Source organism: Acomys russatus, chromosome 22, assembly GCF_903995435.1.
Source record: "Acomys russatus chromosome 22, mAcoRus1.1, whole genome shotgun sequence".
NCBI lineage: Eukaryota > Metazoa > Chordata > Mammalia > Rodentia > Muridae > Acomys > Acomys russatus.
Window position 1 is genome coordinate 40,836,548 of NC_067158.1, and position 72,089 is coordinate 40,908,636.

General features: G+C 36.9%; 1 non-coding gene across 1 annotated transcript; it reads right to left on the bottom strand.

The window, feature by feature from the left end:
• Positions 1–32,525: 32,525 nt before the first annotated feature.
• Positions 32,526–32,632, bottom strand: LOC127206060 (U6 spliceosomal RNA). The gene has a single exon (XR_007832748.1). It is a non-coding gene; the product is annotated as a U6 spliceosomal RNA (small nuclear RNA).
• Positions 32,633–72,089: the final 39,457 nt, after the last annotated feature.

A 72,089-nucleotide genomic window follows, 5' to 3' on the forward strand; every position in this document is an offset into this window, starting at 1 on the left:
TTCTCGGCCATTTGATATTCCTCTGTTGAAAATTCTCTGTTAAGTTCCAAGCCCCAAACTTTGGTGCCCCTTTTCTGACCATGTCCCCCAGATGGGGAGACCTGGTGGCACTCAGAGGAAGGATAGCTAGTTACCAAGAAGAGACTTGATATTCTGAGAGCATATATAGGGGGAGGAGGTCTTCCTCGGTCACAGAAATAAGGGAGGGCAGAAGGGGAGAAATGGGAGGGAGGGAAGAATGGGAGGAAACAGGGGAAGGGCTAACAATCGAGATGTAATATGAATAAATTAATAATAAAAATAAATAAATAAATAAATAAATAAATAAATAAATAAATAAATAAAATGCTCATTAGGATTGTGGGCATTGAGAACCATTAGCCATATATATATATATATATATATATGCAGATATTCTCATCAGGATAATTTATTCTGGCACCATTGAGATGGAGGAGTATAAGCATATAATACATGACTTTATTTCCCAAACCCAGTAGAGAAACAACAAAAACAGCACATTAAATTGCCTCAAAAGCTCTATCCATAAAATCATGGCCACTTTTGCTATTCATAAACTTGACTCAGATTTAGTAACTGAATTCACGTGCCCTCTTCCCATGATGAGACAGTGTTACTTGATGAACTTGACTTCCTTACCGATGAAGGTTGTAAAAGTTTGAGTCTCCTCTCCGACAGTTCCATTGGATATGGATATGAAATGAGGATTGTTTTCTTCAGTCTGCCAGTAGCAGAGGTGTTTTTCTGTTTTCTTTGTTTGTTTGATTTTTGGTCTACCTCTAGAATCAGCTTACAATAACCAAGATCAGTACAGAAGACATGGAGGAAAACAGGGCTACAAAGAGGGAGTGCCTGTACCAGTAAACATGGTTCTGCATTTACTTTCAGTTTGAGTAGCATGGCAAAGTTCTGCCACAAACACTTCCACTGTTTCAGTATCCTAATTTCATTTCTATTGCTATCATAAAATACTCTGACTAAAAAAATTAACTTATGGAAAAATGACATTTTAATTAAAAATTTCAGGCTATAGTCAATGAGAGCAGGGAAGTCACTGAACTCAAGACAGCTGGTGACATCAGTTCTGTAGTTTACAGTAGAGAGATATGAATACATACACACTTACTCAGCTCACTTTCCACACTTACATAGTCCAGGACCAAACCCCAGAGAATGTTGCTGCACACAGTGGGCAAGTATTTCTACCTGAATTGAATCCATCAGGACAAACATGTCTACAGGGCAACCTCGTCTAAAAAAAACTTCCTTGAGGAACTCTTTCCATGTGATTCTAAACTGAATGAAGCTGTCAATTACAACTATCACATTGGGTTATATCATCAACATTGGTGACAACATCTATTCCTGTTTTGGTGATTAACCACAATTTAGCTTCAACCACAGTCATATTGCCTTCAGACTGTGTCCCTAGGTTTTCACTCTCTGGTCGACTTGGATTTATTTAGTTCATTTGCTACAAGTACTTTTACAAATAATTACCCACAATCTGGGACATTTGCTAGGAAACTTTCAAGGAAAAAACATCTTATATGGTCTCACCCATCTTTAATCTAGGTATTAGGTGAGTTTTGTCTGTCAGTGGTTTGTGTTTGCTTGCTTTTTTGTGTGCACACACATGTACTTATGCAGATATAAGCCATAAGTAGAATAATTCATCAGTTATTTTCCATCATACTCTTTGAGACAAGGTCTGTAAATCAACCTGGTTGATTTTCCTAGGACTGTTGGCTAGTGAGCTCTACCGTTCTGTCTGTCTCTACACCCCACCCTATGCTGGAATTACAGGTGCACAATGCAACATCCAGCCTTTAGGCTTTTACATACGTGCTGTATACATTGTAGGTCCCTGTGCTTGTGGATCAAGCACTTGATCAATTGACCCAAATCCTCAGCCTCGCCAGTGTTAATATAGAAAATATTTTATTTCTTTGTGTTTGTTTGACATTCTTTGATGAGGTACCTCTATCAGCACTCTAAAATCAATATGGCAAGTGGGAGCCCTAATATTAGTTAATGTTTCATCTACAACTTTTTATAGGACTTCATCTAATGGGAAACTTTGGAAAGCTAAAATTTACATATACTGACTGTGTATATTTTATGCCCCCCACAAACAAACAAACAAATATAAAAACTCAACCAAACAACAACAAAACTCCCAGAGACACTTGCTGTTATTTGTTACGTGTATAGATGGTACAGAATCAAACTGCCTCACTGCAAATACTGCTCACGTATTGTCACCCTTCCTTACCAAGCTCTGCTGTGATGATCCCTTATATCCTGAACCAAGCAGCCAGATTATAATGATATGCCTGTTTTCTGCCAAAGTTGGTCAATAAATTTTCTCCTTTCACTCTCAGCACAAGTCTATGCCTTTGCAACCATGATCTGAAAATGAATAGCCACTTGTGCCAAATTCTTTCCATTCATAGACAGGTTGTAAAATAAAGCTCATTTGAGACTAACTACTGCCTTTTCTGGGAGTCACCGCAAGAGCAGATAAGGCATATTCTAGAAAATTCTACAGGCTTTTAATCTACTGACAAATACCCACTCCTTGTCTATTGTGGCCAGCTGTAGTTCTAAGGGCTGAGTAATTAGCAGTAAGCAAAAGAGACAAAAGTCTTTTTGAAGAATAGAAACTCCAAGGAAGTAGTTACAGCATGCTTTAGAAAATGCCAAGTGCCCTGAAGAAGCAACACAGGAGGGAGGGGATGAGAGGAGGAAAGAAGCAGGATTCCAGGGGTAGGGTAGGGCTGAGGAGCTCTGGATAAAGGGGACTAGTGCTCAGCGGTGAAGTCAAAGTGGGTCTTACTGAAATGAAAATTGACTCAAGGAAAACATGATAGGCAAACAGACTTCTGTGTAGAAACCTTCTGTTTGCCTATCATGAATAGATCAGTGCCAGGCACAGAATAGCACAGGGACAATTTGATGACCAGACTGAGATGTGAGCATTATCTGATGAGTCTGGGTCCTCATTCTCAGACTGGCAGGAAGATTCCATCTCTGATCCATGTTTAGCCTGCAACTCAGGAGACAAATGAAGGAAGACCTAAACCCAACAGCCAAATCCTTTTTAGCTGTAAACAGAGCACTGGATGGTTCAATGGTTCTGAAATATTGCAGCTGATCTGGTCTCCCCGAGGAACAATCAGCAAGCTCACATCTTGCTTTGCATGACTGAAGGAATTCACCAGAGGAATCTCTCCCAGACAAAGAGTGGATCTGGTCCAAAGGAAAATTCCATTTTAAAACTTGAAAAGCAGAAATTGTTGGCATAAATAAGCTTCCCCACTTCACAAAGTATCGTGTTTAAGACTCAGTTGAATGCCCTATTAAATCAATCCGGTATATAACTCATTGTGTCTTGCCCATTGGCCCATTGTAGTACTTGAGTCATAATACATGCATGAGATTTGCTTTGTACATACCGTTGTTAAAAATGTTGAAGCAGCCTGTTCTCTTATCCTAGTCACTTTGCTTCTGAGTACCGGGGCGTGGGCGGGGGGGGGGGGTGGGGGGAGGGCAGTGGACTTTACAAAACCTCATTTCATTTAAGTCATCAGAATGTTTTTACTTTCCTATACAATGTCCTCTGAAGATGTTCTACTTGCCTTAAATTGTGGTATTTAAAATTGAATGAGTATACTATGTGTGTTCTCAGTAGTACAGAGCAGAGAACATTGCCATCTCATTTATTTGAGATATATTTTTATTAATACATCTTAAAATCACACTAGCTCTTCTGGGGACAATTCCATCTCATTATAGGAGCTCATTGAGCCAATTGCCAGCTAAAACAATTGTTATTTTCACCTGGGCTCTGCTCAGCCAAATTTCCCCCATGCTCTACTTTTGCTCTTGTTTATTGGGGAGCTTCAGTAGTCACTGCACATATTTTCCTATTAAAATTTGCCTTAAAGATTTAATACAATGCTTTAGACTGTCAAAAATACTTTCTATTGTGCGTCCAGCACCAAATGTATTTCCCACCCCTCAGTTTCATGTCACCATCATATTATATAAGGCTGCCTTTGTTACTGTTATACAAAGTGGTGAATTTAGACTTTGTAAAAACAGAAAGTTTTTGGAAGTAAACTGCTGCACAGTACCTTAAACTTTAAATTGCACAGTTGTTTAGTTTATTTTACATTTATTATTATATTTATACTTATCCATCATGAAGTTGTTTGATGAGCTAAGTGAGTCAATTATTGTTAAACACAATGTCCAAAGCACAGGTTGGGTGACAACTAAAATCAGACCAATCTAATCATATAATTTAAATATTTTGTCTTCTTGCACACTATTGAGGGTGTTATGACTGAAACAGTAGTCACAACAGTTTGCTTGATTTTTTTAAACTTTATTATCCTTATAATCTCAAGATAGCTGTTTGTGAAATGAATCAGATATTTGTAAGAATGGTAGTAGAAACCTTTGTATTTAAACCAAAAGAGTATATGTTTTAAACAGCCATTGCTATTCAATGGTTATTTGTTGAGAATCATCTCTATGATCAGCAGTATTTGAAGTTCTTGGAATAAAGTCAGGTACAGGAACAAAGACACTCAGTGGCTGTTGGAGCCTATGTTTTAATTAAGTGAGACAAACTATAATCCCATGCACTGATAGATATGTGTACTGATTTACATATGAACAGGCATAGTTCAAAATGCTTTACTTATGCCTGTGTATCTGTATATGTTTGTTAAGATCAAAACAGTATTAGTAAAGCTGAATACGGCTAAGAAAATACAGATCGGACTCCTTTGCCTCTTTTGTGCATGGCCACTACTTGCAGATACCTCTAGCTGCTAAGTGGTGATCGGATCAGATTTCTGGAACCTATGCTTTTGCTCTTGAGAACAATTCTATACCATCTTTTCTCCATGTTATACCAGTTTTCACTTGTGTTTTTAGCCAGTAACTTCCAGCCAGTGCTTCCTCCTCTTCAAAGGAGGTAGACCACATTCCCTGGCTTCACCCCTAATTATTTAAAGATCTACTATTATCAATTTTCCTATATATGGCTTGCATTCTCTTTTCTCCCTCCCTCTTATGGTTTTCAGATATGAGGCTAAAACCCAGGGCCTCATGCTGTCTATTCTGTCATTTTTCTCTATATGTTGTAATCTACTTCCTTGCAATTTATATTCTTCAAATAGAATTTTCTCTTTTTGGTTACTGTTAAATATCCATAATATAGAACTACACCTAGCAATAATAGTCAGGCCATAAGTATTTGCATAGAATTTAGAAGATAAAATTTGGACCATTAGCCTAGCATTAGCTAGGTCAGGGTTCTACCTCTAAGCTACAATCTCATATTTTACATATTTTTATTGGAATGATTTTTCCAATTAATCCTCCTGTTTTATAAGTTTCCCAAATGCTCACTACCCCATTTCTTTGCTCTCCTTTGAAATAATATTCTTTAAAATGTTTTCTGCAGTCATGATCTTTTCTTCCTCCTCCTCTTCCTCCTCCTCCTCCTCCTCCTCCTCCTCCTCCTTCTTCGTCTTCTGCTGCTTCTGCTTCTTCCTCCTTTGTGGCAGGGTTTCTCTGTGAAGCTGTGGCTGTCCTGGACTCACTCTTTTTCATGTTGTGCATTATATGAATGCATAGCAGTTTATTTTCCAAATTTACCATGGATAGAGATTTGATATGATTTTACAGTTTGTTTATATTATATGATGTCATTATGGGAATTTTCCCTCTATCTCCTGATTTTTAATCTAAATGCACTTCAATGTGATTTAATTAGAAGTGAAACTACTTAGCCACAGACTCTCATATATTCACTTTTAACAAGGCTACATTTTTTTCAAAGGGTGTCAATGTACTATCTCACAGTGAGTATGCCAAAGTCCTAAGACATATTTACTACTTTAGTCTGTAATTTTTGTTGATCACATAGTGCTCCAGTGCAGTGGTAAGCTATGTGTTTTAAATTTACATTCTCTTTTTTAAATTTTTTAATTTTAATTTTATTAATTTATTCAGATTACAACTCAATTGGTATCCCATCACTTGTATCATTCCTCTCTCCCTCCCGCTTTCACCCTCTTCCCCTCCCCTAGGTCTATGACCAAGGGGGACCGCCTCTCCCACTATATGGTCATAGGCTATCAAGTCTCATCTTGGTAGCCTGCTTATTCTTTCTTTCAGTGCCACCACGCCTCCCCTCCAAGGGGAGGTGGTCAAATGTGGAGCACCAGAGTTCATGTCAGAGTCAGTCTCCACTCTCCACATAACTGTGGAGAATGTCCTGTCCATTGGGTAGATCAGAGTAGGGGTTCGATGTTTACTATTGTATTGTCCTTGGTTAGTGCAATAGTTTGAGCAGAACCCTCTGGGTCCCAATCCACCCATCATGATGTTCTTCCTGTAGAATTTATATTTTCTTAACTTTTAATAATGTTGAACCGATGCTTTTTAATATGACCATGAGCTACTTTGAGAACCCTTTTGGAAAAGTATCTGTTCATGTCTTTCGTTGGTCTTTATTTGACAATTTCCATTTCTTATGGGTTTGTAGAAATTCTCTGTATTCTACATATTAGTTTATTATAAGATATATGTGAGGGAATTAGCATTAATAGCTTAATTTCTGAATTATTGCAAAGAATAAAATTAAGTAGAATTTACAAGGATTTCCTTTGTATTTAGAACTTTCATACTTTATAAAAGTCTCCTAATCCAATGTTATAAAATCATACTTCAATATTATTTTTTGAAAATTTTTATTATTTTGTATTTTGGCCTATATTCTATCAAAAAAGCCATTTTATTCTGTTTTATTCCCACCTTCTAATAAAATTATTTTCTCTCAGTGACACACCTGGCTTACTTCCTCCCTTGATATAGGTCTCTGTTTCATGTTGTCTTTCACTGGGACTCTCCTGGCTACCTTAATGAACACTGCCACTTCTACCTACTAAGTAGGAACTACTGCAGTCCATAGAACTTCATCCCAAAATAGCAATCCATGCAGTTTAGTGTTTAATGTCTATTTCACTATTGAAGGTAAGCACAATGAGATAAGAAATATCTGTCTATTTTATTTAGCTATCAAAGTTCCTAGATGGTTCCTGGGCTGGACTAGGTAATCAATATTTGTTCAGTTTAATGAATGAATAAAATGAGACAGATTCTTTATTCAAGTCAGCACCTACACTTCTTTGTCTAACTATGTGGTTATTGAATTGTCATCCAATGAAAATTTTAATAAAGTGCATTTGACTATCTGTGATATTTTTATTTTCACATATAGAATAATTACAAATGGGGGAGGACATTTAAAGATTCCAAAGCAACTCTTTGCACCACTAGGTTTCTTGCCCTGACAACTCATTGAAAGAATGCCTTTAAAGCATTCATTTTGTGCCAAAAAGTGTGATACAGTCTAGTTGTGTGTGTGTGGTGGGGGGGGCAAGAGTAGAGTAGTCCTTACCTTCAAGGAGCTTGCAGTTTGATAGCAAACCATTTAAAAAATCGTATAATTAAGGCATGCAAATTTAACTCCAGGTGTTAGGATTAAGATAGGGCTCCAACAATGCTGGGCTAATTGCAGAGAAAGCTTAAAGGACAAAAAGGTGCATGGAGCATGGGAGGAGGCACTCAGCCACAACCCCTGGAATTCTCCAAGGGCTTGAGTTAGTGTCTGAGTCAGCCCATTAGCTAAGGGCTTAAATAAATCCCAGGAGGATAGATTGCACAGGATTTGAAGGGCTTTTGAGTAAACCTTCTTAGAAGGACCTGTGTGTGAAGTCAGGGATGTAGTTTGAGTCTCTGTTCACATAATTGCTATTTTGGTGTTGTTGTTAAGTTGGTTAAGCATATATTGAGTTCCTGCTCTGTATTAGGCTCTGTTTCACTTCATTTACATAAATTTCTGACTGTGTCTTCATCCTTTACAACAATATGGCCAATTTTACTATTTTCCTGTTTATGTGAAGGGACCAAGATTCAGAGATGTTAAAATGTTTGCATGAAGTAAGAAAACATTTAAGTGATAGAGATGGGCTATGAAACCCAGCAGTCTGTTATGAGATCACAATTTTGACCTCTTATTATTGCATTCATTTAAATGACTAACTCACTTATTTATAAACCAGCTAGTGGTTAAGTGCCATCTACGTTTATAGTATTGTATTAAGATCTGAGATATTGAGTTAATTAAACATATCTTTATTCAGACTATTGCCCAAAAGTGATTGCCCAAATGCAAATGGGTTATACCAGACCTGAACTATGCAAAGGAAACATTATTCTAAGCATCAAATAATGAGAGTATTTGAAAGAATTATTGCAAAAGACATAGACTTCTGCAACCAGGAGTTCATAATAATTTGTATTATTAAATAAGTGTCCTATGACTAAATAATCATTCTAAAGATATTTCTTCGTTGTAATTTATCATTTCTTGTAAATTTTTTTTTAGATTTTCATCTTTCCATTTTTCTCTAAGAAGTGTGAAATATTTATTTGTAAGGTAAGAGCCTAAACAGTTCCCCATTACAACAACTTGAATTTTATTTTAAAAGGAAACTTAACAAGAACTCTTTGTACATTTAAAATGCAATCAAGCCAGATCTGGTAGCTCATGTCTGTTTTGTGAGCACTTGGAAGACAGATGAGTATTTCCATGAGTTCAGGTTCTACAAGGACTATATTGTACATCCCAGGCCAGTCTTAGATGGAGGGTGAGACCTCATTTCTAAAAACAATACAAAGCAAAATAAAATGGACATAAAATAAAGCAACACACAAAAACAAAACAAAAAAGACAATAGCAAAAGCAAAACTATAAAATTATCACACATATAAAATGTTTGAGTTTCATGCACATTTTAAGGACATGAACGATGTTACAACAGACCAAACAAAACAAAATAAAATCAAAACCACATGTGTGTAGCAATTCAAAGTAAGGCAGCACTGTCCATAGTTTTGATCTTTAACTGGTGACACACTGAAGTTAAAAAAAAATGAGGGATATAAGTTCTAGCAAATCATGACTTATTAATAAAATCTGGAAGCAAGAGAGAAAGCTAATTAAATGAATTTCATACATCGTGTAATTCTACCATGGCACAGTGTCCTTATCTTTAATTTGAGACAGGGTAGTCAAAACAAGCTTTATCTCAGGATTATTATTCATTAGCTGGATTAAGTGAATTTAAGTAAACTGTTTATAACTCTGTCTGATACTAACAGTCTGTTATTTCTGTTATTGTCAACTAGAAATCTTAAATACTTACTTTTGCAAAACGCTGTTATTTGTGTGGTGGATTACATTGATGGATTTTCCTATGTTGAATCATCCCTACATCCTTGGGATGAAGCCTACTTGATCATGGTGGATGGTATATTTGATGTGTTTTTGGATTTGGTTTGTGAGTATTTTATTGAACATTTTTGTATGACTGTGAATGAGTAAAATTGGTCTGAAAGTCTCTTTCTTTGTTTAGTATTTGTGTGGTTTTGGTACTAAGGTGACTGTGGCCTTATAGAATGAGATTGGTAATGTTCCTTCTGTTTCTATATTGTGGAATAGTTTGAGAGTTTTAGCATTAGCTGTTCTTTGAATGTCTAGTAGAAGTCTACACTAAAACCATCTTGTCCTGAGCTTTTATTGGTTTAGAGACTTTTGATGACTACTTCATCATGTAGTAAATAAATCTGTCAAGAAAATGGCACAGAGTTTGTTGTTGTTTTCTTTTAGATTTTCTAATTTTGTGGAATACAGGCCTCTTCTCATGTCTGATTTTGCTTATCTGCATACTCTCTCTCTACTTTTTAGTTAGATTGTTTAAGGGTTTGTCTATTTTTTGATTTTCTCAAAGAACCAGCTCTTGGTTTCATTGATTCTTTGTATTGTTACCTGTGTTTCTAATTTATTGATTTTTAGCTCTGAGTTTGATGATTACCTGTCATCTACTCCTCTTTGGCATGTTTGCTTCTATTTGATCTAGAGCTTTCAGGTGTGCTATTAAGTAATCCTCCATACAAACAAGAAGAAAAAAAAATCCCATGATCATTTTATTAGATGCAGAAAAGACATTTGACAAAATACAATACCTCTTTATCATAAAAGACTTGGAGAGATCAGGGATACAAGGCCCATAATTAAGCACAATAATGGCTATATGCAACAAGCCAATTGCTAATATCAAATTGAATGGAGAGGAACTCAAAACAATTTCATTAAATCAGTGACAAGACAAGGATGCCCACTCTCTCCATATCTTAATATAGTACTCAAGGTTATAACTAAAGCAATAAGAAAACTAAAGAAGATCAAAGGGATATCAATTAAAAAGGAAGAAGTCAATGAATTGCTATTTTCAGGTGATATGATAGTATACATAACTGACCCCCAAAATTCCACCAGAGAACTACATCTGATAAACACCTTTAGCACAGTGGCTGAATACAAGGTTAATTTAAAAAATCAGTAGCCATCCTGTATACAAATAACAAATGGGCTGAGAAAGAAATTAGGGAAATTATATCCTTTACAATAGCCACAAATAATATAAAGTATCTTGGTGTAACTCTAACCAAAAAATTCAAAGCATGTATGACAAGAACTTAAAATATCTAAAGAAAGAAATTGAAGAAAATATCAGAAGATGGAAAAATCTCCCATGCTCATGGATCAATAGGATTAACAGAGTAAAAAAATGCCATCTTACCAAAAGCAATCTACAGATGCAATACAATCTTCACCAAAATACCAACACAATTCTTTATATACCTTGAAAGAAAAATTCTAAACCTCATACGGAAAAACAAAAACAAAAAACAGAATACCTAAAAAAATCCTATACAATAAAAGAACTTTTGGAGGTATTTCTGTCCCTCACTTCAAGCTATACTACAGAGCAATAGTAATACAAACTTCAAGTTACTGGCATAGAAATACACTGGTTGACCAATGGAATAGAATAGAAGACCTAGAAATCAACCCACACACCTATGGACACTTGATTTTTGACAAAGGAGCTAAAACCATACAATGGGAAAAAGACAGCATCTTCAACAAATGGTATTGGTCCAACCTGATATCTACATGTAGAAAAATGTAGATAGATCCATATTTATTGCCCTGTAAAAAACTAAAGTCCAAGTGTATCAAAGAAATCAACATAACACCAGATACACTAAATCTATCAGAAGAGAAAGCGGGGAAGAGCCTTGAACTCACTGGCACAGGAGAGAATCCTGAACAGAACACCAACATCTCAAGCTCTTAGAAATACAATTAATAAATGGGACTTCTTGAAACTAAAAAGTTTCTGTAAAGCCAAGGACACTGTCAATAGAATGCAATGACAGTCTACAGACTGGGAAAAGATCTTCACCAATCTTACATCTGACAAGGGCTAATATATAAACTGTATAAAGAACTCAAGAAATTAAGCACCAACAAATAAAATAACCTAATTTAAAAATGGGGCACAGAACTAAACAGAGAATTCTCAACAGAGCAATCTCAAATGGCTGAGAAGCACTTAAACCCAGACCCAGAAAGATACACACGGTATATACTCACTTATAATTGGATACTAGCCCTACATGGATGTCCTCTGAAAGTCTTCACTCAGTTGGGGATTGGGACAGATGCTGGGACTTGCTGTTGGAACCCTAGATGGGAGTGGTATGTGAGAATGAAGAGATAGAAGGATCCAGAAGGTCCAGGAACCCTACAAGAAGAACATCAAGGCTGGTGGATCTGGACCCAGGGCACCCTGCACAAACTGCTGTACCAACCAAGGAAAATGCATGCAGTGAACCTAGAACCCCTATTCAGATCTAGCCTAAGGACAGCACATTCTCCACAGTTGTGTGGAGAATGGGGGCTGACTCTGACATAAACCCTAGTGCTCCCTATTTGGCCACTTCCCCTTGGTGGGGAGTCCTGGTGGCATTCAGAGGAAGGGGAAACAGGGTATCCAGATGAGATCTGATAGGCTGTGATCATACGGTTGGGGAGGAAGCCCCTTCTGTCACAGGTCTAGGGGCCGGGAATAGCATGAAAGATGGAGGGAGGGGGGAACCTGAAGATACAAGTGAGAGGATAACAATCGGGATATAATCTGAATAATCAAATTTAGTAAATAAAAGAAAGGAAAAAAAGAAATTTTCAATGTGTTTTGTTTTAGAGTACTTCTTGTTTTATTTACTTGTTTATCCTTACTCACTTGAGTAGAAGATATCCCCATGGTATATATGTCATCTAGACTGTACTGGAAAATTATTTTCCATATTCTTCTCTCTAACATGGAATTCAGAAACGTTTGAGTTTTATTTTGTAGATTTTCTGGTGGCAACATAAAATGTCGTTACTCAGTTTGCTTGATTTCTATCGTGTTGTGGATCTACTACAGTTGTAACCCTATTGTGGTCATTATTAATCAGATTTAGAGTGATAACACTTGCATCAACCTTGTATGTCTTACTTTATGAGGAAGTGTGCTGTTTTAAGTACTGTGTGTATACTCATAAGTGGCGTTACTCTGTCAATATTCGTTTGTTCCTTTTGTTTTCAACCATGATGTATTATAAAATATTGATTTTGTTCATTATAACATAAAATAAAATAAAATAGAATAAAAAAAAAAAAGAATCATTCAATGGCCTGAGTCATCAGGAAAATGCAAATCAAAATGACACTGAGATTCCATCTTACACCAATCCCAATGGCTAAGACATCAACTGCTGGCGAGGATGTGAAGAAATGGGAATGAACATGCTTCCATTGCTGGTGGGAGTGCAGACTTGTACAATTGCTTTGGAAATCAATCTGGCACTTTCTCAGAAAATTGAGAATAGCTCTACCTCAAGACCCAGCTATACCACTCCTGAACACATACCCAAACTATGCTCTACCATACAACAAGGACATTTGCTCAACAATGTTCATAGCAGCTTTATTTGTAATAGCCAGAATCTGGAAACAACCTAGATGTCCTTCAACTGAAGAATGTGTAAAGAAACTGTGGTACATTTACACAATGGAATACTATTAAGCTATTAAAAACAGGGAAATCTTGAAATCTGCAGACAAATGGATGGAACTAGAAAAGATCATCCTGAGTGAGGCAGCCCACACACAGAAAGACACACATGGTATGCACTTACATATAAGTGGATTTTAATAGCCATAAATTATAGGATAGACATACCACAGTACACAGACCCAATGAAAATAAGTAACAAGGAGGATCCAAGGGAGGATGCTTAAGTCTCATTCAGTAGGGGAAATAGAATACACATAGTTAGTGTTTGAAGAGAGGGAACAAGGTAGGAGAGGAAAAGAGAGATATGAGGGTAGAGATGAGACCTGGGGAGAGTGGGGGTGGGAGGACGAAAGGCCTGTAGAGAAAAGGGAAACTGGGTGGGAGCATCTCTGTGATAATCTAGAGACCTAGGTCAGGGTAGGTTCCCAGGGAGATAAGAGAGGAACTTTAGCAGAGAATCCTAGCAGCATGGGCCACAGAGACTAAAGAGGATACTCTAGTAGAGGGAGGGGAACACCAATTCTCCTACAAAAACTTTGACTCAAAATTCACCCTGCCTGTAAGATGTGCAGGGATAAAGATAGAGCAGATATAGCAGAGATTGAGGGAGGGTCCAACAAATGCCTGACCCAACCCAAATCTACCCAATGGGAGAGAACCATCCCTTGACATTCTTAACAATACTCTGCTATGTTTGCAACGACTGGAGTCTAGCAGAGTTTTACTCTGAGTGGCTCCACATAGAAGCACCTAAGAACAGATGCTGAGATTCATAAACAAACATTGAGACATGAGTAGGGAGCCTTGTGAGAAAGAGCAGAGAAGGAGAAAAAGTCCTGGAAGCGACAGGAGCCTCAGAAGAAAACCCAACAGAGCCAACGAACCAGGGGCCTGCTGAGTCTGTAGTACCAACCAAGGACCTTCCATGGAGCAGAACTAGGCACCCTACAAAGATGTAGCTGATGGGTAGCTCAGCCTTCCTGTGAGTTCTCTAGTAAGTAATTACTTCCCTGTGGCAGGACTGCATTGCCAGGCCAGAGGGGAAGAGGACATACTCAGTCCTGAAGTGACTTGATGAACTGGGATGGTTGGGAAGAGGCTCTCTCTTTTCTGAGGAATAAGAGAATGTTGGAGGAGAGGGAGGGAGGGTGGGACTGAGAGGTGAAGAGGGATGGGGCTAGGACCAGGATGTGAAGTGAATAAATAAATAAATAATAAGAGCTATTATTATTAGATGTAGAAAAACCCAACCACTCAATTATTTTGTCAGAATTTTAACCTGTTAAATGTCATTTCTGTTGCCTTGTGTGTAAGAGAGAGTGATAACATGCGATTTTTCCAAAGCTGAGAGCCAAGCAGCAGGTAGAGGGCTACAAATGCAGCACAGGGTTTTGGAGAGGGGCTTGAAACCTAAGTGTCTGCCCATGTTCGTTAAATTGTCTTCAGCGTCTCCATGTGGATTCTATTATTTCTACAAATTCCTTCACAATACTGCATTTTATGTCAGGCTGAACATAACCACTCTTATCTCAAAAAAGAGGCTTCCCAGCTGGTGAGCCTGGGAACTCTATTCTTCAGCATTTCCTACTGAAGTGATAAGACAGACAACACTATGGTATTTAACTAGCTTCTCAGAAGGAAAGCTTCCACTGTCAGGTGTGGTAAGGATGATTGTTAGTTTTAATGAAAAACAATCTAATAGCTTAATGAGGTTACTGACATTAGCTGGACCTGGTCCTCTATCAAACTGCTATTATGGGAGTGTATTTTTCACGTATGGGAATATTTGTCCCATTAGAACCCAGCCAACAAACTATGAACATTTCTGGAATTATATTAAAGGTGTTCTCAGTCCCTATCTTATTACACTCTATACAAGTTCTATATAATATTTTGTTTGTTTTTTGTTGTTTGTTTGTGTGTGTGTGTGTGTGTGTGTGTGTGTGTGTGTGTGTGTGTGTATGTGTGTGTTTGTGATAGAACAGCCAATCTCTGTTCCAAAATTTCATTTGTGTAGATCTCAGGAAAATCCCTTTGGTCTTACTATTTCCTCTGTTCTCACATGAGAATGGATGTTCTGTTTTTGTTTCCTAATGTCTAGAGGTTGCTGAGGTTAGCAGTGACGTCCCATCCCAAATCTTAACCACAAAATTGCTGCTCCTTGACTGATCATATTTACAGTTTTCCTGCTTTATTGGCATCTCAGAATCTTCTCCTTGCGTAGGTTTTGTAACATTAATAGAAACCTTCTTTATTAGCAAGCCATAAACTTTCCACTAGCCTAACAAGTTTTGCAGTAGGAATTAAAGAACTTAAGATGTAATCTAAGGGCCTGGAGAGCTGGCTCAGTGGTTAAGACTGTTTGCTGTTCTTAAAGAGGATGAGACTTCTGTTCCTAGCCTCACTATGTGTAGCTCTACTTCTAGGAGCTCTAATGCACTCTTCTATCCTTAGAGAAACCCCACATGTATATGCACTCACACAAAGATATATATATATATATATACACACACATATATATATAATGATATATTTAAATTTTTTTAAATATAATTTTGACTAACATGTTCACCTCCATATATGTACCCCCCCCACACATATATCATACTCAAACTTTAGTCATAGAATTTTTGAGCAACTAATTTTATAACTATAATTTGAACTGCATAATTTAACCTTGCTTATATAGTAATTCAATATTTATTAATGATGAATGATGCATTCTTGTACATATTTTGAAGGGAATGTTTTACTTCATTGGCCATTATTATGTTTTGAATAAAATTGTAAGATTTTTCTAACCATAAATATGCTAGTTGATTAATTTTACATCACTCCTAAAATTATAAGCTTATTAAATATCTAATAATTGAAGTAGTTGTTTTTGATTTGTTGGAAAAGTAGTCTAAAATAACTACACATTTTATTTGATCTGTGGATCAGGATTCAACAACAGTTTGCCTTATAGTCTCTTCACATGATAACAGGCTAAAATAGTCTGAAGTTTTGAATCAAGTACAAGTGTGACTGAAATTAGAGAATTTGTTTGTAAGATGGATCCCTCTGTGACTTGCAAATTGACAGTGGCTGTTGGTTATAGGTTTTCTGTCTTTATTATAAGATACACTACATAGATCATTTAGCAAGTTCATGGCAGGAAGGCTACCTGACATGGAGGGACAGAACCAAGTGTAATGGCTACGGATGTATAAAATTAATATGGAGGCAGTTTACCTTTAGCCAGCTAGTTAACCAAATAACAAAAACAACAAAAGGAGACTGGTTTATTTAATTAGCCTTGACCACAATACTGAGAAATTATTACTCCGTCATAAAGCTCCAAGCTAGTTTAGCTTCCACCAGCTAAAGTATTCATAGTACTAGCATTTTTTTTTTAATCCTTGTCAGGTTCCAGATCTCTTATCCTGATGCTTCCTGGACCACCTCTCCTCATGGCTCCTGCTTCCTGCACATTGGCCCTTTTAGGTAGGCTTTCAGCCTGAAAGTGCAGCTCCATTAGCCTTCTGCCTAACTAGGAACTGTTTCCCCCTTTTTTCTGAGCCTTCATCAAGAGACTCAGGATATGAGTCCTGTTTTTTTATGATCTAATTTTAGAAACCACATATTGTTCTTGTGTAGTTGACAGTAACCAGTCCTGTCTCACCGTAGGAACAGACTCCTAGGTCGCAGGTCCCAGGACGTGAGGATCATGGATGCCCTTTCTCACCTCACAGATACCACGCCAAGAGAGTTATCATTGGGATTTAGACACTTACCAACTCTCACCATCCACAGTGTGGGTCTCATTCAGTTCAAAACATCAGAAAAGTGGTTTCTTTATCATCTAAATCTATCTATCTATCTATCTATCTATCTATCTATCTATCTATCTATCTATCTACTTTTGGCTTTTTGAGACAGGATTTCTTTGTGTAGCCTTGGGTGTCCTGGACTCACTTGGTAGACCAAGCTGCTCTTGAACTCACATCGATCCACCTGCCTCTGCAGCTATGAGCGCTGGGAATAAAGGTGTGGCCACCACACCTGACTAAGTAGTCTATTTTTATTAGGTGACATAGAGTTCAAAGACACTCAATTATGTTTGTTATCTGAAAGACAAAATTTAATTTCTCTTGGCTTAGACAAAGAAGTAAATGGCTGATATATGGGGCAAAACAAAACAAAACAAAACAAAAACAACAACAACAACAACAACAACAAAAAACTAGTAATAGAGTGGACCTAATCTAAATGTGCACATGTATCTTTAAGGTCAAATTGCTTTTCTGTCTCCTTGCTATGGTTGTTCTTATGGACTCTTGCCTTTGTGGAAAAATAGGAGGTGCATACCAGAATACGTTATTTGTGTCCACGCGCATTAACAGTACACTAATTTTCTAGCGGGCTCATCTCTGATGAAGGGGACAAAGTGGATCTAAACGTGGAAGTTCACTTAGGGCCCAACTGAACAGTAAGGCTGCTTACATAATGAAAACAAAATAAGAACATATTGGAATGACCCACAATGTCACCCTAGAGGCAGAAATCCATATTTATTGTAATCAGTATTTCTGACTTGAGTTAAAGAGATACACGTACATTACAAAAAAAGGAACTATCCAACACTTCTCTATCTGCAAAAAATGATGATTTTTTTAAAAGATTTTTTTTATTAATTTATTCTTGTTACATCTCAATGTTTATCCCATCCCTTTATCCTCCCATTCCTCCCCTCCCCCATTTTCCCATTATTCCCCTCCCCTATGACTGTTCCTGAGGGGGATTACCTCCCCCTGTATATTCTCATAGGGTATCAAGTCTCTTCTTGGCTACCAGCTGTCCTTCCTCTGAGTGCCACCAGGTCTCCCCCTCCAGGGGACATGGTCAAATGTGAGGCACCAGAGTACGTGAGAAAGTCATATCACACTCTCCATTCAACTGTGGAGAATATTCTGACCATTGGCTAGATCTGGGAAGGGGTTTAAAGTTTACCTCCTGTATTGTCCTTGGCTGGTGCATGCTGGCCCAAGGGACATGTCCCACAAAAGCCTTCACTTACCAGCAAACTGGGACAGAGGGGAGGGCATCCTATTGGGACTCTAAATGAGAGACGCATGGGAGAATAGCAAAATAAAAGGATACAGAGGGTCCTAGAAATCTACAAGCTGAACAATATGATAGGCAGATTTGGGCCCAGGGGTCCCGCTCAAAATGATGATTTTTAAAATGTGTTTTAAATTTTATTTTAAAATATTGGTAATGAGCCCGTTTTTCTTTCTATTTGAAATATTATTATAATTTGAAGATTAGTATTTTTTAACTTTTAAAAGAAATCATTTAATTGGAGGCTTGATTGCAGTGAAGACAGCATTATATGTGAAATAATACTATTATTCCTTTAAAGGTAAGTCACTGCTAATATAGATTTTCCATGAGTTTAAACTTCATTTATTTGGCTAGTGTGATGGTTAGATATTTGTCAGCCTGGCACAAGCTAGGGTCATCTGGGAAAAAGAAACTTCAATTAAAACAGTGCCTCCATCAGACAGGTTTTTAGGCAAGTCTGTGAAATTTTTTTCTTGGTTGATGATTGATGTTGGAAAATCCAGGCTTCTGAGGGTCATGGCACTCCTGGGCAGATGGTCGTGGATTCTGCAAACAAAATGTGCTGAGTGTGAAAGGAGAAGTGCAACAGTAGCATTCCACCACGCCTTAGGCTTTAGCTCCTGCTACAGACTCCAGGGTCTTGCCATGTGTTCCTGCTCTGACTTCCCTTCATAATAGACAATAAGCCAAGAGATGAAACAAACCCTTCTCCCTCAAGCTAATTTTGGCCAATGTTATTTCATAGTAGTAGAAAGCCAACTAGGACAGGCAAAGGTAATTCTCATTACTTTATAAGAAAGTCTACAAACAGAGATATTCAACACTTGGTGCACAATTAGAATTAATTTACTTTATTTCCCTTTCATTAGGTGGCTGCTCTTCACAGTCTTGTGCCATGCCTCTTCTTTCTCTGCTTTCAATGTTTGTGGTGCCCTTGCAGCACAAAACAAAAGCAGTAATAATTGCAAAGTTGACAGGTAAGATTCATTATTATCATTACTACTCTATGGCATACTGTCCAGTGTGTAGTGAGCATGGTGGTCAATAAGTGCTTTCCATCTGCCCGATGGTGCTGCCCACACATCACTTTACAAAATGTCCATAGCAATTGTAACCTGCGTCATTTTCCATATCTTTCATTTTACAGGCCAGAAGTGAGACTCTTTTGACAGCTTTTATATTTCTCTGACTCAAACATCCTTGGGTTACAATAGAAGTGGCTTGGGCTCTGCTGTGCTGTTTGGTAGATGCATGCTTTTTTTTTTTAAGTTTACAACCTCTACAGTTTGCAGTTTGTCCTAAATCAGAAAATATCTATACTGTCTACCTCTTAATAATGTCAAAGGATTGAATAAATCAATGAGGACAGATCTCTGAGAACAGTTACTTACACACAGAAAGCTCAATCACCATCAGCATTGGTTGTTCACACATGGGAATTCTCATCCATTCACAGATATAAAGATGAGTTTTAAAGTTACTATATACTCTACGTTACAGTGGGAAATCTTAGTGATAGCAAATCTTCAGTGATGAGATTGCTTTCTGAAGAGTAAACCCTTTGAATTCAAGTTGGTCTGATTTGGTAATTGTTACTGCTATTACAAAGCCATATGACTTTAAGTAATTTAATTTGTTCTTTATATTTGTTACATATTCTGCATAATAGATTATTATCATTAACTGACCTAGAGCAACATGTATGGATATATTAATTATCTCATTGTTTTGTGGGGTCAAGGGTCTGGGGCATGTTCAACAGTTTTATGGGGCCCTCTGTTCCCTGCTTCATGCTTGGGTTTCAGTGAGATGCTCTGTTATAAGGCTGCCAAAAAATCTTCTCTTATTGGAAGAATTCATTTCTTTTTGTCTAGAGTGTTCTTCAAGGCTTCCAAAGGAGTAATTTTGTTACAGAGATGACACCTTAAATGATTTCACCATTGTAGTGGCTTATCACTTTCAACATATTCTAGTATTTAAGAGCGAGTTACAGGTCTCTTCCCCACTAAAGGGGATGTCACGTAGGTCAAGGAACATATGTGCTATGTCAAAATGAGTTGACTACATTGCTTAAGCTTTCATTTTGTCTTCTGTGTAGATAGAGATATGGTTCCTACCAAGTCTTCTGTGTTTTGTATGGCAGTCAATGACATCCTATGCATTGTCAATACCTATTTACCTGATTAGATCAAATAAATGAATAATTAGCCCACAGAGAAATACTAAAATTAGCGCTATTTTCTTTTTCCAGACAGGGAGTTGCTATGTAGTCCAGGATAGCCTGGGTTCACTACACAAACAAGGTTGGCTTTGAACTCAGAGATATGCTTGTCTCTGCCTCTGAGTGTAAGACTTAATGGCCTCCATCTCCACAATTAGCCCCAAACTAAGACTATTTAAATGTAATTTATACTCTAGCCATGACCTTGAAGTCTTATCTGTCCTTCTATTCTTCAACATTTCTCAAGGCTGTAATTCTGGTTCCATAAGCCCATTTCTTCATAGTTCAATAGGAGACATTTAAGCTTTATTTATGTGGATTATTCATTTCTGGAAGCAACTATATCGATAAATTAAACTTTTTAATGACCAAAAACCTGAACAAAGTTTTTTGCCTTTTGTACTTTCTTTCATTTCTTTCCCAAATAGAGCACATGTTTTAAGTTTTGCTTTATTATGACACAAATATTGTGTAAGTAGAATTTAATAATTCAGAAAGAGCTCATGTGCATTTTATAGATGGAGAAATTGAGGTTATAAGCAGCTAAGATTTCTGTCTTCTTTTTCATAGGAGGCTGCTAGCTTCAACTTTTCTGATGTGAGCACATAGTTTTATAATATGGCCCCCTTGTCATAAAAGGAAGGTTGGGAAACAATATAGAAGGGAACAGCAGAGTACAAGTAATCTTATCAGGCAATGTTAAAAGAGAGAGCCCATAGGGAGAGGAAGGGAGGGGAATACAGAAGAAGGAGGGAAGAAGTGAATGGAAAACATCACAGAACACATGATTTGATTGGGAAAATGGGAAAGGGGGCTTCTTTAGAAAGGGAAGTAAAGAGTAAAGGAGAAGAAGGATATCTGAAAACATCATAAAGACTCATACTATTAACTATGTACTTAAAAACCACCACCACCACCACTAGCGCGCGCGCGCACACACACACACACACACACACACACACACACACACACACACACACACACACAGCTTTTCTCATCTGGTCTGACAATTTTTTCATTAACAACCAAAGACCACATAATAAAAACTTCAAAACCAGACATGAGAAACCCTCTTTTTAGTTATTGGTCAGGGCTGTCTCAGAGACTCCCAAATCCTATTGCTATTGTACTTTGTTGCCTCCCAGACGTGGACGATAAGCCCTTTTTAAATTTTTAAAAATTAATCTATTCAGATTACATGTCAATTGTTATCCCCTCACTTGTATCTTCCCATTCCTCCCTTCCTCTTTCTTTCACCCTATTCCCCTCCCCTAGGTCCGTGACAGAAGGGGACCTCCTCCCCCATCATATGGTCACAGGCTATCAAGTCTTATCCTAGTATCCGGATTATCCTTTCTCTGAGTGCCACCAGGCATCCCCACCAAGGGGAAGTGGTCAAATCTGGGGCACCAGAATTCAAGAGATGGAAGATAAGTTCTTATTACTGAAGAGGACTCAGATGCCTCTCAGGTAAAGCTGACCTAAGTGCTCCATCTCTGTGGACTAGCTTTCATGGTACCAGAAGGCACCATGCAAACATTAGAAGGATGAAGACAACCAACAGTTTTAGCCATCTATTTTGCCTGTGAAGTACATCAATGACCAGTGTGGTATAATAAGCCCGTGGGTGCAGCAATGACAGGCATACTCTGGCAGTAACAAGAGCTCTCTAATTGGAATAAAGATACACCAAAAAATAAAGAAATCACGCCTGGTACTGCAAACTTAGTCAACTGCTCTGGGCTAAGGAAGTCATGTATCTTGGAGGAAATCCTATAACCACACTGCTTTATGAAACCAGCATGATCCCTAACTACATTTTAAATATTTGTCTTTTTCAGCCCACATGAATGAAATGTTTCTTTGCAGCAGATGGAGACTATTATAGTAAACCACAACCAATGAAGATGCAGAGTTGTGGAGCCCAGAATATCTACAAAATGCTCTGGAATCTAAGGTTCAGGAAACAGTGTAAAAGAGGAAGCAGAAAGATTGTACAAGCCAGAGGATCAGGAAATTTGCTGATACTGTCTCCTCATAATGTCAGAAGCAACATCCATAAAGTGTCATCAACAGGACCACATAAACATGACCTGAACAAGTACAATGACAATAGACATGTCAAAGTAGATGGATGAAGGCCCTGAAGGTCTCAGCCTTATATAAAGCACTACAGAAAACCAAAGAATGCTGAGATTGGGAGAAATAGTCTTGCACAGGGAAGAGTACACCAACTGATTATCCACTATCAAATGGTCAGATCTAAAAGAGAAATACAAATAAAATTATATAGACTGCATGTATGTATGTATGTCTATATATGTGTATAGTAACAATCAATGAGAAAGGACCCTATGAACTTGAAAGACTGCAAGGGTTCATATAGGAGGGTTTTAAAATGGAAGAAAAATAATGTATTATAGTCTCAAGAGTAAAAGAACAAAAAGAAGTCCTAAGTATTAATGATGAATCTTCTGTTTATACAAGTGTACTATTTCAATGTGCATTTGGAGACTCTCAAACAATACTTACCATAACAACAATTAACTTGTATCTATCATAGGGTGTTTTTTTCTTTATTGCCTTTCATCACTTTCTTTTTTAAAGTTTTATTTGTCTATTCACTCAACCTCCTTAGTCATCAGGGAAATGCAAATCAAAACAACTCTGAGATTCCATCTTACACCCATCAGAATGGCTAAGATCAAAAACTCAAGCGACACCACATGCTGGCGAGGATGTGGGGAGAGAAAAACACTCCTTCATTGCTAGTGGGAATGCAAACTAGTATAGCCACTTTGGAAATCTATCTGGTGCTACCTCAGAAAAATAGGAATAGGGCTTCCTCAAGACCCAGCTATCCCACTCCTTGGAATATACCCAGAAGATGCTCCAGCACACAACAAGAAAATTTGCTCAACCATGTTCATAGCAGCCTTATTCATAATAGCCAGATCATGGAAACAGCCTAAGTGTCCCTCAGTAGAAGAATGGATAAAGAAACAGTGGTACATATACACTATGGAATACTACTCACTTCACATACTGAATGCAACTCCTTCCTTCTCTGCTCCAGTTCTCACCCTACCACCTTCTTACCCTCTGTCTCTCCCCTTCTCATCAGAAATGGGATGCCCCCCTTACCAACCCACCCCAGCACATCCAGTCGAATCGGGACTAAGCTCATTCTCTTCTACTGAGTCCTAGACAAGGCAGCCCAGCGAGAGGCTGAAAGCTAGTGATCTAAAAGGAAGCAACTGAGTCCATTTCAGAAACAGCCCTTGCTCAACTTGCTAGGGAACCCACATGATGACCAAGCTGCTCATCAGTTACACATGTGTCAGAGTCCTAGGTCCTGTGCTCTTTGGTTGGAGCTTCAGTCTCTGTAAGCCCCCATGAGCCTAGGTTAGTTGACTCTGTTGGTCTTCTTGTGGAGCTCTTGTCCACTCTGGGTCTTTCTATCCTTCATCTCACTCTTCCATAAGACTCCCTGAGCTCTGCCTAATGTTTGGCTATATCAGCATCTGTTTTGATCCTCAGCTTGATGGGGCCTCTCAGAGTACAGTTGTGCCAGGCTCCTGTCTGTAAGCATATCAGAGTATCACTAATAATGTCAGGGGTAGGCTCTCTCCTATAGGTGGGTCTCAGGTTGGGGCAGTCATTGAATTTCTGCTTTGGTATCACCTGGCATAACTGAGATGGGTCATGGATCCCGTGGCTGGCTGGTGACCCTGCAGACTTTCTCTGAGAGCAACCTTCCAGGCCTGAACAGATTGTTACCAGCAATGGCTTCAACTGATGGTGGCAAGCGGGGGCTAGGGCTGATGGCTCCTATCGGAGGATTCCACTGATGGTGGCAAGCATACAAAAAAGAAAGGGAAAGAAGGAGAGCGCGCACGCATGCACGCACACACACACACACACACACACACACACACACACACACACACACACACACATATCTTGGTGGATGGAACAAACTCTGAAGAGCAAGTTCCAACCAAACCAACTATTGTACATATGCATATATACTTTGGTGGATGGAATAAGATTCTGAAGAGTGAGGTCCAACAACCTTATACACATACATATACACATACACACATCTTTGTGGATGGAAAAAAGATTCCAACAACCTTATTATTTCTCCCACAGCTTATATATCCCAGCAAGATCTTTCAAGTAGTAAAAAAAAAAAAAATCACAGTGTGGTTACATTCTATTTTTCTTTAAGTGAATGATTACAATGCGTATACATAAGAAAAACATGTTCCTCAATACCGTCACAGGATAAAATGTTTTACATATTATGGGTGAGAAACAAACATGAAAAACAAGTTATTTTCAAGAACCCATATACATTTGTAACTAAGCAACTTGTTAGATGTTAACAGAGAATAAGCAAGCAAGGTAATTTCTCAGCCAGCTTTTCTTTACTGACAGGTTGCAATTTGCAGTTATGAAGAAAGAATCAATTATCTTACAAAGAAATCTTATAAAGGTCTTAAAAGAATCACAAACCTAAACTTATATATAAAAATAACCAGCCATTTCTACTTTAAATCCTAAAGGTACTCACCTACTCATTAATATATTTTATTAAAATATCAGGAAGCTGAGGGTAAAAAAAAAAAGATAGAATAAGGAAACCAATTGTCATCCTTACTCATCAGCCCAGCTTGAAAGAGTCACATCAGCCAGTGCTTCTATGGGCCATTGTTTTTGCTGTGCCAAGCTCAGAAAGTCCCTAGCTTTGCTAAGAAGAGTGTACTTTCTCTTAACTTCAAATGTCCCCTAAGATTTCCTGCATTAGGGCCAATAGCAAAAACATTTTTAGCTAACTTTGCTAAACAATCTATTTTTTTTCCCTAAGACTTTCTACATCAAAGCCACTAGCAAAAACATCTTTACCTAACCTTGTGAACAATCTGTTTTCCAAATTCATTCTAAGGGTAATGATCATTGTTAGAAATCTACATCTGCAGGTTGTTTTCAGAGGTGGTGGTTGAATCATTAATCTGTTCCAGCAGCAACGCCTAAAAAGTCAAGCATTGTTATTATATATGCCAATGATATTGCCCAGTGAGGGGCTGGAAGCCCACTTTATAGTACTCACACAATTCACATATTAAGGGGATTATAAGGACTGCAAAAGTAACAAGCAGAGTTATGATTCATAACAGCATGAAGTCTCAGAACACACAGTTCTTGGGACTATACCTCACAGAGACACACTCATTGTGGGTATGCTAACCGGTAGGCCGTATTCCATGAGTTCTAGAGCTGTTTTGCTATTCCCCCTGCATGGGCTGCAACAGCCATTTCCTCAATCTCTGTTCCATTTTATCCCTACACTTCTTGTAAACAGGACAAATTTTGTCAAAGGTTTTGTGGGTAGGTTGATGTCTCTCTCCCTCCACAGGAAATCCTGCTTGGCTACTAGGTGACCACTTCAATCTCCATGTCCCCTGCTGATAGGAGTCTCAGCTAGAGTCACCCTGTATCCTCCAAGAGGTCTACCCTGTTGTAGGTCTCCATCTTGTCTTAGAGAAGCCCCACCTCAGTTTCTCTTCTTTCTCCCAGCTCTCTCATCTCTCACCCCTTGCTTTCCCCATATCTGATGTCTACCCCCATTCCACTCCCCATACCCTCTCTCACCCATTTCCCACACTTCATCCACTTTGTCTATTCTATTTCTCCTTCTGAGGGGGATTCAAGCCTTCCTTAGGCTCTCATTGTTACTTAGCTTCTTTGGGTTTGTGGCTTGTAGTATGATTATCCTGTATTATATGGCTAATAACCACTTATAAGTGAGTACATACTGAGTGTGTCTTTCTCGGTCTGGGTTACCTCACTCAAGATGATATTTTTTAATCCAATCCATTTGCCTGCAAATGTCATGATTTTCTTGTTTTTAAGATCTGAGGATAGTTTATAAGTATGAATGATGAACTGAGATTTGTTTTCTTAAAACCTTACTAATAGTACAATAAAATGCCAAGCTTGATCATCACATCAGAATCAATGAACAATGTATATAAATCATTGTGTTTGGACCTTTGATAATAGGCAACACAAAATTACTATCCCAGGTAAAGGAAGATTTACTAAATGAAGTCCCATAGTTTTTCTGCCTTTTTCTGTGGGACAAATCCTGAACTGTTGTACAAGGTGCTAGAATCTAGGAATGTAAAGCTGTTTCCAGGTCAACTGAAGAAGCTACTTAGCTTCTTGTGGGTTGGATATGAATGTCTTCAAAAGATCTTTGTGCTAAAGGCATTGTACCTAGCTTGTGACACAATTGGGGTGCACTGGAATTTATTATGTCTGTTGGGTCTAGTTGGATGTAGTCTGACCATCCAGTGGTATTCCTTGAACAGAACATCAACAGCTTATGCCCTCCATTTTTATTCTCTTGTCCTCAGCTATCAGGACATAACCAGCTTCCCCTTATGATTGTTGTATCCATGTCTATTATAAATTGCTCTGTGACTGAAACCTCTCAGAGTCTGAGCCTTATTTAAGCTCATTTCCTTTGAAAGTCAATTATCTCATTCATTGTGTTAATGTAACAAAATACATTTTAACACACTCACCAAAAGACTAGTATCTGAAAGACTGAATACTGTAGGCAAATGACCACTTCATCAACAATTTTGTGGGACAGACTCCTAGTCAGGTCCTTATTGACTTCCACTTATGAGAACAGCGTTAAGACTACTAGGGGGTTACTAACGAGAAGCTAATAGATGTCGTATCAGAAGAAAAAATTAAAATATTACTGAAAAATATTTGAAATAGAATTCTGGCCCACTTAGAACAATCTCCTGACCATTTGGGGTATGTAACTGAAATATGAGATAATGAGAATCCTTGGAAATCAAGGGGCCATACCATTCCTACTCTGAAAGGATAAGATGCCCTCAATGGACTGAAGCCTGGTCCACACTAACTATAACCAAGCTAAGCAGAGCCAGGCTGCTCTTTAGAAATGAGAGTTTGAAGGTGGAATGCACAACATTAGTGTTTCAGAAGAAATGTTTTCAACTTATTACAGCTCCATCTAACAGCACATAAAATCAAGGCTAGACAGCCAGGTGAGGTGGCACACACCTGTAATCCCATCCCTCTGGGAGGCACAAGCAGGCAGATCTCGGGGAGTTGGAGGCCAGCCTGGCCTACAAAATGAGTCCAGGACAGCAAAGTCTACACAGAGAAACCTTGGCTTGAAAACAAAACACACACACACACACACAAACACACACACACAGCAAGATAAAACAACTTAAGAGATGATGAATTTATAATTGATCTGCTTCTCAAAGCAAAACTGTAGGTCCTTCAGAAGAAAATGATAGAGTTTGCAATCTCTCCAACATCATTATCATATATAATATTCAACGAAAATAACTGGATGTGCAAAGAAGTAGGAAAATTTAACCCTGCTATAAAGCTATAAAAAGCATATTAGACATTAGAAACTTCAGTCAAGGCACCCTGATGGAGGAGTTCATAGATACATTTTTTTTGAATCGAGTAAAACAAACATGTACAATTATAATAAAACATGTTCAAGTAATTAATATAAAATAGCTAAATGCATGAATACATTCATCACAAAATTGAAACTGTACTAAAGCTAAATGAAAATCTTGAATGCAGTAAATATGACAGCCAAAATGAAAAGTTAACCGAATGAGCTTAGTAACAAATTGGATACAGAAAAATGTAGAGTCAATAAATGTTAGGACAAATAGATATTATCCAATTTAGAAAAGAAAATGGAAATACTGAGTACATTATAAGAGTTATACAGATCTGATAACAATATTAATTGAAATTCCAGAAGAAGACACCGATGGTTTAGAAAAATATGAATAATAATGTCTTCTTCCAGTTTTGTAAATGTGAAATAAGATAACCCTCAAAGACTGAAGATGCTTACACTGTCAAGGAAGAACAACACAGAAGCACTGAACAGGAACATACATTATCTGCTAAAATTTAAAGGTAAAAAAAATATTGAAACCAATTGGAGAGCAAAGACAGAGGGTATAAAAGGGGACAAGATACAAATAATTGCCACCTTCTCCCAATGGCATGTTTTAAATCTCATGAAAGCCACAACTCAATTTAGAATTCAATGTGAAAAACTATTGATGTAACTAGTAGGCTACCATAAATGCATTTTCAGATAAATGGCAGATGAGATTGTACATCAGCAGCTGACTGAATGATGCCATGAGACATGCTGTTGCATGTTCCCCAGAGCAACAACAAAGAAGACACCACACACAAAATTGAATCTGTAAGAAGTAAAGAGAAATTTGGAAATGTGAAAATATAAAAGGAAGTTTTGTTTTGTTTTTATTGATGTAAGTTACTTAAAAGTTAATGGACAATCAAAATAGTAAAATAGAATGCAGGAATAAAATGGGTACCAGGGTATAAAGAATGACAGCAATGGAAAACGAAAGGCACCAGGGGTGACATCTGTTAAGTGGGAACAGCAAAGTGTAAAATGAAGATTTGTCAGTGATGATGGGAGAAATAGAAAGTGTGAAGTATTAAGTGTGGGTTGTGAGGCACAATATGTGAACCTAAATAGACCACCACATGGAAGATAAATACTGTAAATGTAAGGCATTAACTAAAAATAAAGGATATGTAGCCAATAAGCCAAAACCATACACAATATGGAATCAAATATGCCCAATTTACCCAAAAGAACATCCTCATGAAGACAACAGAAATAAAGATCAGAGGAGACAGGCGGGAAAGTAACAAGAATATAGGCTTAAATCTTATAATTTCTATGATTATATAAAATAAGCTAAACATTTTAATTGAAACCAAATATTAACAGTAGTGGTAATAATTCCAAACTAGAGATTATATCGAAGTAGCATACATAAACTATAAAGAAATTCATACATTAAAGGCAGCGAGAGCACATAAACATATAATATAGAGACAGTAATAAAAAATAAAACTTTGATCATATATTGATTTTAGACATCGCAGACTTAAAGGTTAAAAAAGAATAGTGATAAAGGAAAGTTTTACTACAGCAACAGTCATAAAGATATATACTTGTGATAGCAACAATTTAAAAAATTTGAAGCAAATTTTGGAAGAGGTAAAAGTAAAATTAATTTTGAAAAAGTAAATCTGTGATAATTGTGGTGATTTTTGAGAACATCCTCCTCTCATTAAGATGACAAAAATAGGGCTAATTTATCAGTAAGAATATACAAACTATGACCAACACTGTAAATCAAATTGGTTGATATTTTCAGAACACTTAAAACAACAGCATTATTTTTCAAGTTAACAAAGTTTTATGAAAACATTCTAAATAATGAGCCACATACTGAGCTCATTATGTTTCATAAGATTGCACTCTTAACATATGCAAGATTAGGCAAGAATACAGTTAAACTCAAAGATAATAAAACTAAGATAGCAAAGATTTTTAAATATCTGAAACTTAGTTACAAATTTCCAAGTATTCCATGAAAGACAAAATAATTTAGAAGGAAATCAGAAATATTTTATCCTGAATTATAATGCAAACATATTTTAAAAATTAAGTTGTGATTAATGATGCCATAGCAGGCAACGTCAAGGAGAAGTGTTTTATTTTGGCTTATTGCTGGATAAAGGATGCCACTCTGCATGGCTGGGAAGACTCTTAAAGCTATTTCACATTCAAGGCTAAAGGGAAGTCTCTGAACAAACAATACAAAGGCATTCTAAGTATTGAAGGTCCATTTGTTTTTTTTTTTTTTTTTTTTTTTTTTTTTTTTTTTTTTTTTTTTTTTTTTTATTAATTTATTCTTGTTACATCTCAATGTTTATCCCATCCCTTGTATCCTCCCATTCCTCCCCCCCCCATTTTCCCATTATTCCCCTCCCCTATGACTGTTCCTGAGGGGGATTACGTCCCCCTATATATTCTCATAGGGTATCAAGTCTCTTCTTGGCTACTTGCTGTCCTTCCTCTGAGTGCCACCAGGTCTCCCCCTCCAGGGGACATGGTCAAATGTGAGGCACCAGAGTATGTGAGAAAGTCGTATCACACTCTCCACTCAACTGTGGAGAATATTCTGACCATTGGCTAGATCTGGGAAGGGGTTTAAAGTTTACCTCCTGTATTGTCCTTGGCTGGTGCCTTAGTTTGAGCGGGACCCCTGGGCCCAAATCTGCCTATCATATTGTTCTACTTGTAGATTTCTAGGACCCTCTGGATCCTTTTATTTTGCTGTTTTCCCATGCGTCTCTCATTTAGAGTCCCAATAGGATGCCTTCCCCTCTGTCCCAGTTTCCTGGTAAGTGAAGGCTTTCGTGGGACATGCCCCTTGGGCTAGTATGCAGATATAAGTGAGTATATACCATTTGATTCTTTCTGCTTCTGGGTTAACTCACTCATTATGATCATTTCTAGCTCAATCCATTTGTCCACAAATTTCGGGAATTCCTTGTTTTTAATAGCTGAGTTGTATTCCATAGTGTATATGTACCACAGTTTCTTTATCCACTCTTCTACTGAGGGACACTTAGGCTGTTTCCATGTTCTGGCTATTATGAATAAGGCTGCTATGAACATGGTTGAGCAAATTTTCTTGTTGTGTGCTGGAGCATCTTCTGGGTATATTCCAAGGAGTGGAATAGCTGGGTCTTGAGGAAGCCCTATTCCCATTTTTCTGAGATAGCACCAGATAGATTTCCAAAATGGCTGTACTAGTTTGCATTCCCACCAGCAATGAAGGAGTGTTCCTCTCTCCCCACATCCTCGCCAGCATGTGGTGTCGCTTGAATTTTTGATCTTAGCCATTCTGATGGGTGTAAGATGGAATCTCAGAGTTGTTTTGATTTGCATTTCCCTGATGACTAAGGAGGTTGAGCATTTCTTTAAGTGTTTCTCAGCCATTTGATACTCCTCTGTTGAGAATTCTCTGTTTAGTTCCAAGCCCCATTTCTCAATTGGGTTATTCGGTTTGGTGGTGTTTAATTTCTTGAGTTCTTTATATATTTTGGATATTAGACCTTTGTCAGATGTAGGGTTGGTGAAGATTTTTTCCCAGTCTGTAGGCTGTCGCTTTGTTCTCTTGACAGTGTCTCCTGCCTTACAGAAGCTTCTCAGCCTCATGAGGTCCCATTTATTAATGGTTGACATTAAGGCCTGGGCCGTTGGTGTTCTGTTCAGGAAGTTGTCTCCTGTGCCAATATGTTCCAGGCTCTTTCCCACTTTTTCTTCTAAGTGAGTTAGTGTCTCTGGTTTTATGTTGAGGTCTTTAATCCACTTGGATTTGAGTTTTGTGCAAGGTGACAAATATGGGTCCAGTTTCATTTTTTTACACATAGACCTCCAGTTAGACCAGCACCATTTGTTGAAGATGCTATCCTTTTTCCATTGAATGGATTTGGCTTCTTTGTCAAAAATCAAGTGACCATATGTGTGTGGATTCATATCTGGGTCTTCGATTCGATTCCACTGATCAACCAGCCTGTTGCTGTGCCAGTACCATGCTGTTTTAAGTACTATTGCTTTATAGTACAGTTTGAGATCAGGTATGGAGATTCCTCCGGAGCATCTTTTATTGTACAAGATTGTTTTAGCTATTCTGGGTTTTTTGTTTTTCCATATGAAGTTCAGAATTGAACTTTCAATGTCTTTAAAAAATTGTGTAGTTATTTTGATAGGGATTGCATTGAATCTGTAGATTGCTTTTGGTAGGATGGCCATTTTTACTATGTTAATTCTCCCGATCCATGAGCAAGGAAGATCACGCCATCTTCTCAGGTCATCTTCAATCTCTTTCTTCAGAGTTTTGAAATTTTTTTCATACAAGTCCTTCACTTGCTTAGTTAGGGTAACTCCTAGATATTTTATATTGCTTGTGGCTAATGTGAAGGGTGTGGTTTTCCTAATTTCTTCCTCTGTAAGCTTGTCATTTGTGTATAGGAAGGCTACAGACTTTTTTGAGTTAATTTTGTATCCAGCCAATTTGCTGAAGGTGTTTATCAGCTTTAGGAGTTCTCTGGTGGAGTTTTGAGGGTCACTTATGTACACTATCATATCATCTGCAAAGAGGGATAATTTGACTTCCTCCTTTAAAAATATGGAACGCTTCACGAATTTGCGTGTCATCCTTGCGCAGGGGCCATGCTAATCTTCTCTGTATCGTTCCAATTTTAGTATATGTGCTGCCGAAGCGAGCACGAAGGTCCATTTGAAATGGAAAAAAAATCATTGACATAGGTTTTAAGCCCACAATGGGCATGAAACAAAAATAACAGAAACCAGTAAATCAAAATAGACAAGCTGGGAGAGATGAAGAAAACCAAAGGCTTCATTAGGAGGTTACAACACTGGGAAAAATACTCACTATGATGTTAAGTTCAAAAATTGTCAGTAACAAAACAGCGCTTAAAAATATCTTGTGGGTAATGAATGAGATATGACAAATAATATGATGTTCTTGGAAGAAATGCAAAAATGTAGGCTGAGTGGCTACCATCCAGGTAACATTCGCTTGACCTAAAATGAATTCATATTGAATTTGAAAATATCACTACTTCTATATCTCTTTTTAAAAGTACAATTAAGAAATATATCCTACCCAAAACTTTAAGGTTCAAATGATTTCACTGGTAAATTTTTTGAAAAATTATGCAGTAGATAAAATAAATAAATCTCTGTCAGCTTCTTCATAAGATGCTAACAAATTGGCTAAGGATGAACAAATGTATCTATGTGAATTGCTTACAAAGTATAGCATGTGAATAGTTTATAAATTTGTGAAAATAATGCAGCATATGTAGGCATCCCATAAACACAAATTAAACCAGTATGAAGGAATATTTCACACTCGTGAAAATGGTAAAAAATGGAAAGCAAATGGATTTCTCATAGCGTGTTGATGTTACTAAAGACTCCCACTGAAAAAGGTTTTTGTTTTTTATAATACAAAGCAATTGACCACAAAAGATGTACAAATAATTCATAACACGTTTTCCACAGTTATTAAAATTAAAAACGATTAATATTCATCAATGGGAAATATATAATCCAGCTTTCTAATATTAATGGAAGAAAGTACCACTTGTCTTTCTTTCATTGATACAACGACAAAATACTTGACAACCAACTTAGGGAGAGGGAGGATTTACTTGCGCTCAGCATGTCAGGGGTGTAGATTGGTCATGAATATGAGAGCACAGTAGCCTAGGTCAGCTCAAGTCATGTAAGAAAGGGAAGGAAGGAGAGAGCGATTAACAGAGGGTGATTGGAGAAAGAAAAAGAAAAGAGAGGGGAGGAAGAGGAGGAAGAGCAAGAAGAAAAAGTGGACAAGGAGTGTGCATAGTATGCACTAGTGGCCTGGGAACCAAGTATAACCTTCTATGCAAGTGTGTGCTGACATGATTTCTTCAGATGTGCCCCACATCCCAAAATTTCCATGACATCTCAAGATTTTGCTACCAGCTGAGATCAAAACCATCAAAGGACAAAGGACAATGGTGGGCATTTTATATGTAATGCACAGCAGCCACTCAAAAATAGGCATGAACATAATATAGACATAATAAACACAGAAACGATGTATTGTGGTTCCTATGCCATTTTGTTGATATAGTTGTCTGATCTTTATGAATATGACTGGTCTATACACAAAGATAAGATGGCAGTAAGTGCCAGGAGATATTTGGTATTGTTTTTGGAACTGGATGTTATAGGTTATTTTTCAGGGACAGCCATCTGATAGGCATTCAGTTGTGAAAGCAAAAAAGTGATCTTCAGGTGGGGCAGATATATAGGGGCAGGAAGAAACGCTACGTTTAGATTATGACAAGAAATGTGACATGTTTGTTGCAGAGATAAAGCTGGCATTGGCAAAAGTAAATTACAAAGGAATTCATCTGTAGCAAAGAGACCACAAATAATGTTAGCTAAAACTCTTTCAACGGAACTGAACTTTGGAAATAAAGCCAGGAAATACCTCGTTTCCTTGTGGCCAAAGGTAGTTAGTGGCTTAGCTCATTTCTGTAGGTCTGTTGATGCTTATAGATAATTTGCAAATTGTGTTGTCAACACAACATTTAATCTGCTCTTAGCAGCTCGTCAACAACACTTTGATTAATTGTTCCAGTTGGTGTCTTCTGGAAAAGATTTACAGAGCTCTGTTTGGATGAAAAATAGAAAGAGAGACAAGCTTTCAGGACAAGAGGAGGGGGACGCAGAAAGAATTTCCTTTTTTTTGACCGAAGTTAAGAAATACTTTTTTTTTCCTTTTTTTTTTTATTAATTTATTTTTGTTACATCTCAATGTTTATCCCATCCCTTGTATCCTCCCATTCCTCCCCACCCCATTTTCCCATTATTCCCCTCCCCTATGACTGTTCCTGAGGGGGATTACGTCCCCCTATATATTCTCATAGGGTATCAAGTCTCTTCTTGGCTACTTGCTGTCCTTCCTCTGAGTGCCACCAGGTGAAATACTTTTTAAATCAGCATTTTACATGTTTGTTTCCCAAAGAGGAGACTTTCTTCAAGAGACAATCTCAGAGGTGAGGTGGAGGAGCTCAGGAGAGACACAGGTGGATTGCCAGTGGAAGAGAGCACTATAGGGAGGAAAATGCTAGCCAAGCCTGAGGCAGAGGATGACTTTCTGAAGTAGCCAATTATATTCAGAAAATGCTTGGACAATTGCACCCTAAGAACTTGCCGTAATATTCTCTGGAGACAACAGAAGTATCATGGTAAATAAATTACATTTCAACTAGTCCATTTTCAGAAGAAAAAAAAGGGGGGGGGGAGAATGATCAAGGCTATGGAAAGTATAGATGAAGGCTAGGTATAAATGAAAATGTGTATTATTATTGATATTATTACAGAATGAGAGATTGCACTGTCATTTTTTCATATTATTGCATGAATTATAATTCCCCCCAGGTCCCTAGATCTTTTTAGTTGAGCGGTTTCTATTAATTTTGGCTTTGAAATAATTTTCCATTGAAGTGTGCCTTTTAATCAGCACCTCTCTACCTTTGTTGATTTACCCTAGCCCAAGATCAGTGAACAGAGGTCTGAAATACTGTTTATGGTATACATACTTGCAGCACTCTGAAACAGTAATCACCCAGGAAGTTAGGCATAAAACCTGGCAATGACTGTCATTCAGAATAAGGCTCCCTCATGACTATAATTCTGAATAAGGCCCATGCACAGCAATTATGAGAGAAGATATACAGACAGTCTGAGGCTGATAGGGAAAAAGATCCAAGAAAATAGCTATCTAGTAATTTCAGGACTATTAGATACGTAAACAAACCAGCATCACAGCTTCTTCTTCTCTCCTTTCCCTTTTGTCTCCTCTCTGAGGGCCGAACATAATTTTTATGAGCTGCGTTTTGGAATGCACACGTCTGTGAGGCTCATGCCAAGTGTTTCTTTTGTCATCCACATCTGCATCTTTCGATATGATGAAGAGTCAACAAGAAAGTGGGTATGATTCTGTTCCTCTGACAAATTCAAGTTCATTTGGGGACACCATTGGAGAAAACCCAAGCATTACATGTACACCAGAAAAGCCAGAGCTGAGCTTTCCATCAGAAGCGGTTGGACATTTTAAGTTATAAATGGAACAGCTGAAAATATTAACGAAGGTTCAGAACTTAGCGATTGTAATGACCTTGACATCTGTCCTCATTACGTTGTTTTTCATGTGAACAATTGCTTTACCCGAGAATGCCATCCAAAGCCTCCATTTTAGATATATTTCAAGCAAGGAATTTCTTCAAATCATTGCTCCATAAAAATTACAATATTAAAGACACAAAAGTGCATGGGTATCTAATTGCAGTAATTGTGCTGAAAAATAACTCACATAATTTTCCCTTAGGGCCTTTATTGTGTTTGATGGATTTCATGTAATCACTTAAATCTGGCAAGATTTCAAAGCATTGTTCTACAAAGGATTATGAGCAATCATCATATATGAAGAGAAAAGAGGTAAAAGAAAGCAATCTGAGAAGTTTATATTGTAAAAGAAGCTTCATTTTTTAAATTTCAGGATGGCAAAAATACCTACTAAAGTCCCTGTGATTCTGGAACTTTCCATTACATGCGTGGCTTCCTATTCCCACCGCTTCAGACCAACAATTGGTTAAGAGAATTATTGTTCGTACAAGCAATATGCTGACAGACTCTAAATGTAACACATCCCTCCTGAAAAATGAGGGAAGCATGTAATCATACAAAGAGGAAAATACCTAGTGATTTCCAATCTTCTGAAAATAGTAGTCTTCCATTGGGTTTATTTCATGATTATAAAAGCCTAATAACTAGGATAGCTGAGAGCAAATGTGATTTATTAGGGTCTCTCACACAGGAGATAAACCCATAATGTGCAGACAAACATTTTTAAAGGAATATGCTAAAAAGAAAATTGTCAACAGCTTGCTTACTCTGTAGCTCCAGAATGTGATGATTTGAGAGTCGGAAATACCAGAGTTGATGAATGGTAGAAGCAAAATTATAACTGTTGTTCCGTGGTGAGATAAACTTTCAGTTCTGTGAAGAAAATATAGATTACTGAAACTGATTGCAAGCAATCAGCACTATCTATTCTTCTTCCCCAACTGAGCAATGTTTGAATGTATGCCTTTCAGGAAAATGCATTAATAACATTTAGCCACTAGGTATTTGTGGGAGAAATTGGAAATTATTTTTAATTTGTTGGTTTGGTGAAGCGATAATATATTGAGCTATGGGGGGGGGGGCGTAAAAAATAACCCTTGGTACATAGTTTCTATTTGCATATGTAAATCTATTAATGTGCACACAGCCGTGTTATTCTTATATAAACTCCTACACAAAGAAAAGGGTTAATAGACAGGAAGATTTTTAAAAAAATGTATGACCCTGTTGTGAAATATGAATTTAGCACATAACTCATTGGAGGCTCCAATGAGTTATGGGCCTCATTTACTGCACATTACAGGCATTTTCTCCATATTTCTTTTCAACAAGGCATACGGTTTAAATTAGTTTCATGTTGGGTTTTCTAGGCTCTTTCACGGACTGCCTTCTGCAACAAACTCTAATATTCCTGCTCTTTTAATTCCACAGTAAGAGGCTATTAAGTGCTGTTCTTTAATTACTGTGTGAGGCAGCGCCTCAGGAACATGTTCTGTAATAGCCACAAGCAGAATAGGCATTAGACTCAAGCATGCACAGTCAGGTGACACACTTTAGGAGATGCTCATTATCCATGGATGAAGGTGAGTGGACGGCAGCTCAGTGATGGAGGGGCATAGAGGAAGGGGCACTTTGGGATGAAGCATTCAGACCCACCTTCATTGGACCAGAGAACAGACTGTGATAAGCAACAACATCCTGAAGGGTTAAGAATATTAAAGGACCCCATTTCCCATAACTTAGCTCATAAATCATATTTTCAGGTACTTTACATGATTTATGAGAGGCTGGCTGTCTGCATGATCAGTAAGTTGCATTAAAATGGCAACTGGTACCTCCAAAACAGAAGCTTATGATAAGAATCCAAATCTCAGAGAAGGCAAATGTCTGCAGACCAGTCAGCCAAAAACTATGGTTAAAAAGGTAGCAACTATAATTTATTCTCCGTGTTTAAAAATGAGGGTGGAAAATCAAAAGTATTAGGAGAGAAAAACTCTGGGCTGAAACCATGACATTTGGGCTTTATTTTTTCTTTTGTTTTGTTTTTTCCTGTGACCTTGATCTAGTCATTTACTTTTTTTTCTTCTCGTTAGCTTGTTTGGTAAAATAAGAGTTGAAGCTTAACATCCTCGCATCTATACATATGCATGTATACATATATCCTCAAATCATTTTATTCCTTTGTATGACATGCATGTAAATTGCATAATCCCCAATTAATTTACTGATAAACACCTCATTACAAGTGCATATTTAAATATTATGCATATATATTCCCAACACACATTCTTATTTATTATTCCTGTATATATTGTACTTTCTGTGATAATTATGTACTCATACATACTGTATTTAAAATTATATTTGTTTAAAATAAAATTCATAAAAGAAGCTGCAGCAGACATATGCTTGCACATATAAGAAATATGAATGCATTAATTCATGGGAAGATATGCAAGAAATGTATATCATGTAATAATACCTCTATCGTAATGTAATAAGTAAATGGCCACTTTTCCAACCATCTGCTTTGAGGGTTTTGTTACTTATTTAACTTCTATTTTGAAAATCATAAATGCAATGGCATAGCAAGCAGTATTACATTTATGAATGAGATTATAAAATGTAATCAAGCACTCTCTTTAATATTGTATTGAATAAAGACAGCATGTAGGCAGTTTTTGAAATAAAAACTTATCCAAGAAATTACTTCTTGCCTTTGTTACTGAGGCAATGAAAGATCAAAAGCGAAGCTGATCAAGGGTGACTTGTCTCTTTATATTAGTGAGAGTAATTTCCACTTAAAGCTAGAATGCAGATTCTAGCTTTGTGGTTAAACCTGTGTTTAAATGGCTCCCTTCTATGTCTGAACTTGCTATGAGTGTCTGGTATATATGTGATGAAGTTTATTTAGCACAGCCAAATGCCAACGTGCCCCAGTGATCTCTTTAACAGAAACCCTAGCCCATGCGGATTTCTTGAAGTTCACTTACTTGAACTGTTAATCGAGAGAGTGACTCAACAGGCCCCTGGATAGTTGAGAAACAAGAGTATGATTAGACGCAGTGAATCATCCTACAATGCCTAAATTGGTAATTTTCGTTATGAGCAGGGGGCCTAGACTTGGGTTTGGTCACAGTAAACACTATGTGGACCTTGTGTTTCGTCAAAGCCAGTGACCCAGTTTCAGTATGCCTTAACAAACACATGTCTCTCACAATCTAGTTCTCACTCACTTTAAAGAATATCAGTCCTTCAGACCTGGCCATCTGGTTATTGGTCTCTTTTGTTTAACTCATCGCTTTTCCACTCACTGCCTCTTTGGGCTTGGCAGTGTGTATTCTTGGTCTCCGGACTTTCTTATTCTTTGGTTCAGCATCATTCTTCTAAAGAAGCTCTAAGAAGCACATGTATGAGTCATATTTCAGCTTTATATATGGGGTGAATACACATATGTAAGTATCTATAGTCTACAACCCACTGTATATGAGTATTCAAATAGTAAACATGTAATTCTAAATAGTATTTATTTGAGTTGCAAAGGAAAGATAAAAGAAGGTGAGAGGCACTAAGCAGTATGTTGGTATTTAATTCTTGGACATATGTTATTAGATTTAGAAAATAAGAATGCATTTGATATTGCAAGTAAATATTAAGTTATGTATGTATATGTTAAAATATTTTATTAGCTAATTATCTAACAAACATGGATGATTAGCCTTTAAAATTTTTTTCTTATAAAAAAAGGTGACACACACACATATAAAATTTACCATTGAGCATTCTGTTGGCCCTTATTTTCTTCACCTTTGCCAGTTGTGCATATCTTTGTGAATCATCATCTATAGTAAATATATGCATATCTTATGAGGTTTGAGAGATACATTAATCTATACCTAGAACAATAAGTCATTAGGGGCCAGTTTAATATTACGCCCACTTAGCAGAATGATAGCAGTAAGTTCTCCCCTGGGGCCAATGGTTTGTAAGCCAGGAATGGAATCAGGTATGAATTTCATGTTGTGGAGCAGGACTTAAATACACTTGGAAAAGTGATTAGTTACCCTACAATATTCATGCTACCATTACACCAGAGGCATGTCAAGCCAATCAGACTATTATTACTGTTCCTGGAGTAATAGCTGATCACTTTTCTAGTAACATGCAAAGCACCTTCTGGCACTGTGGAAGCTAGTCAGTACTAATGAAGGTTCCAGGTGATTATTAGCTTGATTATACCATAGTCTGTGGCTCAAATACATGGTGACTTCATCAATATGGTCTTATTGTCAAGTTCTGGATGGTAACTAATGGTATTGGGATAGGCTGTAATGTCTGAGGGTCTATAGAGCCTCACTGGTGGTGTCTAGTAGGGTTGCCATAGTTCCATTAAATGTTAACTACATTTTAATTTCTTTTATATATGTATATACGCATATTTTAGTGAACTTGCATGGTAATAGGTAGGATTTCATATGACTTTTCTTGAAGGGTTTTTAGAATTATTTATCCCCCCTCTTACATTTCCTCTGCCTCTCTGCCTTATCATCTCCCACTTAAATCTAACATTTTCTGTTCTATCATTTTCCTTAAAGATGTACACTACTGCTTTGTCTTACATTTGCCTAATTGTTTTCCTTTTAAAATGTTTATTTTATTAGAATTTTGCTCTTTAGAGTATACATATAATTCTAGGATTAAGCAGGTTATAATTTATTCCTTTCACAGTTGATTAGCCAACTTGATTTATCTACTTAATTGCAAGACTATATCAAGATGAATGCCTAGCACATGTGTATTTACAAGAGTTTGTTGATAGTTACCTATAACTTCTCCTTGGCCCGTTTCACTATTGCTAACCGTCATCAAGCTGCTTTCACTCCCACAGGCATCGAAGACACATTTTATCTGTCAGTATTGTATTTTTTCTACCTTATAAAAGTCTTAGCAATTCTTCTATATTTCACTTCTAGAAATATAATCATTTTATCAAGATTTGAGAAAGTCTTACAGAGGTTGGGAAGTACTTAATTAGAATTTTGCTTAGTGTGTTTTAAATGTTGATCTTTATAAAACTTTGCCTTTCTTTCAGGGAAATGGTTTATGTCTGAAATCAGTCAGACTTTTTTCATAATATACTTGGTACTTGAAAACATAGTTATTATTGAATGCTATTTCACTTAATACATTGGAATTAACACTGGCCACATGCTTAACCTTATAATTGCAACTGGCTAGCAAAGGACAAACTGCAACATTTACTTCTAGTAAGGTGGAAAAAATAAAATTATGAACAAATTAAAAAGTTAAACAGTTGTTTCACTGAGATGCAGTTTCCTGGGTTCCAAATTAAATCACCACCAGGCTGCTTCTTTGTTATGTGTACAATGGTGAGACACAGTTAAATTTTAATTTACATTTTAAAACCCATTAGTTCTCCAAATAAAAACAGTATGTGTCATTCTTGAATTTATTTGTTGACATCTCATGCTTTTATTACATAATTAATTTAAAGTAAATGAAACAGTATGCATCACTTGTTAAATGGGAAATGTAAAAAATTTGTCTTTATATAGTATGAATATTATTAACAATTATATTAGCATCTTTATAATGTATTTAATAATATATGAGTCCCAAACTACTTTTATCTTGAGCTAGTTATATGCCCACAGAAAATGGTAAAATGATAGAAAATAATCATAAAGGGCTCAAGCAGTTGTATGTGAGATGGTTGTGTGTTTTGACAGAAAAACAAGAGTCCACTCTTTCCCAGGCCATGCTTCTATTCTTCAATTTGTAATTAAGTACACAGTGATCTTCTGTCCTGTTCCTGCCTCTCTTTTGCTTTTGTGCAAATTCTTCTAACCATGCCAGACTTCTTAGAAACTACAGAGAGCCAGGAAGATGCTGAGGAACATGGCAATCAGGTCTCAGCTGTCATTTAACACCCTGGCTATTTTTCTTTCTGACTGTGAAATTATCGATCTAAAGAGAACAGTGACTTTGGGTAATTTGAATTCCTATCTAGGGACTTACTTTGAGTAACAGTGTTAATATTTTATAAGGAAATCAGCATTTTTCTTTTAAATATCTACTTTAAAAGCTTTATTGTGCCATGCCATGGATTTATGATATCTTGAGGCATAGATGCTTTCTGTTAGAACACTGTTCACTTTCTTGCACAAGTCAACTGGCTGATGGAATTCAGTGTAGACAACTTTCTGATCACTATTGATGTATAGTGTATTTTTAAAAAATGACTCAGAGATATAACCATTTGAAAACCCATCCATAATTGTAAAGCTTTCCTAATTTTTCTGTATTTTGAAAAAAATTCTGTGATAAAGAACTCTTGCATAGACATTTTAAACTTCATGTATATATTTTGGTAAGTGTCCTTCATATTTGTATCTTATATCTCATAGAATTTGAGGTCAACTTCCAGGAAAATAATGAGAAAATCTACAGGAGGGTAGGCTAAAAACAATTTGATCCATTAATTACCATTACACCATTATTTAATCTTTCATTTTCTTATAAATTCAAGCAGATGGCAGACCCTGTGTTTTAACGCAGGGGGAAAATATTCAGTGAGTAAAGCTTTCAGCATGCAAGCTATCTTGGCATTTAGTTCTGAGTGACTTGACGTTCAAACACAGTAGTGGAAAGACAGACAGACAAACCAATAGAGAGTACTGACTTCTATCTAGAGAGTGATTCCTGAGACAATGAGGCAAAGAAGGCTCGGGGGTTCCATGGTGACATCTTGTTAGTTTGGGAATATGGTATAAGATTCTTAGGTATTCATGGCTCAAGCAAATACTCCTGTTTTTTGTTCTCAAAAGTAGTACAGCAATTCAGCAATGGAAGATTGAAAATGCCAAGATGGTCTTTATCCACAGCCACTGTGAGCTAATGGCTGAATCAACTTACTGTATTCCCCAGTGTAATTATTCTGGGATCTTAGCCCAATACTGTGGTATCCCCAAGGATAACTTGTTATTTCCACAAAACATCATAGGAATTAATGGAAACCCACTGGTTGTGTCGTTGAGGAGCTTGCATGTCTGTGAATGTCGATCAATATAATGTGTTCTTCCTTCATTCTGATTACAAAACTTCTTTTCTGTAGTCTAAGATTCTGAGCCCCCCCCCCCCCCATTTATCTGCTTCTTCATTTACCCATCACAGCGTTTGAGTACATGTTTATCTGGAGGATAATTCTAAAGTAACCTTTACTCCTTATAATGAGTTAAACGGTCCAAGGCTGTAATAATTTCACTATCTTTAAGATTCTAGTTATACAAGTTGTGTGAATTGGAGAGATGTACTGCACAGCCTGGTGCTTTGAATTCATCAGGAATAGCTCACTTAAGAATCTGTCAAGAGAGACTTTATGGTGCCTGCTTTACAAAGCAAACAAAAGCAAACAAAAGTAAACCCAATAAGCTGTTATGTATAAGAAAATGTTGTCAGAGGGAGGGTAGCTTCAGTGATGGACATGCTGATTATACGTGGCAGTTGGGATGATGGTAGTACCTGAGTATTATGCATACCAAATTCATCACATTTTATATATAAGTTATATATAATTATTACCTCAAGAAAATGGAAAATCCCACAAGTACAAAGACAGTATTCAAACAAGAAAAAAATGTTGAGACTTAGATTTATAGTAACAGAAATGTTACTTTTATTATAATTGAGGACAGACTTGTAGGGACATGAGGCGGAAAGGAAAACAAACTCAATGAGTTTTATAGAAACGGTTTCTATTTCTTTTACATGGCATGTCTGTTAATTTTCTCCTCCACTCCTTTCCCCCTTTCCTGAACCATTTCCCTCCCGTCTATTTCTGCAGCCTTATCCCCAGGCTATATGTGTTTTTCTGTTCTTGAGGGAGAGTTGACCTTGCATCCTTTCATTGAAACGGGAACAGCATGCCGAAGAGATTCCTCGCCTTAACCTCGTGGCATATGGACTTTAAAGGACTAAGAAGGTATTCTCCAAGTCTAGTACTTAAGAGCAGTCTTCATGGTCTTTTTCCCAATTCAGTTCTCAGTCCTCCACGTGAATACACTCCTCAGCAGTTCTCTTTCTCGATATGGTCCAAATTACTTGATTTAGCTGAAAATGTATCCAACTCTTTCTAATCAGAATCACTATTACAGAAAAATGAAACCTTTGTAGAAAGATGTACCCAAAAACGCACACACAAAAGAAGCATAAGGTAATCAACGTTTCATATTTCATCCATACAACAGGCTCCTCTTCTCAGTTTTCTATGTGCTATGAATGAAAGAGTTTAACTTTTTTCTCCTTTAATTCCTACATGAATCCACGTATTTCCTTTCTCCAAAACTAATTTTCTCCTTGAAATTTAACTTTGCAAAATTCCCTCAGTTATTATCCCAACATGGTGATGTACTTGTGTGCTTGAAGGAAACCTCTGACCACCTTGCCCCTCTACCTTGCAGCAATCTTCCAGATGCACAGGAGGGTAATATAGCCTAATTTTCTAAATCACTACTTAATCTTATTCCTTTACCCCAAATTTCATCCCTTTAATGACTTTAAGTGAATCTTAGAGTTTTTTTTTTCTGCTTCCGACTTACTTGCATTTTTTTTTCTTGGTGGCTGGCGATTGAACAGCTGCTGTTTCCTCCTAAGTGCGTGGGGGATGGTTTCCATGGTGATAGTGATGACTACGCTCAGATGTGGACAACTCTAGTACCCCACTGCATTTGTAATTTTCAGCATCCATTCCACATGGAGCTTCTTAAGTCATTAAATTTCCTTGTGTCAGTGAACTACTTGGAATTAGGACTTGAGGATTTTTTTTAATTGGTGCCGGTTTGTGGCTTTCATTTTAACTGATGCCAACACATATTTAATTATCATTGAGGTTTTACATGCTACAGAAATCAAGAGAGGTGTAAAGTCAGTTACAAATAGAGCACTTTGCTGCAGTGCTTAAGGAATAGAGGGTACAAACACGTGCTTATTGATTGACTTGAGGCAATGTAAATGAACTTGTGCATCTACTATGCTGCTACTGGGAAGCAAAGGAGACAATATGTAAGAATTAGTGTGGGGCTACTGTTAGAAAGTTCATTAATTATACTTTGTTCCAACCATACTATGTCTTACAGGATGCTTTTTTTTCCATTTCCTCTTTTTTTATTGAAAGATAAAATCATTCATATTACATCTCAGTTGCTATCTCATCCCATGCATCCTCCCATTCCTCCCTCACTCCTGCTTTCACCCCATTCCCTTTCCCTATGACTGTAACTGAGGGGGACCTCCTCCCCCTGAATATGATGCTAGGGTATCAAGTCTCTTCTTAGTAGTCTGCTATCCTTCCTCTTAGTGCCATTGGGCCTCCCCATCAAGGGGACATGGCCAAATATGGGATACCAGAGTTTATGTGAAAGTCAGTCCCCACTCTCCACTTAACTGTGGAGAATGTCCTGTCCCTTGGCTAGATCTTGGTAGGGGTTTGATGCTGCCTACACATATTTTCCTTGGTTGGTGCCATAGTTTGAGCAGAACCCCTGAGCCCAGACCCACCCATCCTAGTGTTCTTCTTGTAGGTTTCTAGGATCCTCTGGATCCTTCTATTTCCCCATATCCTATATTTCTCTCACCTAGAGTCCCAGTAGGATGTGCTCACCTCTATTCCACTTTCCTGGTAAGTGAAGACTTTCATAGGATATGCCGCTTGGGCTAGTGTCCAGTTATAAGTGAGTATATATCATTTGAGTCTCTCTGCTTCTGGGTTAGCTCACTCATTATGATCATTTCTAGTCCAATCCATTTGTCCACAAATTTCAGGAATTCCTTGTTTTTAATAGCTGAGTAGTATTCCATAGTGTAAATGTACCACAGTTTCTTTATCTATTCTTCTTCTGAGGGACACTTAGGCTGTTTCCATGTTCTGGTTATTATGAATAAGGCCGCTATGAACATGGTTGAGCATATGTCCCTGTTGTACGCTGGAACACCTTCTAGGTATATTCCAAGGAGTGGAATAGCTGGGTCTTGAGGAAGCCCTATTCCCAGTTTCCTGAGATAGTGCCAGACAGATTTCCAAAGTGGCTGCACTAGTCTGCATTCCCATCAGCAATGTAGGAGTGTTCCTCTTTCTCTACATCCTGGCCAGCATGTGGTATCACTTGAATTTTTGATTTTAGCCACTCTGATGGATGTAAGATGGATCTCAGAGTTGTTTTGATTTGCATTTCTCTGATGACTAAAGATGTTGTGCATTTCTTTAAGTGTTTCTCAGCCAGTGGATGTTCCTCTGTTGAGAATTCTCTGTTTAATTCTGAGCCCCATTTCTCAATTGGATTATTTGGTTTGGTGGTGTTTAATTTCTTGAGTTCTTTGTATATTTTGGATATTAGACCTTCGTCAGATGTAGGGCTGGTGAAGATCTTTTCCCAGTCTGTAGGCTGTTGCTTAGTTCTGTGACAGTGTCTCCTGCCGTACAGAAACTTCTCAGCCTCGTGAGGTCCCATTTATTTATTGCTGACCTTAAGGCCTGGGCTGTTGGTGTTCTGTTCAGGAAGTTGTCTCCTGTGCCAGGTTCCAGGTTCTTCCTCACTTTTTCTTCTAACCGATTTAGTGTCTCTGGTTTTATGTTGAGGTCTTTAATCCACTTGGACTTGAGTTTTGTGCAAGGTAACAAATATGGGGACAATTACATTTTTTTACATATAGACATCCAGTTAGACCAGAGCCATTTGTTGAAGATGTTATCCTTTTTCCATTGAATAGATTCAACTTCTTTGTCAAAAATCAAGTGACCATATGTGTGTGGATTTATTTCTGGGTCTTTGATTGGGTTCATTGATCCACCAGTCTATTGCTGTGCCAGTACCATGCTGTTTTAATTACTGTTGCTCTATAGTACAACTTGAGATCAGGAATGGAGATTTCTCCAGAGGATCTTTTATTGTATAGGATTATTTTTGCCATTTGGGTTTTTTGTTTTTCCATATGAAGTTGAGACTTGATCTTTTAATGACTTTAAAAAGTTGTGTAGGTATTTTGATAGGGATTGCATTGAATCTGTAAATTGCATTTGGTAAGATGGCCATTTTTTACTATGTTAATTCTTCCATCTTCTGATGCCATTTTAAATCTCTTTCTTCAGAGATTTAAAGTTTTTTTTCAAACAAGTCCTTCACTTGCTTGGTTAGAGTTACTCCTGGATATTTTATATTGCTTGTGGCTATCATGAAGGATGTACTTTTCCTAATTTCTTCCTCTTTATGTTTGTCATTTGTATATAGGAAGGCTACTGACTCTTTTGAATTATTTTTGTATCCAGCCAATTTGCTGAAGGTGTTTATCAGCTTTAGGAGTTCTCTGGTGGGATTTTGGGGGTCACTTATGTACACTATCATATCAGCAGCAAATAGGGATAATTTGACTTTCTCCTGTCCCATTTGGATCCCCTTGATCTCCTTTTCTTGTCTTATTGCTCAGGCTAGAACTTCCAGTACTATTTTGAAGAGATATGGAGAGAGTGGGCAGCCTTGTCTGGTCCCTGATTTTAGAGGAATTTTCTTGAGTATCTCACTATTTAATTTGATTTTGGCTCTGTCTATAGCCTTCATTATGTTTAGGTATGTGCCTTGTATTCCCAGTCTCTCCAAAACTTTAAATATGAAAGGGTGTTGGATTTTGTCAAATGCTTTTTCTGCATCTAAGGAGATGATCATCTGGTTTTTAAATTTTCAGCATGTTTATATGGTGGATTCCATTGATTGATTTCCATATATTAAACCATCCCTGCATGCCAGGAATGAAGCCTACCTGGTCATGGTGAATGCTGTCTTTGATATGTTCTTGCATTCATTTTGCAAGTATTTTATTGAGTATTTTTCTGTCAATGTTCATAAAAGAAATTGGTCTGAAGTTCTCTTTTTTCTGTTGGGTCTTTGTTGGGCTTAGGTATCAATGTGACTGTGGCCTCCCAGAATGAATTTGGTAGAGTTCCATTATTTCTATCTTTTGGAGTAGCTTGAAGAATATTGGTATTAGCTCTTCTTTGAAGGTCTGGTAGAATTCTGCACTGAAAACATCTGACCCTGAGCTTTTTTTTTTTGGTTGGGAGACTATCTATGATTGCTTCTATTTCTATAGTAGAAATAGGACTATTTAATTTGTTTATCTGTTCTTCACTCAATTTTGGCAAGTGGATTCGATCAAGAAAATTGTTCATTTCCCTTAGATTTTTAAATTTTGTGGCATATATGCCTTTAAAATAAGATCTTATGATTCTTTGTATTTCTTCCATGTCTGTTGTTATGTTTCCTTTTTCATTTCTGATTTTGTTGATTTAGATAGTGTCTCTCCGCCTTTTAGTTAGTTTGGCTAATGGTTTGTCTATCTTGTTGATTTTCTCAAAGAACAAGCTCCTGGTTTTGTTGATTCTTTGAGTTGTTCTCTTTGTTTCTAATTTATTGATTTCAGGCTTGAGGTTGATTTTTTCCATATGTCTACTCCTCTTGGGTGTTTTCATCTTTTAAAGGTATTTTAGGTGTTTTGTTACAACAATGAAAAGCTGACTAATACTGAGGCAGTAATGGTATCTCTGACAGACCAGTAGTTGCATGTGAGTATGAAAGCATTTGATAAACAGACAGAATTTAGACTGAAGGGCTTACACCTAAATAAAAAACCCCAGAGATAACTAGGAGCTACTAAGTAGGAGCTAACTACATGATGTTAAAGATCTGGTTTTAAGCAGAGGTAGCATTCCTGCATTGCTTCCCAACAGCTAGTGCTTTGGTTCAGTTATGGTATTTGAGATATAACTCTAAGTCACTTCCTATCTGTCTCATCTTTCCTTTACTGTGATAGAATACTTTGACAAAAGCCACTTATGATAGAAAGGTTTATTTAAGCTCAGAGTTTTCAGGTTGCAGTCCATCAACAGCAGGGAAGTCACTATGGCAGGTGCTTGAAGAGGAGCTCAACACATCCACAGGCAAGAAGCCCTCTTAATTCTTATAATTCTTCCTTAAAGTAATCAAGACAATCCCCAACTGTATGTAGATAGAGCCAGAGGACTTTCTCCCAGGTGATTGTAGATTGTGTCATGTTGACGATTCACACAAGCATTACACCAACATTGTATAACTTCCAAATATAAAAGAATAGAATGCAAAAAGTTAAGTTCAAAGGAAGGGAGAAATGATATTGGAATTGAAATTCAGTTAGCCTGAATTCATATCATATATACTTTCCTGGGTAAAGACTAGAATCACATTTTTGTTTCAAGAACTGTAGTGCAGAAGTTCTCAACCTGTGGGTTGTAACCCCTTTGTGGGCCACATATCAGATATCTGGCATATCAGATATTTACATTACAGTTTACAACAGTAGCAAATTATAGGTATGAAGTAGCAACAAAATAATTTTATGGATTGGGGCCACCACAACATGGGAACTGTATTAAAGTGTTGCGGCATCAGGAAGGTTGAGAACCACAGTTATATATGACCATAAATATGAAGTCTGAGCCTGAGAAAATATTGTAATATTTGCTATTAGCTAGATAGGCACAAAGTAGGCAATCTCTTTATGTCACTCTATGATGAATATATGAAAGTAAACATGGAACTGAAAAAAAGGGGGGCAGTAAAAAGGTGTGGGAAGGCTCTAAACTGTACTGATCTTACACCATAAATTCCAAGAGTATTAGGTATTTTCTCTGGCTATCATTTATAAATAACCCAAACCAGTATAATAATGTTTATATTTAACATTTTAAGAAATATTAGTGAAAATAATTTAAGAAAGTATCTTTTGACTTTTTGACACTATGAAAATAATTTTAAGTCACCAAACCTAAGAAAATACAAAAAATTGTTTCACCCAATTTTGTTTAGGAAGTGAAATAGAGTGCTTCAGTTTATTTGGGCATTTCCCAGAATCAGAACAATTATTTGAGGTAGACTGAGCAGAGAAAAAAATACATTAGATAGTGATTATGTTCTTAACTTGTGGTTGAATAAGGAAGCAAGGTAGAAATTCAGTTTGCCTAATGAAAAAATAAAGCTACAACACAGTTAATTTAAAACTTGGAAATAAGATACCAGAATATATGCTTTTCCTCTGTCCAGATGAGAACTTGATAGGCTGTGGTCAGATGTTAGGGGAGGAGGCTCCCCTTTTCTGCAGACTACGGGGAATGGGGATGAGAGGAGGGTGGGATTGGCAGCTGACAAGGGAGGGGGCTACTTTCAAGATGTAAAGTGAACAAAAAAATTTTAAATCAAAATAAATCATAAACCTCAACAATATCTAAAGATCTAACACAACACACACACATACACACACACACGAGATACTAGAATATAGTACCCAAAGTACAATGTCATTGAGAGATATATAGAGAGAAACAGGGGGACTAGTTTTACCACTGGAAAGAGTCAATTTGGAAAATTGAAGACCTCCCATCCCTTTTCAGTTCCCCCAGTTGACATTTGAGCCATTATGTCCTAAGTGTCTGGATGAGTGCCTACACTCCCCATTCATTTGTACTAAGAATAGATATAACCTAATGTTGCTATTGGTCTCTTTGGGTACACTAATAGTTTAATTGTATTTTAAATTGATTTTTAATGCTCAGAGTCTCCCTAAGTGGATCTTTAAAATCTAGAAAATAAATACAGGTCTGCATTGTCACAGTGCAGCTGCCCCTTTATACCACTACTGTGTCCAAAGGCTGTGGGGAAGTCTAATTATTTAATGTTTATGAAGTGCTTTAAGAACCTTAATTACAAACCAAGAGAAACAAATAATGATACCTATTTTTAATCACATCATCTTATTTTGAATACCATGCCAAATACATAATTTGGCATGATTTTGTTCTTTAAAATATTTCTCAAATAATTATAACAGACATTTGGCAAATTGCTGATAGTTGATTTACATTTGTACAATGTAAACTTTTTAGACATTATAAATAATTTCAGTACCAGTTTGAAGTTCACAACGAACAGGAAAATAACAAAAATTGACCGAGTATTGGCCATTGCTTTCTTTCTGAATGTTTTTCATTGAAATAGAATTATTTCTATTTCTATAACTTTTCTTGTTCCCTTTCTTACCTCCAGAATCTCCAAGTATCTCCAATGAACCACTCCCATGTCCCCACCTGAAGTTGATACCCTCTTTTTTTTAATCATTATTGCTATAAACATGTATATGCGTGTGTGTGTGTGTGTGTGTGTGTGTGTGTGTGTGTGTGTGTGTGTGTGTGTATGTATGCAAACACCAATAAGGGGGCCATCACTGGGAGAAGCTAATCTTCTTTACCATACAGCCATCAGTTGACTCTAGCTCTTTGTCTAGAGATGAGACCCTTTTCCCATTCTACATTAACGTATCCGTTGCTGCCACCATTTTTCAAGCCTCTTTATACAGCCATTTGTAGGAGAGACTGTTTTACAGCACACAGGTTTTTTATTTATTTATTTACCATGTACTTTTGTGCAGAAACTCCAAATGTTCATTTTTTTCCATTTTAGCAGACTCAATGTATTTAATTAAGTAGCCTAAAATTAAAACTTGTTAGAATCCAATGAAAGTATATTGTTAAAGTAAGTTGCTTTTGCTGTAGTTGTTACTTTCTTGGCTTTTCTCTTTATCTTTCATTGTTGTCTTTAGATACATTTTCAATATTTTAAATTATTTATTTTTCAAATTAAAATAGAAGGTGATGGGTTTCATTATAATGTTTATATTCATATAAATATGCTCCATATGTGTACATATACATAAGCTGATACACACACACACACACACACACACACACACACACACACACACACACTATCAGTTTCCTTTGTTCTTATTCCTCTGCCTCTCCCAGTGCCTTCCCCATTTTCCTTTGCTCTTTCTTGCTGAGGCCTTTTCACCCTCCAAGTAGTTCCTACTTCTACTATCAAGGCATATGTGTATTTATTTTCAATAATTTGCAAGTAAGTCCAGGTCTTGACAGAAAGTAGATGGTGTGTTCAGATAATAATAATAATAATAATAATAATAATAATAATAATAATAATAATAATAATAGAAAATCCATAAGACAAGCAACTGTGCTAGCCATTGGCTCAGAATGGGAGCACTGCAGAGTGCAATGGAAACAACAGGCTGAGAAGCCCTGACAGAGTCTGTGGCTTCATGGAAAACTTGCAACTGAAACAGACCTGTGCAAATATGATGAAGAGTGGGAGGGCCCATGCTCTCAATACTCTTTGCTTGGATTTCCTGATGGCACAGCCAACGGCAAAACCAAACTAGACTTGACATGGCTAGAGACAAGAGTAATGGTTCATTCTACTGGAAGACAGGAAAGGATGGAAAGGCATCTCAGTGGAAGGCAGAAGCATGCCCTGGGGGTAAAGTCCTTGTCACCTCAGCTGATTTTATGTCATTAGGAACATCAGATGCCTCAGTATTACTAGAGTTTAGTGATTTCTAAAACAATGTGAAATATGGGCCAGTACAAAATGTTCTCAGCTTACTGATTTGTCTTTTGTGTGTGTGTTTTGTATATATGATTTCCAGGGCACTCTAAATAGCCTTTTATGATGGGTAAATTTGCATCTTCAATAAAGACATTTCTCACTTTGCTTGTATAAACAATTCAGGGATGCTGTGTCATTCTTCTGTAGCAATATTTTCAGTTGTTTTTTAACATGAGTATTTTAAATAAGGATTTAATTTAGGTTTAATGAGAGAGTTATTATATGTTAATTAAATATCAACTGATTATTATGAATATCTATTGGGGCATAACAACTTTTTTATTAAGATGAATATCTCTTAGCTAGTTGAGACTCACTAAATAGGCTACTAATAATTAGTCTTAAGCTAACATTCAGTGGAAAGAATGCATGTAACTGCACTACCTCATGTGGTTGTTAGCTACTAAGTATCAATAGATTATTGAGGATATGGTTATTGAGTTTGGAGTCATATATCTTAATAAACTTATAGCTGTACCTAAATAAGCCTCCGTATGTCAGTTAGTATTTAATTATCATAAGTATTTATGGCATGGTATTTTCATTTGCCTACTTATAATCAAGTAAATAATATAATAACTATTTTATTAAATCTAATTTAAATTCTTGCCAGAGGCATTTAAAAAGAAACAGAAGTACAGTGGCTAAGTGGTGTTTAATGTTTAATTCACTACATAAAATTTAAACTTTATTAATAGGTTAAAATTAGCACATATATACATTTATATAATTAGGATTAAGAATATTTAGGGGGATTTGAGGCACATTGTTTTTTATTTTTATTTTTATTTTTGTTTACTGGAATGAGGTAGGGAAATGGAATATAAGTGAAATATGTTATTATGATTGGCTATTTTTATTGTTGCTATAGAGATCCAAGCAGTGTGAATGGTTGGTAGGGTGGACATTGCAGCACAGAAAGTGTGCACAGTGCTTCTAGATGAAGAGACTGGGAAACCAAGTCTGACTTACAGGCAAAGAAATCCTATATCCATAAAGATAACCCTGACCATCACTTTATGGATGAGTCAGCTATTATTTTGAATAAAGGTGCAGTATCATTTCTTCTAAAGAATAAGGAAATCCACATTCATTTTATTTCAGTATTGAACTATAATAATTGTTCCTTTCTCACACTGAGCTGCTGAGAACCCCAAGAAGGCATCTAAACCTGAAGAGATTCATCTCTTCAGAGGACTCTACTTTGATCACTCCTTATCCTTGCACCTGGTTAATGACTTATTTAGAGAAATATTTCATTTCATTTTTCTGTTGGAAAAGTTTTAATTCTCCAGACAGTTACTTAAGCCATGACAGGATTGTGTGAGGAGCTTTACCATGAGGACTTGTTCTACATATATGTGCCTATATTGCTGAGGAGACTCGGAGGTTACTATTCAGGATAGGTCCAAAGGATTTAAAAGAATTTCACACTTTATGAATTGCTAGTGACCCTCCCACTTACCCAGGTCTGGCTTCTTACATTGTTTTTAAGGGAAGGATGCATGGATGCTAAGGAAAGATATTGTTAATAATATTGGTTTCCACCCATGAAGTGCTTGGTAGGCTAGTTGTTCACCAGGCAGTGTTCTAGTTGTCTAAGCATGGATTCTATTATGTAAGTATTATAAATTGTACAGTAATACAATAATAGAAATGGCTGAGGTCCCACTATTCACTTCAAGGCTACGTACACTGGCCTCTTTTAATAGAATGTAAGGATATGTCATATTCCTCTAAGTTGAGCCTTTGTCCATAGCCAGTATGATCAGTGACAAGTTGCTGGGTTTCTCAACACTCTACCCAAATAATTATGAATGGAAAAGCCACACAAATAAGGCAATTAGGTTAGGAAAAATAATGGACAGGAAATCTTCTGCTGTGTTAGTGTCTCATTCTATTTTTACATCTAATTTTTTTAAACCATTCTCCAGATTAATCACATACAAGGTAAGCTTAGACCTCAACTTCTAGAAATCCCTTCTAGCTTTCAGCTTTCATACATGTTGAAGTTAAGGGTTGATCACAGTTATTGCTACAATTTGAAATTTAAAATGCGTGATAATAATGTTAGTCTAAAAATATTAGTCTGACAATGTATTGTGTTCTGATAGAGACTTAAAAAATCTTTATGGATGTCTCGAAGGGGAAGTATAAACAATGTTTGAATCTGCTTGCAACTGTTTCATAGGGGGTTAATTAGTTTTTACTTCATGAATACCAGAGGAAAATTATTAAGAATAAAAAGTATCATTTTTTGAAATATGTAGATATGCATCTGGATATTATATTTCTTCATTGATGCCATTTTTCTCTATAAGATATGCTGATTATGTAATTAAAACTTCAGCTCCGGAAGAAGGAAAAATTTACATCTTTGTTCCAGCATTTTGAGAATCACGTTTTCTACATCAGTTTTAATATTAAGTTGTCTCTGCTAATGATTTTGTGAATGAGATTATTTAAGTGACAGTGAACAAAGATGCTTTCCTATGTATGCAAGTCAGTAGATAAAGTTGCTCAATTTTGCATTGACTTCCTGTGTAGAAAGACAAGATGAGACATGATATCATTACTACCCAAAGCTGAAAGTGTAACTTTTAAACTATAAAAGTCTGAGTGTTTGTTCCCAAATAGCTGAAGTAAGCAGATCATAATGAGGAAAACTGTCAGTGGCTGGCCATTTTATGTTTGGTTCTTGTGTTCCTGATCAGGAAGTACATCATGTCTGGGGCATAAGGATAAGACACCTGGTCGTCTCATAGCGTCCAAGAAGCATAGAAAGAGACAGAAATGGCCTGAGGTCCCACTATCCACTTCAAGGCTATGTACACAGTGAACAAACTGCCTTCTACTAGGCCCTACCTCTTAAGTATTCTACTACCTCCAATTAATGCGGCAAGCTGATGACCTTTCACACATTAGTCTATGAGGGACATTAATTCCCAGGATCAAAAATTTAGGGAGGAAATGGGGATAAATGGGGTCTTTGTAACACACAGGAAGCAAGCTGGAATCCAAGTTCCTAAACCAAAACTCAGTTTTCATGTTTTTATTTCTTTTGCTAGCTCTATTGAATAACTCCTTCAAGGGACTCTCCGTATCACCATACTTTGAGTTATGATATCATCTAGGTGTACACAAATAACACCATTAATTTTCATATCTTATTCAGAAGTCAGGTTAGATAACGCCACAGACATTAATTATTCCTCTCTCTTTCTAGCACTCATTAGGCATGGCTCTTCTAAATTGCAAACTGTGGATAGAGCTGATTTTGCCATTTGTATCTTACTTGATAGCACAATACATTCTCTAAATTGTAATGAGTCTTGCCAGAGTCATTGCTCAAAGAAACCTGGGCTGTAATATCCCTTTCAAAACATATTATATAGTAATACGATGTTTCTGCAACAGATCCCATCTCAGTTACAAAAAGCATTTATGTTAACCTACTCTTTGAAACAAATGAATTGCTTGGCTTGGGTCTTTTGTAACTCACATGACTAAAAGTACATGTGATATTTGCATATTTTATTTTGCTGTGAGAGCATTTATTTTAATGGATTTTTATGACATCTGCTCAAATAATCTTGGAAATAAAACATGAATATTGGTTTAAGATAGCCATCCCATTTAACTTTCAAATAGAAGAGACACTGGATTTCCTTAGAGGTCAATTCACAAGTACATATGCACTTCAGGTACAAAAGCTCCATTTGATCTCAACTACTCATTTTGTGTGTATCCCATATATGTGATATTAAATGGCTCGATCAAACAGCTTGTCTGGCAAAAAGCAGATAAACCTCCCTCTAAGTGGTGAAGACGAACTTCCTTTAAAAACACATTTAGAAATCAACTCACAAGATCAAGGTTATTCCAATAGAGCTTGAGTATAGAAAAAGAGATAAAGAGAAGCGGGTGAAAAGGAGACAAGAAAGCTCTTGGAGTGATTGAGAAGAAAATTAAAATGCCTACAATAAAGTGCTGTCTTGTGTTTCCTGGCCTTTTGTTGTAGTTACAGGAGTCCTTAAAACTATTGCATACATATTTCCTTCGTTGGGGCTGGAGAGATGTCTCAGCAGTTAAGGACACTCACTGCTTCTCCAGAGGACTAAGGTTCAAATCCCCGCACCCACATGGCAGCTCACACTGTCTGTAACACCAAGATCTGACACTCTTACATAGACCTGCAGGCAAAACAAAACACCAATGCACATAAAAAATAAAGGAAAATCATTTTTAAAAACTTAAGGTAGATGTCCTTTCGTGTGTATGTGTGTGTGCGTGTGTGTGTGTTTTGGTTTTGTGGTCCACTTCTTTTACCCACCACTTTTGTATTTTACCTGATGCTGTCAAGCTGTACACGTGCTTTTCTAGAGTGAGAACACATTCTGATTAACCTCTCTTCACCCGTTCAGAGCGTTTCTCTTCCCTGTGTTACTATGATTCAGTTTTTGCCTCTACCCATGTTGACTATTGACATATTCCCCCACTTTCCCTAAGCCAGCCTTTCCACTTTACATCTGTCTATAAATCATCTACATGCAAGGTTGAGAAGAGATTCATAAGTTCTTAACGCAATAACTCACAAAGTGTCGTAACCTCAGACATCCTAGCTTCAAGGGAATACAAACAAGTTAATCTCATTTTAAAATGAAACAAGATAAATGCAGATTCAATCATGACTTAACAATCTTCCTTTAACTGTCACCTCCACCATTATTTTAAAGTTAGTTCTAAGGTCATTTGAGTTTCGAGAGAACAAGAGAGGAGTGTCTTGATGTTTGCATCAGTATTTTAAAATTGCTTTAATGTATATTATTTTTTATTCTCCAAACACAAATGAAATTATCGATTGACTTAATTACCTGAAGTTTTTCTTTTTTCAATACATATACAGCAGATCTGAGTTCTGTAGGATAAGGTAGACAGAACAGCATCATTTAAATATCCCAAATATAGTGTGTTTTAGAATTTATCTCTAGGTCTAGGTAGACCCAGGTTAAGTAAGCCCTATAAGGAAGTAACCCCTTCCCAGTTCTAAATGCCACTTGCAGAAAATGTCATTTCAGGTCCTCATTTTCTCTGTACACAATTGGTAGACTTCACCCTATCACGATCTGTCAAGTAAACTATATCTAGGTTAGTGCTACTGCCATTATTTATTAATTATCACTTTTTTGGCAGTTCAGGGTCTTGAATTTGTTAATGTGCTCTACCACAGACCTTTACCCTTGATCCTTGGTTCTTCTAGACAGCTTGAGAATATGTAACCCAGGCTGGCTTTTAGTTTGCTTTGTAAATCAGGCTATCTTTGAATCCGAATACACATACTTCAGCCTTTCTGTTTTAAGTATTGGGTTTGCAGGATTACCCAACCATGTCTGAGAAGTTTCTAACTTTTTATCTGCTCAATTATTTGAATGTTAACTTTGATATATGTATTCCTACCATCCGTCCCTTGTCTAGGACAAACCTAAGTAGCATTTTTTTTTCTAGACTTTCATTTTCTTAAATGCTAAAAGTTATATTTAGACCAATATCTCTGCTGCTTTTTATCCCCCCATACTCTTTTTCCTCTTTTCATCTTTTTCTGGTAAATTTTTACCCATCCTTCAGGTTTTATCCTCAAATGGTCTTTCCTTATTTTGTAACTGAGTTTGATATTTCATTAGGGTTTACCCCTTTGTGACTGTAATCCTTCCCCATGTAATTCTTGGCATATGTCGCATTTCTATACAAGTTTATAGGGGGAAAAGACTTCATCTTTTCCACAGCCTATGTTTGAAAAAATTAAAAGATTCTCAACAAATATCTGTGTAAGTTGAGTATTATGGTTAATTTTTGAAAAAAGCATTCTGTGACTCAGTGCACTAAGATATAATTTTGCCTTTGTATCTTGAGCTAGGACTAGGCTGTTCTATTTTTTTACTGCCCAGGTCATAGATGCCTAATGTTTCACTATACTCCTAGAAGAACAATAGGGTGCTTTATTCCTAATGGTGGATCTTTGGGATCAGGAAAATAAATGTGCTTGATAGTTGTGTTGTCCTTCATCCACTTAATCAGAAATCTCTGCAGCTGTCTTTGAAAGTGTGGCTTATGCTTCCTGTGTAGATCTTGTGCTCACAACTCAACAGTTTTGGCCCTTGCTCAAACTCCAGTCCATAGTGCCAAAGTAAAGGGAGTCTTTCCAGGCAAAATGACTTAATGGTTGGCTTCTCCAAAGAGAGGAAACTGGACAAAGTATAGAGGCTGAAAACTTTTGGTTCCATAATAGAGCCCATTGAATTCAAGATTTGTAAGAAGAGGGTCCAGGAAGTCAACTTTCTAAAAATGAACTTTGCTTGTTGAGCTGGATTAGGGAGCCATTGATCATAGTTTCAATTTTCTGCCTGACAAACCATTCCTATGAGTCCCGATCAAGGAAGATAGAAAGTTTCCATACGATAAAATGGAAAAGAAAGGTTCAGGTAGCATCAAAGAACTGTATTTTTTCTTGAGGAAGTGAGATAAGAGTATAGATCAGAGAAATTTCAATCAGGATATTCCAGGAAATGAGCCAAAACTCAAACTGCTTGAGGATAAGAAGACCTTCCATTTTTCAAATTTTCTCGTCACGTCTTTGCTTCACCTCATTTGTTCATTTGTTACCTAACAGTTATTGAGTGAGTGCCTACTACTGACCAAACACTGCTGTGTGTTGGAGGAACACAGCAAAGTACTAGATCTGACCAAATGCCTTACACTATTTACTTTTCAGTGGACAAGAAACCAAGCCAAGAATGAACGCAAAGTGATGAGTTCATCATGGAGGGGGCAGATGAATGCAGAGAGAGAGGGCTAGCTTGATGTAGCTTCGTCAAGAAGGATGAAGAGGCTCTTCTTGACAGTTAGCACTTGAACAGAGACTTGAAAAAAGGCACAGGAGGGAGAACAATGGGGAAAAGCAAAGAGACAGAAAGGCAGAGGCAGGTTCCATGACCCTGGCCAAACTCTTTGGTAACATTCACATTAGGGGAGCTATTTGTCCTTTGTGTGCTCCAGCTTTCATCTGTCAAACAGGAAGTGTGACCTGCCTGGCTTCTTTAAGGAGCGTGCTGTGCATGTTCAGTTAAATGATACAGGTTGGAAGCTTTTGTAAGCAGAAAGCATCTTGCAAAGAGAAACTCCCAAACATTAGCACATTGATGCTGATCTTTGTCACCACGATCAACAATAAAGAGCACAACTGTAGAAATGCCAGTACTGTAAGGATCTCTTGAGTGCTCTCAGCTGTTAAGCTGTGATGATATTAGCTCATTTGTCAGGTCACTCAGGTTCATCTGTGAAAGATGAAGTGACTTGTCCAAGGTGACTTGGGTTGTTAGGGTTGGAAGAAGCCAGGCAACTCTTGCTTTTGCTTTCTGAGGAGGTGTTTTTTTTTTTCTACTATGTAACATTATGGTGTTGCTTTATTCAGTCACTTTGGCTCTAAAAAATCCCTCTAATGTGATTCAAACATTAAACTCTGATGAAGGAAACACACTCTGGTGTCCACAGCACTGCCCAGACTCGGAGGAGGAGATGAAAAGCCTCTGCTGCTGTTGGTAAGGTCATAAATATCTCCCTTGCCAAATTAGCTTCGGGGCTGCAATCCTTGACTCCAAAAAAATGGATTCTGCATTTGAGCCTTCCATCACTTCCAAGTGACATACATCATCATTGATATGGATTGGCCGACATAGAAAAGCTCCTCTGTGCACAAATATTGAGACATTTTATTGAGAAATGGGGCTTGAGAAATTGCCCAATGTCGTCCTTCCTCCAGTCCCTCCCCCAAGGAGTGGATATGCATGGCTAGATCTGACACTGGTGTAGTTCGGGAAAACCCCGCTGGCCTGGAGCTAGAACTGACTGCCTGATTTCCAGGGGTTTGAAGCTGCCATTGAAATCCCTGCAGAGCAAAATCCTTGAGGGCAGGTATCACATTGGTTTATCCTGGATAAAGCTTTGTTGAACAAATCACACAGAAAGGGTAACATAATAATGCAATCTCTTTGTGCAAGGACTGGTCAATTTGGAAAGCTGTCTTAACTCGCTCTAGCCACTGTGGGACCTTTGAGTAAATTATTGCCACACTGGGAGAAGCTGGCTCATTAGGCTGCCACATATAGAGCAACGATGGCTTTATATTACCATTTCCAGGAATGTTTGATAGATATTAATGGAGTCTATTAAAGACTGGAGGCAGAAAGGTTGTCTATTAGAAAGACATCCCTGTATTTTATTCCTATTGGCTAGTATTTCAGTCACACGATGTACAAGGAACAAATACTATCTTTGAAAGCCTACTATGTGCCAGTTGCTTTAAGTAGATTTACTCACTGATTTTTTATCCTATTAATAATCTCCACTACATAAATTACAACACTAGTGTTTTCTTAACTAATCAGATCTCGCCAGAGAAATATATATAATATGAGGTAGATCTAGCTATCTAAAAACCCATACAGCATTAGGAATCAGCTCACACCATTATAAAGGCTGGAAAGACCAAGACCTTCAGTATCAAGACACCAAAGACCCCACAGTATTGTTTATGCCAAGACAAAGGCCTGATAACGAGGAAAGTCGATGGTTTAAGTACAAATTTAAAAGCTGGCCAACTCTTGAGAACAAGTAAGCTTATATTTTCGACTGAATCTGAAAACCAAAAAAGAACTAGCACCTCAGCTCAGCACTCAGGGAGAGTTTCTGGTCATTCTGCCTTTTGTTCCATTCAGCTCTTCAAACAATTGAATCAGGTCCACTTTGAATATGGAAGCACTTTACTAGCCTACTAATTCAAATACCAATCTCATTCTTAGTGACCCAACCTTCATAATGTTTGCTAAATATCTGAACACCATGACCCAGTTAAGGCAACATATACCGTTAACTATAGGCCCTGATGGAAAAGGAACTTACTCAAAGTCATACAGATGAGATAGAAAGCATACTTCTCAAAATGAGTCTTTCCCACTTTTTTACCATAGCCCCCTTTGTGGAGTAGTCTATATTTTAAATCTTTCTTTTCTAAATATTTCAGTAATTACTATTGTAACTTATTCCTGACTGTTATTCATTGTTTATGAGATTATCAAGTATGTGATTGGGATTGTGTGTGTGTGTGTGGAGAGAGAGAGAGAGAGAGAGAGAGAGAGAGAGAGAGAGAGAGAGAGAGAGAGAGAGAGAGAGAGAAGGCTCAGTCTATAGTAGTCCTGCTCTCATTACTGGTTGTGTGAGACTCAAACATTCACCTGTGTTTTTATAAGTAATCAAATACTACCAGAATCCTAGAAAGCATATATAAAACTGATAATACAGAAGTAACAATAATACTAATTAATAAAGATAATATTTAATATTTCTGAGGGCTATTTTGTTTCTGATATGCTTTATCTTTCCTGGCCTTTATTCTCTTTATTCTTAATAATAACAAAAATTAATTCTTACATAGCAAGTATGTATTACTAATCTCTCTCGACTAGTTAAGGAGAAACTGGAACTTGGACACAGAAAATTCCACCAATATCATCTTAACCTTGAATGATTTGAGAGAGACTTTAAGTTCATTAGAACGTCAGTGTTTCATTTTCTGCATATTATTTCCACTCTTAGAAAAAATTATATATAACAACTACAGCTTTTTCACCCAGGAGATATTTATTCTAGTGTTTTCTTGACTAAAAGCACATGCAATGTAAGCCCCTTCCTAAATACTTCTCTTTTTTTCTTTTCCTTTTTTTTAGTTAAATATTTTTACATATACATTTATATGATTACACATATATACTATAAAATACCTTCAGCAGGAAGAACCACAAAACAATCAGGAATTATATAAATGTTCTATTCGTAGTGTTTTGGCTATTTGTGTTTGACAGCCTTGAAGAAAACATCTTTCCTATCTTAGTGAGTCTAAAATTCTGAATGCAAATCAATATCTATCATATCTTGTCATTATCAACTTAAAATATCCATCTAAACCTAAAACTATCTTAACCACAAAACAAGTAAGTTTAACTGTAAGACTAAACTATCTGGTCTTCAACTCCATCAGAGACTTGAGAAGGAATAAAATTAATACCTGAGTATACAGGGAGTGTAGGCTAGCAGCTTCCCAAATGAGAGGATGACAGAGACAGTTTGCTGCCTGAACAGTCACCCCAAACTCTCTATAACGTTGGAGCATCATCTTTAGCCTTCGGGCCCAATGTATCTGAAAGACATATTTGTGAAGCCAGAACTATTGATGATTTTCTTACTCTGTCTTGGCAGAGTTGAGCCATCGACTCTGCGTGCGTACAAGCTTGCCCATTTTTAGGCAGAATTCTGTCTGTGGTAGAAACTAGGACATTTTGCCCAGTGACTTGTTCGCCACATTTGAAGCCTTTTACATAAGGAGATTCTTGGATGCTCATCATCTTCTTTGAGGTGGGCTGGGTGTTGCCAGAAGTTACCCTGTCTCATTATCAATGATTCTTTAAAATAATTAAAACATCTTTAAATGGCATAATCTGTATGTCTCGGAGGTTTTTGCAGACCTTATCTAACTATTTTACCTTATCTTTCTATATAATCATATCTATCTGTTACACCTAGGATGTGTATTCTTTTGATAAAAATAGATGAGTAATTGATATGACCATGATTTTATCAACTAACAATTAACTTACTTGTCCTAAACAGCATGCACTAGCACTTTCAAAGTATTGGAAGTAAACCTTGTATTACAATTGAGTTGTATGGGTACAATGCCACATATTAGAGTAGAAATATATGTTATAATGTCTGTGAAGAACAATCTTAAACTTGAATTCTATAGTGAAAACGATTCTCCAAAGTTGTAGAGAGTTTGGGGTGACTGTTCAGGCAGCAAATTGTCTCTGTCATTTTTTCAGTTTGGAAGCTACTAACTTGTACTTCTGGTTCACTCAGGTAATTAAGTTTTATTCATTCTCAAGTCTCTGATGGAGTTGAAGACCAGGTAGTTTAGTCTTACAATTAAGCTTAGTTGTTTAGGGGTTAAGATGTTTTTAGGTCTAGATAGATGTTTTAAGTTGGAAGAGATGAGATATGATAGACATTCATTTTCATTCAGAATTTTTAGACTCACCAAGAAAGATGTTTTCTCCAAGGTTGCCAAATATAATTAGCCAAAACACCATGAATGTAATATTTAAATAATTCCTGATTATTTACTGGTTCTTCTTGCTGAATGTAGATTTTTAATTTATGTGTATTAATATAAATATCTATAAAAATCTTTAGCAAAAATAAATAAACTTAAACTTATCTTACATTTATATACAAAATTCTATACCAGTAAATTAAAGATAACCTTGTGAATAAGAATTAAGGCATTAAGTTGAGTAGATTCACTAATCTACTTTTGTCCTCTGATCCCTATATATTTCTGTATTTCCCCCCTTTTTTTCAACCCCTGTCTCCAAACCTAACAATGAAAGATAAAGGAAAAGAGAGATATCATTTAGTCCAACCTTATTTTCTCTCTAAATAAGACCAATAATAAGTTATAACCAACTCCCATTGAAAATAAACATACATCGCCCAAGAAAGCACTCAAAAACTTACCCAACCCCTCTTAAGGGAAATGGGGCATTGTTCTCTTCAGGTTTCTTCTGCCTGATTTGGCATGAATAATGCCTTTGTAGGGTCCTAGATAAAACTGAGGGAAATGGTTAAACCAGCTAAGAATAGCTTTTGAAATATTGAGAATTTCCAGGCTTAATTAGAGTCCTGTGTGGAACAGTCTGAAATGCTGCACCAATCGGGATTGGAATCTTTCTTCGAAGCTGTCCTGGAAGTTGTCCCATTCTGATGAGGAACAGCAACTGAAGCACTTGGTGCTGGAACATGTCAATGTCCAGCATGTTGAAAGGAATGAATCCTGTTAGGTCTGACCCAGCATCAGTGTTCTGTTCTTTTGTTTTGAAAATATATAATTTCTCACAAGCATTATACAGTCCTAAAATATAAGTGTGTAAGGTGTGCATGATGTACAGAACAGTTGAGGCTTGTTCTCTGCTCTTTATATGAGCAGGAAAAAAAATCTATAAATCTTCATTCATGCCATATGAAGAATGGCATCTAATAATAATTCACAGGGATTCTGTAGTCAACAGGAAGCATTGTCTATGCATAAACATTCATATTTCAGCCAGTCTCAGAGCTATTCCCATGTAGTGAGATTAGCAATATAGGTTATCTGCTTATCCTGATATGTTTTAAACAATCATACATACTCTTTCCTGTTGAGCCTCAGAAATCTTATCTATACCAAGAAACTGACTTTGATGGAACACGTTAGGAAAGGCTGTGTGCCTGCTGTTCATCCTGGAGGGCATGCTGAAGAGCTGGTAGGGCACAGAAGTGTGTTCAGAGGACTGTGAAATCTGAATGTTAAATTTCTAACTTTTCACATGGACAAGATTCTACATGTGCTTCCATTTCATGTGGGAAAACCTTCCTCCCTTCATCCAAAAGCCTGAGTCCTCAGTGTTTTTTTTTTTTTTTCACTCTCATATATATCTCTACCTTTGATGATAGTTCCTTTGTATCCACACTTTTTGCCTACTTTACAGGGTTCCTATATCCACCACCCTCAACACACCCAACACTAGGTAGGTTAGAAAGAAGGTTAGAGGAGAAAAGAGGCATTCTCTTTAGACTACTTCCCACTGATTAGAGGTACTGAATTTCTTGGGGAGAGTCCAATCTTTGACATCAGTATATCTCCAACAATCAATCCATCAATCCATCAGTCTACAATCCACCAACCCATCATTCCAGTAAACCAGCAAAGCAGCAAACAACAACAGCAAAACAGCAGCAGGAACCAGCAGCAGTGGGAGCAGCAGCCACTTCTAGGGCCCCTCATATTTGTAACTTCTCCAGAGTCCCCAGAATTCGATATTTCCCAAAGCTGGGAAATTTTTTGTCCTTTGTAGAGCACAAGACAAATTATAGTTAGTTAGCAGCTGTGGACAACCTGAAGCAGTCTCATATCCCACACCTGGGGTTAAAACAGATACATATTCACATGGCATACCTGGGTATTTAAAGAAGCTAAAATTCTCACTACACTCCTTTATAAATAAATTCTCTTTGGGTTATGTCTTATTTCCTAGAACTCTAAATCCAAACAGTGGAATGTGCCATTATATCTACAGTGTACAGAATGGAAGCCAGTGTGTCAGATGTTTGTGTGATGATCACAGACCTTGAAAGCAAAATAACTGAAATCAGAGACATGGATCCCCTCTTCAAGTGAGGGTTCAACCCCCTTACTAGAGGGCCATAATGAAGATGCCTTTGTCAGATGGGTGCTTTCCCTTGAATGCAGCTTTGTTCAAGTCCAGTTACCCAAAGAAACATCCCCATGTTATTTGGAGTGTTTCTTGTTGTTGTTTAATATCTACCTCTCAAAATATTTTGAGATCATAATTTAATATTCTATGCTTAGATTCTCCTACTATCATCACAAACAAAGTATGTGTATCCTGAACACAATACTGATCAGTCCCATTGCTGCTTTTAACAGAATCTAGTCCTCGAGATATGGTAAATATTAGTGCCCTATAGAAATATAGGTTCTATAGCTCCTTTGCAACTCTATACATAGCTCAGTAAAGGCTTCCTTCTTGAAGTAGGATGTTGGAGCATAATGGCTGGATCATGAATCTGAGGCAAGTTTCACTATTCTTTTTCCTCAGCATTCTGACTCACTCTGTGTCAGATTACTTCTAAGAGACAGTCTCTGTGTTCATGGCATGCACTTTGTTCACTATTAGATACTTAAAATAGAGAAGATAGATAAATTAATTTATATTTTAGTGAAATTCAATGTGTTTTATAAGCAGAAGACTTGTAAAAATAGTACAAAGAATTACCACATGTGCTACACCGACTAATACATCATATTAGTGAAGTACATTTGTTCCAGTAGATGAACCAAAACATTATTAGTTCCTTCTGACTTTTAACTGAAAACGCACATTCAGATTTCTTAGGTTGTGTTTAATATTTTTGTCCTGTTCTAAGTGCTACCTTGGATACTACATTAATTCAATTGTCACATCACAAATGTATTTTGCTTTCGATGACTTTGCTAGTTTTTAAATATGACTGATTGGCTGGTTTTTTTAAAGAACATACCTGAGTTGAAATTTGTCTACTGGAGTTGTGGCTCACTTGGATAGAGGTTAGAGAAGGAAAAGTCCATTTTCATCACACCCCATTGAGTGTTTCCCATTGCTGTGATTAAACACTTGAAGAAAATTAATTCGAAAGAGAAATTGCTTATTTTTACTCATTGTTTTATGGTGGGTTTTGTGGTTATTTGGCTTGATTTGCTCTGTACCTGTGATGAGACGCAGTACCATATTAATGTGCAAAGCCACTCATCCCACAGCATCCAGAAACCAGTCAGAGAGGGAGAAAGCTTTAGGGATAAGACTTTCCCTTCACAGGCGTGCTCTAATGATCTACAGCTGAATTACTCCCAGATCTCTAAAAATTTCCACTATCTTCCAGCTATAATGATAGTTAGAGAGCAAGCCCTCACCACAGGAGTGCTTGCTATTTAATATTCAAAAATATTCAAATTATAGTACAGGGGTATATTCTAACACATGATTACCACTGTTGCTGTGGTCTCCTCTGTTGCTGCTTCTAAGGGAGTATTTGTCATGTTCTTTCACTTGGAAAGGTTCTTCACTGTCTATAATGTGGAATAAAGTCATCACACTTAGCTCTCATTTCAGGGATGAGAGTTTATGACCTACCTCCCTGGGAGTGGAAAATCAGGATACATTATTTAGAATTCTGCTGTATGAAAGATTTGTTTCTTTCCCCATTATTAATTATCAGTGTAAACTCATGGATGTTTATTTTATACTTTGAGCTACAAGGCAGAACTACTTGATTTTGTTGTTAAAATCATTCCTTCTTTGGCCATTGGGAGCTCTTTAGTTGGCTCATCCTTTCCCTTTGGCATATAGGTTTGCACTGAATGGAGTTTTATTCTGTTTATTTGCTTGTTTAGAAGACTTTTTTGTTTCTACACCATGTTTCTATTCCAGGGTTAGAAGCAACAATATCTCTAAGGAGCTTTTGTTCTTTTTATTGTAGAGATGTTAGAAAGACCAAGTCTGGATGTAAAATACTAAGTGAGGAGGAAGAAACAAGCAATGTTTTCTAAACAGAAATCCTAAGATATGAAAGAAAACAAAATGCTTTGTGATAAATCCCAGGGCCCACTCATTGGATAGCATGGAAAAGATGTTTATCCCCATGCCTCTCTCTCTTAATCCCTCTGAGTCAAAAAGAGAATTTCACTTTGATCCTGATAATCTCAATCTTGATAATTTCCTTTTCTGAAAATGAGAGGGAGCCTTAGTTGTAGGGTATCTGGCAAATAGCCAAACATAAAATCTAAGTACATATTAACAACATCATTCTTATTTGAGGTGTATACACTTACAGTATTTTTTTTTTTGCAAATAAAATGCACATTTGGTTAGTGTTGCTATTGCTGTATAAAATAGCAGCACATACCTTCCTATGATATACATTAAGTAATAAATAGGGAAAATATTGCTTTCTCTCTCTCTCTCTCTTTTTTTTTTTTACAGAAATAACAGGATATTGAAGACTAACTAGCAAGGATATCAAGGATACTGAACAAGATACCAAGACTAAAGAATGTATAATAGATGCACAGGTATTGGCTCATTATTCTGCATACTGGGTAGAAATGAAGTCATGTAGAGAGAGAGGAATGGGCTAGGATATTGCATATGTACTCTGGTCTAAGCCTGGAGTGTGTAGCTAGCTGGGTGGAGAGGGTGGTTACAGCATGTAAGGCACTGTAAGTTGAGTGGCAGGCAGGATAGTTCAGAAGGATGTGTGGAGGGGAGGGTCAGGTAAACTCACCAGACTAGACCCTAACAAAAGCCAGCATTTAAGGAGAACCTTCTGCAGCATTATATAGTGCCACAGGATATCACATGGGTAAGAGAAAAGGGGGTGTACTTGAATTGATAGCTCATGCTTTTTTCATAATTGGCACTAGTCTGTTCATGATGGTGCAACACTTGTTGTCTCTTGTCAGGTATTAGACATATAGACACATCTATAGAGAGATACTAGGTATTAGTTTATGCTTTCAGTGTATGGTTTGGGTGAACATATTTAAGCCATAGCACAAAAAGAAAGACCCTGACAGTGATTGACAAGATGTGCATGATTCAATGGATAAATAATTACATTGGAAAGAAATTGAATAGTTAATCTCAAAATTTTATCACAACTCTAGAATTAGATTTTCTACATGAGGCAATATCCATTAGTACATATCCATAGCTCTATGTAATATTTTAGAGCAGTGATTCTCAACCTGTGGGCTGCATATCAGATATCCTGAATATCATATATTTAAATTATAATTCATAACATCATAGAAATTACAGTTATGAAACAGCAGTGAGATAATTTTATGGTTTGGGGTCACCACAATGTAAGGAACTGTATCAATGGGTCACAGAATAGGAATATTTTGAAATCTCAGTATTAGAAGGAAAGAGGCTCCACTGGGAACATCAAACTTCTCATACCCTTTTCTTTTGAAGCTATTCTGAGCTGTAGGACAGACCTAAGAACCAGAGTTCAATATACAGTCAGGTGAGAAATAGTGGGTAAGTACCTAAAGAGAGTCATGACATCAATCACTGAGCTTCATAGCAAAGGAAATCTTGGCTCTAATAGCATCAATGTATAACCTCAGAATGTCCATGAAAACTAAAAATATAAAGCAAATAATTGTGACAAGCACATTGACTAATTAAGATGAATGGGACATGCTCCGTATGCATTTTTTATTCTGTTAAATAAACAACATATTAATAAGACTTAATTATATCACTGCGTACTTAAAATGACTCTCTAAAATAAAGTTTATTTTGGGTTAGCATATGGTTTTTTTGTGTGTTTTTGTAGCACTTTTATAAGAACCATACACAAATAACATCTTGAAATAAATCTCTCGCATGTGAGCACCATCTTGATAAAAATTCTTTCCTTTAATGTCTCTCATGATTTGGGATTTATAAAGTAATTTCATGATTGCAAGATATATCCTTTCATTTCTAATGTTTGAAAATATTGAAGAAGTGATCCAATGACCTTTAGTTATATTCTTCCTTGTCCACCCCACATTTAGGTAGTTCATGTTCCACACGACTGTATGCCAAGTACAGCTCTTTAATCTATCCTGGCGACACACAGCCCAGACCTTTGCATAAATGAAGATTAAACATAGACTCTTTAGTCCTTCAGCTCTCAAGACTTGAGGCTCACTTCCTGTCCCTTTGTATATGGGCTGCCATGTGACTGCCCAAGGGATGGATTTTACTTTGATTTCTTGAATCACTAAGTAGCAACAAGAAAACTACTGGAGATTCTAGGAAAGCCAAGTGGTTAAGCTTTGAGAACACAGGAAGAACAGCAGAGTACTACTAAGCTTTGGACATTCTTGATAAGAGAATGAAGCCCCTTTGCATATGCCACAGTAGCCTCACTAGAGTACCCGAGATGCAAATGCAAAACAAATGAATAATGGTATTTTAAGCTGCTGTTTGAATTGCATAACCTGTGTTTTAGACTTTTTTCACAATTATTTTTTTGTCCCTCTCTTAAGGACATTCATAGATCCTCACATTTTTGAGGTCACCATTTGCAAACCTATCTATGGTTTTCATTCTGCCATCAAACCTGGCCTCAATATTCATTTCATCCAACAACATATGAAGACAAAGGACATGCATAGCTAGCTATCCAGCAAAGAGGAAGCTTCCTAGTCAATACCTATTGGATTACTCCACATTATATATCCCAAGTATGTGGTGTCTTCAGCAATAAGATCTTAGCATCATGGTCTTTTGGGGAACCAAGAACAATGACACACAGCTTGTGTTTGTTTTCTATATTGCGTTAGTATTTACCTGGAGTCTGGGAGGAACAGTATTTCCTGTATTGTGTAACACCAACTGAGCACTGTAAGGCCTATGAAGTAGTAGGTTTCTTCATGGTTATAGTAGTACCTGTTCTTTTCTCACCCATTGTTCTGTTCTCCCCTTTCTTCCCTTTTCCCAGGTAGACCTCTTCCTTCATTTTCTGCCTCCCTCTTCCGATCACCTCTCTTTTGATATCCCCATTCACTTAAGATCGTTCTTCCAGTGCCTCAAAATGACCATCTTCTGGTTTTCTTGTTTCTACCAGTGCGCCAAGTTAAGTACACAAATCCAAACAGTGGATGCTAGAATCTGTATTTAAGTGAGAACATGTGATGTTTTTCTGGAGCTGGGTTACCTTATTCTGTATAATCTACTCATTTAGCTTATTATTAAGTAGATGTAGCGCCATCTACTTATCTGGAAACTACATAATTACATTTTACTTTAGAGACAAATGTACTTGCACAATGGCACCCTATTATCGTTATCAACTCACCAGTCAATGGACATATAGACTTTACAATGTCCACAGTATTGTGAATCGCCGAACAATGAAAGTGACTGATCAGGTACCTCTCTTCTAAGATATAAAGTCCTTTGGGTATATGCCCAGAAATAGTGTATTTAAGTCATATGTTATATTGGTTTTTATTTTTCTCGGTAAAAGTCCCACTGCTCTTTCATAGTGACTGCACCAATTTCTACTTCTAGTAACTGTGCGTTAGGGTCCCCTGTTCCTCACACCATCCCAAACCTTTGTTGTTTTAATCTTAGCTATTCTGGCTAAGAGAAGGAGCAGTTTCAAAGCAGGTTTTATTTCTATTTACGTGAGATCATAGGATGGTAGACACTTTTAAAAGTATGTCTTAGCCATTTGCATTTCTGTTTCTGAGAGACATGTTTGTTTTCCCTCTGAATGGAGGAAACCTCAATTGAAAAAATTACTATTAATTTGTAATTGATAGGAGAGGACACATCCCATTGTGGGTGGTACCATCCCTAGGTTGGTGGTCCTAGGTTCTATAAGAAGGCATTTTGAGCAAGCCAGGATGACAAGCAAGTAAGCAGCACTCCATCATAACCTCTACATTAGCTCCTACTGTCATGTTCCTACCCTGCTTGCATTCTTGCCATTACTGCTTTTGATGAAGAAGTATTATTATGGAAATGCAAATGAAATAAACTCATTTTTCCTCAAATTTATTTTGACCATGGTGTTTCATTGTAGCAATAGTAACCCTAACTAAGACACATGGTATATTCTTTAGCTGGGCTGTTTGTTTTCTTCTTATTTAGATTTTCAGTTCTTTTTTTTTTTTTTTTTTTTTTTTATGTTTCTTGTTTTAAAAATTATAA